Source organism: Pseudopipra pipra, chromosome Z (assembly GCF_036250125.1).
Source record: "Pseudopipra pipra isolate bDixPip1 chromosome Z, bDixPip1.hap1, whole genome shotgun sequence".
In the NCBI taxonomy this organism is placed as follows: domain Eukaryota; kingdom Metazoa; phylum Chordata; class Aves; order Passeriformes; family Pipridae; genus Pseudopipra; species Pseudopipra pipra.
In genome coordinates this window covers 54,264,881-54,336,969 of record NC_087581.1, presented here as the reverse complement: position 1 = coordinate 54,336,969, position 72,089 = coordinate 54,264,881, and the positions used below count along the sequence as shown (strand labels likewise).

The following is a 72,089-nucleotide window of genomic DNA, read 5'->3' as shown; positions in this document are numbered from 1 at the left end:
TAAAAAGCCAAACTCCCCCTCTCCTCTTGTAGAAGAAAAGAACATTTCTCAATAGTCTCTGTAGGTGTTGGATTTTTTCTTCACTTTCTAGCAGTCAGTGAAAGCATAAAAGCATCAAGAATGAATAAACGAACAAACAAAACCGACAAACAAGAGCCAGATTCTTTAAATCCCAGTGGCAATGCATGGATTTTACTCTGGGAACCATACTTGTCTCCACACAGAGATTCCAAGGGTCCAAATCACCCCTGCTCTGCAGTAGGCATCTCTGACTGTACGTTGTGGTGACTTATCCTAGTGTGTCCCCACAGGATCTCACTGTAACTGTCTCAAGAAAAAATAGTAGTGATTCCTGGATGGTAAACCTTCAGGTGTCCAGTGTATGTCATGGTGAGTGGCAGGGCTTGGCAGAGACTGGCCGTGTCTGAGATATCAGGCCAGTGAGGCTTCTCCTGAGGGAACTATCAATTAATGAATACAATGCATCAGACAGGGACGTGTTTCCTAACTCTTCCGAAAGAGCGAGGAACCAACAAGCAGAGATGCTGGTCCAACAGGCTGATAGGGGTCAAGGTGTGAAAGGGCATCCAAATTATGCATGAGTTGAGGGACACATTCATGGCAAAGAAGTTCCCTGAGGACTGCTTAATGCACAGGTTCAGGAGGTCTGTGAACTAAAAAAGGTGAAAGTTGTGAGGAGGGCACTAGAGAGAAGAGTTGGAGACGCCTGTCTTCTATAGCTTGTACTTATGGCCAGTGTTACAGGCAAGACAAACCTTTGCCCATTCCAGAAGAGCTGTTCTTGTTTGTAGTTGTGCAAAAGTTCACAACCCATTTTGAAATAACAAACCATTAAAAGAGTGGGGTGTTACTTTGAAAAATGTCCTAGAAAATGACAGGGGATCTTTTCTGATGCTTTTTAAAAATATGGCTCTTTTACTCACTCATCTAAAATTTTCTAAAATGTTCTTCTGTAGTTAGGGATACTGACATTACTGGGGGCAGGGGGTGTTCATCATGAATGGATGATTTCCCCCCTTGTCATGGTGAAACATTTTAACTCAGAATTTTTGTATAGGCTCTTAGTGTTAGTCATAAGCGTCTAGTCATACATTATTTTTTAAGAATTCTGTGAGGTAGAAGGAAATTACAAAATATAGGTGGAATGGTTTCCAGAGGGCAGTCTCTGCCTTGCAACAAGTGTTCCTACACGTTTTAGTACTTGTGACTCACCTTGGTGGATGATGTTTATTGTTGAGGCCAGTGCTTTCATGAGAGCCCACTGATTTAGTGTGGCTCTGTGTTTGGGTGCTCAGATGCGGATCTCATTGGGAACTGACTATTCGTTAGTTTCAGTGGGTGTTAAGAGTCCCACTACATAAACATCCTTTGTGAATCTCACTGGCTGTTCTGCTGCATTTTAGTGAATATCTTCCTTTGTGCTCTGTGTTCTGTCCTTGGGAAAAACAAAGGTGTCTAAAAGACTTTATTTCTCCTCACACGTGCCTCTGGTATAGAAGCTGCCCTTAGAACCCCACAAACTCAGCTCACCAAAAATTGATTTAAGCGAGGTCTTTGGTAGGGCATCATCCAGTGCAAGGTTTTCTTAGCTCACGAGGCAATGAGTAACTTAGCTAGACTTGGCATCACCTGTAAGATTGGCACAACTCTCACATGACAGAACAGTGTGGTTAAAAACAGGAAGGTCAGCTTCCATTTTTAAATCATGAGGTGCTGTATAAACATTAGCACATGTGAACTTCTTATATCTAGCACTAATCAGTGCAATCAAACAATCTAACTGCCATAATGCCACAAGTGGGTAATTAGTCTGAAACACTTTTTACCATGGTTGTTCTCTTTATAGTGACTCACAATAAACCAGCACATATAAAGAAAGCCATGATATAAAATACATGAGGTTTTTTTGTTGTGACAAAACAAAACTCAAATGCTGAATTGTTTGCTTTCTAAATTGTACAAAACTGGAGAAAAAGCATAAATCATAACTTCTGGTTACAGTTCTGTTCTGGGGTTGTCTGGCAGTTAGGAGTCATATATTTTTCTTGAGTATGCCCTCTACAAAAGCAACTGAGCACTAGCCACTGGCAATCTTGCACAGCCTACACTGGCTTGATTAACTAACTGACAGTAATGATTTAATTATTCTGACAGGCACAAAATCCAGTTGCATACCCTTGCAAATGGTGTGTGTATATGAATAAGTTCTTTTTTAGTGATCAGTATAAAACTAATAGAGAAACTATCACCGATAGTTATACACACTAATCACTCTCCTAATGATCTCTTTCTGGAGGACCATTTTTGTTCTCTATCCCACAGAAAGAACACAGGGAGAAAAACTGATCATGTTAGCTCATTAATATAGATACTGAAATTTCAATCATATATATATGCACAGTAGCTAAACAGTGTCAGCAGCAAAAATGGAATTTTGTATGTTTTTTTCTTTTCATTATATGATTATATAAAAAAAATTTTGACTTTAAAAATGAACATGAAAAAGTAGCATAATAGTACAAAAATACAATAATGAAATCTATTCTGATTTCATCTCATCAGAAGTCAATCTTTTTGGTTTAACATACATGATCCATGTAGTATTTTTAAAACTAAATTATGAGGGGAAGAAAAAGGAGTAAAGGAGAGATCAATCTCTTATAACAGACTAAACTGAAAATGAGTGAAGAGAGAAATTTCTCTTCAGTTCATCGTTAATTCTGAGTAAAATGTTAAGATGAAGAAAAAAATAATTGCCACAAAAGATTTGAGATTTGCTCACTGCTGAATCACATAATTTTTATAGGTTCAAAACTAGTTTTCAATGGATTTACATGTCCAAAACTAGAATAATGAAATGGTGAATTTCAACAGTGTCTTATCATCTGTGCAAAGACTTCGATAAACCTCCACAGTTTAATTTGGACACTCTTTGATGAAAGTGGTTGGGGTGACCTCAAGTCACTAACCTTGATATGGTCAATTCTTCGATGGGAGGTTTGCCGTTGGCTTTGCTGAGAATCAAACACATCATGTTTATGCCATATGATAAGTAGGAACATGCTTAGTCACTTAAATATGACTAATTGTTTTCATGGACGAGATTCCTGAAATACTTCACATGAGCATGTGCTTCGATGTTCACCTGAACTAGGATCTCCACTAGTCCTCTGGGCAACCTCTACTGCTGTCTGCTGGGTCTGGTCAACAATGGCTCTTTTTAGCCCTTGAGAAGGTTAATACACTTTCGTTTTATGCTCACAGAGTCTCAGAAAAAAAAATACATTAATGTATGCTTCAGTCAATTCTTAAAAACCCAGTATAAAATAATAATAAAACACACAGAAATAGAAATAAAAGAAGAAACAAAATGGTCACAATATTCTCTTACCCTGCACCAGCCTAGCCAAGCTGAAAATCTGCTGGAGGAGGAATGCTGACTATAGTTTGTACACTGAACCTAGCTTGTACAGATGCAGTGTCCTGTCACAACGTCTCATTGATTTGCATGTTAGAGTATGTTCTCTAGAGTACATAGAATTTATATCGGTGTAAATGAAAGCTCCCCAGATCTAATATCTTGAATCTCTGAATGTTTTCCACCCTGTTTCAGACACAGATTCATTTAACCAAGTTATCATAAAATCATATAATCATTTGGGTTGGAAGACCAAATGACCTTAAAGACCATCTGGTTCCAGCCCCCATGCTATGGGCAGGGACACCTTACACTAAATCAGGTTGCTCAAAGCCCCACCCCACCTGGCCTTGAACATTTCCAGGGATGGGGCATTCACAACTTTTCTGGACAACCAGTACCAGTGCTTCACCACCCTCACAGTAAAGAATTTCTTCCTAATATCTAATATAATCCAGCCCTCTTTCAGTTTAAAGCTGTTCGTCCTTGTCCTATCTCTATGTGCCCTTGTCCCTTTCTAGCTGTCTTGTAGCCCTCTTTTATGTAATGGAAAGTGCTCTAAGGTCTCCCTGGAGCCTTCTCCAGGCCTCAACTCTTTCAGCCTGTCTTCATAGAAGAGGTGCTCCAGTTCTTGGATCATCTTTCTCTTTGTCCTTGCAGGTGGGCTGTTCACTGTTCTTATCTTGTTGAGTTGTAGCTTCTGCTGATGCCGTAGTCTCCTTGTCATCTGGTTTGTCCTTCTCCCTAGATTTAGGATAACCATTACTTAAAAATAGCCAAAAGATCGGTGTGCTATCAATAGTCTTCTCACACTAAAGACAAAACCCAGCACTGCACTAGCTATTGGAAAATTTACTAAGAAAATTAGCTCTGTTCCAGATGGCAACATATCTTGGTGAATGTTCAGAGCTTGTTGTCTAAGGATTCAGCAAATTCAGCTACTCATGGCATTAAATTAAATTTAAACAAACAATACTAAATCATGCAGTATTATAAGTCATTCTACTTTGAACTCATTTAATAAATAAACAACTAATATCTTTTAACATTTCTTATCTTGAGGACTCCAGAGCTGGACCTAACACTCCTCTGGTCTCATGAGAGCAGAGTAGAGGGGCAGAATCACCTCCTTCAACCTGCTGACCATTCTGCTTTTGACACAGCTCAGGATGTGGTTGGCTTTTTGAGCTGCAAGCACACATTGTGGGCTCATGTTGAGTTTCTGATCTGCCAGCAGCCCAAAGTCCTTCTCCTCAGAGCTGCTCTCAATTCATTCTCCACTCACCCACACATATTTCTGTTTCAGAATGCCCTGAACCAGGTGTTGGACCTTGTACTTGGCCTTGTTGAACTTCATGAGGTTGGTCCAGGCCTGTACTGTCAAACCTGTCCATGTCCCTCTGGACAGCATCTCTTCCTTCCAGCATGTGGACTACACCACACGGTTTGGTGTCATCGGCAAACTTGTCAAGGGTGTGCTCAGTCCCACTGTCCATGTGACCAACAAAGATGTTGAACAGCACTGGTCCCAATACTGACCCCTCAGGAATGCTACTCATCACTGCTTTCTGCTTGGACACTAAGCCATAGATGGAAACTCTGTGAGTGTGACCACCTAACCAATTCCCTGAGTAGTCCATCTGTAAAATCCTTGTCTTTCCAAATTAGAAACAAGGATGTAATGTGGGACAGTGTCAAATGTTTTGCACAAACATCATCCGGGTAGATGATGTCTGTTGTTCTTTTCTTATCCATCAGTTGTCCATCATAGAAGGGCCCCAAATTTATCATGAATGATGTCATGGTTTAACCCCAGCCAGCAGTCAAGCCCTACACAACCACTCACTCACTCCCCTACCAGCAGGATCAGGGAGAGAATCAGAAAAGTAAAAGCTGGAAAACTCGTGGGTTAAGTTAAAGAGAGTTTAATAAGGCAAGGAAAATCTGCTCACACAAGCAAAGCAAAAGAGGGAATTAATTCACTGATTTCCATGGGCAGACAGGTGTTCAGCCTCTCCAGGAGAGCAGAGCCCCATCACACGTAATGGTTACTTGGGAAGACAGATGCCATCACTACAAATGTCCCACTCTTTCTCCTTTCCTCCCCAGGTTTATATACTGAGCATGATGTCATATGGTATGGAATATCCCTTTGGTCAGTTTGGGTCACTTCTCCTGGCTGAATCTCCTCCCAGCCTCCCATGCACCCCCAATTTCCTCGCCAGTGTGGAAGTATGAAAAGCAGAAAAGGCCTTGGCTCTGTGTAAACACCACTCAACAATAACAAAAACATCTCTATATTATCAACCCAGTGTTCAGCACAAATGCAGAACATAGCCCTGTACTGGCCACTGTGAAGACCAGTGGATTCTGTGTTTGATGTACTCCAGTGCTGCTCCAAGGGAGAAAAAACATGCTCAGCTGTAATTTTGAAGTCATTGCTGTCGGTAAAAGAACACGCCTTAAAGAAGCACTTAAAAAACTTAAATCCTTTCAGAAGACAAGAAGGGTCTTGCATACACAGCACAAATATCCTCTGCTCATCGTTTTCTAAAACAATTTCCTCTGTTAAGCTCTTGCCAACCCTGGTTTGCAGATAAACTTTGACTAACTCACATCTCTAACTTGTCCTGCTGAAGCAGGAAAGAAACTTTTTTGATTCAGAGTAGAGACCACAAGGTCCCTCAGCACCTCGGGGTCTGTGGACAATGCTGGGAGCGCTTGTACTGACTGCTAAGGAGATGCCTCATTCCTGCACCTGCATTTATAACATCACTAAGAGATTCAAATTTCCCCGTGTGTAAAAAGCAGCACACAGCAACCTGTAGCCAAGTAAAACAGCACTACCTCTCCTTGTCAGCCCCGGGAAGAGTGATACATATACTTGTGTGCCATCTACTGGCTCTTTACCTATGTAATAGGTACTTACAACTAGTCATGCTTCTCTTTCAAGAGCTTTTGTATTAGTTCCTTCATGGTAGCTTTCACTGCCATCTTTGTTGTGTGTGTGTTGCTTTATCCAGGACGGTAGGGTAAGTTGCATCCCTAGCAGGACCCTTGCATCTCCCACTGCATCCAGGACCCAGACCTCCAGAGAACTGCAACCAGGTCCCAGACCTTCAAGTCTTCATGCTGGTACTCAGACAAACTATACATATCTTAGCATCCTAGTTCTTTAATTTTAATGGTTCTTCCCATTCCTTATCCTTTCCGCTGCCTTTGATGGTATCTTGGGACAGAAGCTCATGTACCTCTGCTGAAACATTCAATCAATGTACACATAGATAATGGCAAAACAGCTAATCATAGAATCACAGAATCATAGAATATCTCAAATTGGTTGGGATCCCTAAGGATCATCAAGTCCATCTCCCTGCTCCTCACAGGACTATCTAAAACTCACATGACTGAGAGCATTGTCTGTAGGCTACTTAAAATCTGACAGACTTGATGACCGCTTCCCTGGGGATCCTGTACCAGTGACTGACATGCTTTCAGTGAAGAACCTTTTCCTAATGACTAATCTGAATTTCTCTTGATGCAGCTGCATTTGCTTTCTTCGTGTCCTATCACTTGTGTCCAGAGAGAGGAGACAAGCACCTCCCCCTCTGCTGCTGCCCTTCCACAGATTTATCCGTCAGCCTTCTCTTCTCCAAGCTGAAAACGTGACCTCAGTTGCTCGTCATAAGTCTTGCACTCAAGTCCTCTCACCAGCGTGGTCACCCTCCTCCAATCAAACTCTAGAGTTTGAGGTTCTTGTATTGAGGCACCTGAAAACTGCACACAGGACTCAAGGTACAGCCACCCCAGGGCAGTGTAGAGTGGGACGATCACCTCCCTCAGTGAACCTGTGATTTTGTTTTTGATGTAGTCCAGGACATGGTTGGCCCTTTTGGTTGCCAGGGCATACTGCTTACTCATATTCAATCTGCCACCAACTCAAACCCCCAGATCTCCTTCTGTGGGGCTGCTCCCCTGCCTCTCATCCCTCATTTTGCATAAATGCCTGGAATTTCTCCATGTTAGATGCAGAATCCAACTCTTACTCTTGTTAAATTTCATATGGCTGGTGATTGCCCAGATCTATCTACATATCTCTGTACGGCCTCTCTACCCTCAATGGATTCTACAGTTCCTCCTAGTTTAGCATGCTAGGCAAAATTACTGAATGAATTTACATTTGATTCCTGTGTCCAGAAAATTTATAAAAGTATTAAAAAGCACTGGCCCTAAAGGTAAGCACGTGTCCTAGTTAGGACAGCTGAGATCAGTTCATCATGGTATGGGTGTAACCCAAAACTGGGTATTCTATAGCCTTCCATGCCATTTCCCAGAAACTGTTGTCAATAGACTATTCGCACCCTCTGCCCATAGAGCCTGACTCCTCAGGCTATAAACTAGGTGTTAAGAGGCCTGTGAGATAGGAGGATGCTCTTGTCCTCACACTCTTTGTGGAACTCCTCGCCCTGAGGGAAGCACTGAGCATTCCTGCCTGAACTGGAGCATGTATAATCTTGGAGTCTTGGAACATTTTTTGAACCACTTGTGGGATCCAGAGGAGGACTGCAGCTCATCGCTCTCAACCAGACTTAGACCACCACTGGACTGCAATCACCACTTTTGGCCAGACTGCAGCAGCTCTCCCACCAGCAGGTTCTTCCCCTCTCCCTTTATTTTGGACTCAAGCGGGGCCCAAGGAACACCACTTTGTTCATACCCCAGGGTACTGGGTTATACATTTGGGTTTTGTGGGTTGAGACCAATTGTTTGTTTGTATGATTGTACTTACTGTATTATTGTAATAAATTGTTATTCTGATTTATAATCTCTCCTTTGAGTTGAGTTCATTTCCCCTGCTGGTTAACTCTTAAACACGGGAACCCCACTGTTAGCTGGATACCAGTCTGATGTAATCCCATTTACTATAACCCTTTGAGCCCAACCCATCAGCCAATTGATCTCCCAAAGTATTATGGATTTGTCTAGGTATGTGCTGGCCAATTTATCCATAAGGATACTGTAATAGACAATATCAAAAGTTTTGCTAAACTCAACAGGCCTCCCCCCCCCATTTTTTTCCCTTCTGGATGAAAGAAGAGATGCATTAAAGAACGCAGATCTTCTTGTTTTCTTCTCTAGTTTGCATTGTTGAGAAGATCAATTTGTGCATGCCAGCATCCATTTACTGCTAGAAACAATAGCCAAAAAGGATTTGTGTGTCATGCCATAGTAAATTTAAATTAATGATATTTTTTCATAGGATTTTTGAAGTTACAAATAATGCTTTCAAGGGTACTTTATAGCTTTGATTTTAATGAGAATGGGATTTTATGGTTTCAAGTATGTATTTTAAGCCTCAGCTTGTGTGTCCAGGGTTGGAGCATTCTAGTATTTTTCCAGTAGTGGAAGTAAATCTGGAGTCCCCTCACCAGATGCAGCCACAACTAAGTAGTAAATGCAATCATCTGAGCAGTGTGCCCATTCGTCAGCATAGAGCTGTGAGCAGTCAGATGTAGCCGGCAGAGTGTGATATTGGATCTTAATAAAGAAAGCAGTTCTATTAGTGACACTTCATTCAACCCTTCCTTTTCACTAGGATAAAGACAAGAATATGATTCTAAGTAGAATTATCTATTTCTAAGTTGCATTACTACTAGAGGAAATATATATAGTCATATCTTCACAGGAACTTCACAAATGCTCCCAGCTACAAATTTTCAGAAGGGGTCCGAAGAACAGAGCATATGGATCTGTAGAAATTCTGCTAAATATTTTCCTTTCTAACAAAAACAGATAATTTTACAGAATTTTAGTGAATGTTTAGGAATTTAAAGCTGGTTTTGGACTTCTAATAAGGCATTCTGATGAATAATATATAGCAGGATAGGTTCAGTGACCAAGACCAATTTGGATAAATTCCTTTAAATCATATATATTGCCCTAATTTCTTGTGATTCAGATTGATTGACCAGAAAATTTTTTTAAACTGGCTTCTCCATGTGATTTCTGATGTTTTTTCTCTGAACCCAGTGCTTGTGTCTACCAGGAGAATCTAAAGAACCTGAGTATAATGAAAATTACATCCTGCTGTACTTCTAGCTTAATTTCCAGTTTTTCAGAAAAACTTGAAATACACTATTTCAGAAACATCAGAAAAGTTACAAATGGCTTATAAGTAGTATTTTCAGAATGTCATGTATTTTTTTTACTTATTTGTTAGACTTCCTTTTCATGAGGGCCTCAGAAATCTCTACACAAATAAAATTTTGTCTATGAGTAGATTTAAGCTGTAACTATTTTCTCTGTGAAGACCAGTGCAGCATGAGAACAACATTACTTGTGTTTCTGTTACATGGCATTCCTTAATCAATGTTCAAAAGCTGAACTTGTTGACTTGGGAGTTAATATTTGAAAAGAATGCGAGCCAGATTTTGAAAGTTTCTGGCATGAAATCAATCTGATCTGTCGTCTGACTGTGCTTTTCCACCCTCGGCAGGGTCCCCCCAGTGCCAGTGTTACCACCCTGCTCTGCTAGCACTGCTGCAGGCTGGTGCCCCTAAGGGAGGTTTTGACCCCCATCCCACCTCAGGCCCTTCCTTGGGCAGCCTCCCGCTTCTCCCAGACTTGATCAGCAAAATCATCCACTTGACTGTGAAAAGATGTGGGATAATGAGGGTGGTAGGCACAGACTTACCAGTTCATGCTGTTCAGACTCTTCTGACTCATTTGAATGCAGCAGTTTAGTGGAAGATCAACATTACATATTACGTTAGAATGAAAAAGGCATTTTAGCTAGTATGGCTACAGTGCCATGACTTCAGCTTGTTTACGTATCTGCTTCCAGAACTGCCTAATTTTATCATGTCCTTCAACAGGGCAGAATATACATTTTGTGTTCCTCTAAACAAAATGGCATTTTAAAATCCCATTCTTAAAAAAGTCACCTTTAGCAATAAAGTCAGAAAACAATTTCTTACCCTAAGTCTTGCAGTAAGTTTAAAAACCAAGGAAAATTCACCATGGAAAAATCAACATTCAGTGCATTTTGTTATTGTGGAAAGTGTTTACAGCTGATGTGCAAAAGTATGAGGAAAGAAATTATAGTGGTTCGTTCTTTGTGCATAGGTTATGGCACTGTAAATTAAAAGCTGACTACAAGCAAAATTGATGCTAGTAGATTTACTGAGGCACTAATGTTTGTACCAAACATAGTTATGGCAACGGTCTTTGGTGTCATCATTATTTTTCCTTGGTAGACTTATTTGTTTGGCAGATGGCTATCAAATGGTTTATCACTTTAGAAGTATGTGGAAGAGTATATGGACCAATACTTCCATTTCTCCTTCATTATGGGTTTTCAGCTGTGGTAAAGAGATAACTGTGTATTTCCATCCTCAACTTTTGCATACCGTGAATGCTTCAGCTCTTAGGATATATAGTAAGTGTTTCTGATAAGAAGATAGAGATTTGAACAAAGGAAGAAAAATGAGATGTATTTTCCAACAATGGAAAATTTTGCGGTGTTCAACAGACCCAGTCAGGAAAGAGGCAAGTTCACTAAACTTGTCTGCGCTGAGGCCATTCTAATAATGTTTATATACTAATAGCATTCTGCATTATTCTGATTTTATTACTATTAAATAGAGCTAAATTAGGTTAAGAGGTTTTTTTTTTTTATTTGTTTGGTAGTTTGTTTTGGTTTTTTTTTGTCTTTTAAGCCTGATGTGCTGTAAAGAGAACCCTGTGTAAATGAAAATTGCACAGTTTGTTCTTAATCTCTGATTACTATTTGAACTCCAAGGGTAAATAGAAATATAGCACGTATCTCCTTGCTATGTTATATCCAGTGGCATATCTGTCTTCAAAGGTTTGCAGCCTCTTTCTATCTCCTGATCCTGGCTGCCCTTTCCCACATCATGTCACAATTTGATTGCCACTTCTATGTTAATACAATTGTTTGTGGACCGTGCTGTGGATGGGATCACTGGACTAAGCTGACTTAAGAAACTGATTATTTGCTTTGATTAGTGACCCAGTCTGCAGGGCAGACCCATAGACATTTTTAGTGGCACACTGTTGAGGGCAGTAAGTAATGGAACTCAAAGAAAACAGTTAACTCCTATAGCCACAAATCTAAACCACAAACCAGACTGGATCTGGCTTGTTTACACTAAGCAGTTGTACTGTGAGAAAAGTATTTAGTTAAATCTGATCACTGACTGAGTCAGGACACCCTGAGAAACAAATAAAATGGGATGTGCAATTCACATCTATCATAACAAATATTCACCCAGAGACCACATTCAGACTGCATATATGATCTTAATTCTTTTACTTAGGTGTCTTTTTAAATATTAGTTTTGCATCCTTGATTTTCATAATTTTTTTTGTCTTTTTTTTTCAGGAAAGATTAATTAATCAACCATCAATATATGTCCCTTTCCTTTTCATATATCCAGTAAAATATTTTCCAATGTGGCTAATAGATGTAAGTGAGGTATTATTAACTTTAAATTCTGATGAAGGCTCATACAGTTTCATCAGTTCTATGGTCCTGATTTGACTGCAACTGCAAAACACCTTGTTAGAATTCTTTAACTGCTTCTTTTTGCAAATGCTTGCAGAACCATTAACTTGAATTCCATGCTCACCATTCTTCCCAAGACATTCTTTTTTCTGTTATTAAAGTACAGAAGTCTACCAAATGAATTTTTAGAACCTATTATTTTTCTGAAACTTGAAACATAGTCCAACTATGGATATTCAGAGATGATTTCAATGTTTTCTTACATTTCTTTGTTTGAATTAGAAGTCTTTGCCCAGTATCTAAAAGCACAGGATCTAGATGTTTTGTAATGACTAATATGAGAATGCAAAAAAGGAAATAATTGTTCAGAAAACATTTGCTAGGGACTCTTATAATTGTATATGTGAGCTTAATTTCTTTGGGAGTATTTCAAACAGCATGTTAGTGTTCTAACAGAAATAGGAATGCATTTCAATTAAAACAAAACAAAACAAGAAAAACAAGCCCCAGCTGAAAAGCCCAAACTTGAAAATTAAAAGATAAGGTATCCAGCATCACTGGATTAACATCCAGATAAACTTCCTTCAGACATCTGAATGAAAGCTCCAAAGAAAAAAAAAATGCATTCATAGCCATGTGGGTAAGAGGATCCAGAAACCAGATGTTCAAACAGGAACATCTGAGAATGCAGAGTATTCTGTAGATGCTTACCCTTTTTTTCAACTGAGTAACACTGAAAGAATTTCAGATGAGTAATATGGGGAAATTATTATGGAATAACCTAGTTAAATGCAGATCAAGAATTATATTTTATACTGTTTTATCTGTAACATATTGTATTATTTGTAATATATTCTTTCATATCCTTTACTTCCAAGCCTCATCTGTCTTGCTAACTACATTTTTGCTTTCTTTCACCATTAACTTAGATAAAAAGTCAATCAGGGTAAAACTGATAAACTTAGGATGTAATATCTGGATAAAGGCAGAGTCTTAATAGAACTCCAAGGAAATGCAAACACAAACCACTCTATATATCAGCATCCTGCCAATTTTGCTAAGATCTTTTAAATCAGTGTCAGGCTGTTCTGTTAAAGCCATGCAATTTAAATAAGTCTAAGGTATAAGCTGACTTCCCTGAAAAAAAAAAAAAATCCCTGTATCCTCCTCCACATGTGGAAGTGGAGACCCATATACAGCATAAGAGCGTGTCCATGTGGACATTGTGCAACATCCTTGCTCAGTAAGGCACTTAAGCATTTAAATATTAGCGTTAGTCATAAGTAAGTACATTGCAGGAGAGTTTTTGTTATTTTCAGCAATAATAATAATGAAGGTGAACAACATATTTGATTCTTTTGATCCTAACCTGTCAACCCTAAATAGTAAGCTAAACATTCATGAAAGATTAATCACTTGGGAAATTAGTATCTTCTTATATTTCAGTGAATGAAACTTCACCAGCGCCATCTGTTCAGTGACAGACAGGATGATGTTGTGGTACACTTCATCCTGAACCACTCAACCTTCAGACTCTCTCCTGTATAGGTAGCACCTGCAGCAGCCGTCTGAAGTAGCCACGATGCCTAAGCAAGAAAAGTCAACAGAAGGAAATGGTAATTACAAATATAATTATGCAACTGAAGCACATATTCATTTTCTGCATGTAGTTCAACAGTGTGCAAGTTGTGTTTTCTTCTCATTCTTTTTAGTATAAAATCTTGCTAGTCCTAATTCATTCTTTTGCTCAGAAATATGTTTTATTGTGGAAATTGGCTGGTTATAGCATGGGAGGGTGGCTTTCCACTGGTTAGTAAATCAAAAGAGTGTAACTGCAGCCCTGTTACTTGTCTTACACTTATATGTAATTTATAGGAAAGACTAAAAAAACAGATGTATTTTGTGGCTTCTGTAAGCTGCACAAAAGCAATGCTTACTTTTCTTATTGCTTTCAGTATTTGCTATGAAATGTCAAACATCCTTCACAGTAAGATTAATAATATTTCTATACTGATACTACCCTGTTCTGGATCTAAAAAATATTTTTGTAGGATAATAATGCCCAACACTTTATTCTGGCAATGTACAAGGCAACTCTTTAATATGAGAAGTGCTTTCTGTTCCCATGGGCAATACTACTCTTTCTAAAATACAGATTTTTTTCATATGGAACAAATGTAACCTTTATTGTCTTCAGCCTGGAAGAAAATTGACAGGGACCTTATTCTAGACTGGTTTCTGAATGAATTCATTAGATCTTGATAAGTACCAGGGCTGCTTCTACTAAACAGGCTTTCTATATTTTTAATCCATAGTTGTAACACACAGTAGTAATAAAATATTTTCTACTTCCATAGAAAACATCAGAAGGGACTGCTTAGCATTTTTGGCAGCATATAACAGGTAGTTCCCTTTAAAAGTCCATCCTATTTTTTTCCCTTATGTCTGAGCTCCTCTGTTATTTTTCTTCCCCTCAGTTTTTTTACTACAAGACCATTTACTGATGAATTTAATTTTCAAGCAGTTCATGCTAATGGAATTCTTTTCAGCATGAGACAAGCACAAAATTTAATGCAGCATAAGAAATTACTTAATGGCTTCAACAGAATTTCTGAGAAATTCTCAGAAATTTCTCAGAAACCATATGAGCTTGATGACAGAGCATGTACATTTTTATAAGCATTTAAAATAAGAAAATTCTAAGAATATCAAGGTTCTAAGTTTACCATAAACATCTGCCTTCTACTTGCAAATATCTGACTGAATTGACTTATCTTCTGATTCAGTGACTTTATTGTTCTTTCAAATTCCAGAGGATAGCATTCCTATGGTGAGCCAATACTGCACATTTTGTAACTGGAGAAGGTGGACATCTTTGTGTTGCAGAATCATGATCACTCTTTGACACTTTTTCCTTTTTTTGGATGAAAATTTATGCTACATATATAATTTATAATAAAGTCTAATTATCTTAATTACAGCTATGGGTAATATTTGGAGATAAGATCATGTAAGTTAACTCAAGACTGTGTTCTGATTTTAGAACACCTGCAAAGCTGGAGCTCCCTTACAAGTAAATATAAGACACTTTCAGAATGTAGTTCTCAATCCACTTCTGACTTAAAAAGTTCCAAGGGCTGGAGTTATCTAGCACAGGGCCGAGGAGCTAATCTAGTTGTGATTTCTTTGCAACAGGTTTTGCTTCATCATTGCTGACAGTCCTGAGGAATATTCTTGCAACATATGCAAAAAATGCATTCTAGAGCCATACATTTTTGGTTTTTTTTGATATCTTTAGTGAAGCCATTCTTGGTTTGGCCCTTCTTTTTGTTTCATAGTATGTCTTCTGAAAAATCTATGATAGTGGGAAATGTATGGTTCATTATGCGGAATTCATGACTGCGAATTCATCGTTCCTGGCATCTCATGCAGGAAAAGACAAACAAAAGTAAAAATATTCAGAGTGTATATTTAAAAGGGAACAGTTGGAAAGTGCCTATTACTCTCTAAATATTATAAAGAGAACATGTGATGAGCTGGTCAGCTCTACTTATGCACCTTAAGAGCTTTCTTCTCATGAGATTGTCAAAAATACAACTGACTTCAAATCCATTAAGAACATTACGTATGTAACTTGAACATAAACTCTTTCCTTCATATTATCATGTATTGTTCTCATTTTAACAGTACTATGAATGAATGACAATAAACTAAGTAAATCCCATTTTAGAACCTGAAAAAGTCCGATTGGTATGATTTACTGCAGTCTCAGACTTCTCAGAGTGCATTGAACACTTAATATTCTGATCTTAATTCTTGCAGTAAATACTGCAATTAAAATGAAAAATTGCCCACCATCACACAATGCAATGTGAAGACACAATGTATGTGTGATGTCTCCTTGTTGTTTTATTAGAGTAGCCAATGGCTCCTGCAAGCTCATTAGTTCTCTAGTCTTGATTAAGGCAAAGGACTACATGGTTAGATCTTTGTGGGCAGAGGTAGGGAAAATGTAGATGTGCATACAGAGATGGTGTAAGATATAGAGGTCTGGAAATTTTTATGCATGTTTTCCTGAAGGTGGTGAAATATGAGGGGCTTCTCACTGAATTATCTTCCTCCTCTACCTTCTGTAGGTTTTATAACAATAAAATCAGATTTGGCTCAAAATTCTTGCTCTGAAATTGTGCAATAAACCTATCCATCCCTGAAGAGAAAGTTTGTCTAGGAGAAGTCCTGACCCACAAACTGAGAGGCAGTTTTCAAACCTTGGCATGTTTAAGTACAGCCCAGAAGGAAACTGGAAAGAGGACAGTGTAATCAGATGATGTATCCAATGCCAGCCATGGTGTCAACATGACCTATGTGAGCTCAGTCTCTGTCATTTTAGTAGAACATCAGTAATCAGTAATTTTTCCTTACTAATGGAGAGCAAATGAGCTATTTATGGATGTGAATGGATTCCATTTTGTCCCTTGTAGTCCTCATCTGTAATTTTCAAATTTTGACTGGGCTACAATTAGCTGGACGAACTCTCTTCACTGGCAGTCTGCAGAGAGGAAAAGCTTATTGCCCCTGAGCCAACTTCTGGAAATTCTTTATGTGTATAAGTCTGCAAGACACAGCATATATATTAAGACTAGAAAGTCTTCCAAGACCCTGGTGTCTCTATGACATTGTAGTATAAATAGTCTGCCTACTTTACTATTTATGATCTTGCCAATTCAGATGGGAAGGATAAGCACGATATTAGCTTCTATATGTGTAACTGAATAGGAATTGTTATTTTACTTTATAAATTCACAGCTATTGCTGGACAGAACAAATTTTTTGTGTTTTGTGATTTTTATTTTTTGTCCATTGGCAGAAAAAATTGCAACACTAAGTGGGAAAAAGAGAGCAAAAATCAAGCATGGTCTCAAATACAGAGTGTAATGATTGTTCTATACAGGTAACTTTTATTTGAAATTTCAGTGTTTCAAATTCCCTTCTTTTGGGCCTGAGGTGGGCTAAGATGTTTTTCCCAATGTCTGGAAACAGACTAAGAGGATGAGATCTCTAGTGTTAGGGTTTCAAATCTTGGATGTTGAAGTCTACACTAATTCACTCTTGCAACAGAATTTCTGTGAGATCTTGGTATATTGTTTCTGATGTGTTTCACAGCTGTTGCTTGTAGGGATATTTACTGGACCTGAAGCATTCTGAGATACTCTCATATTTACATGATCAGAAAGAAAAACACAGAAATGTACGTAAATACATAGAATTGAATATTGTGCAGCTCTTCCCTCTTTTTGACTAGTACTTCACAAGCATTTATTCTCTAATATAACCTTGTGTTGCTGACATTTCTACATGTTGGGCAGTCAGTTTGTTATCTATCTAGGCTGATGTCTTTCCAGCACTGGAAAATGCCCAGCACGGTCCAGTTCAGAGGAATACACAGTAATTGCTTGCACAGATCTATTGGTATACCACCTATTTCTTTGGCTTGACAATTAATAAAATAGAAATTTATCTTATAACATATACAGTCTGACAGCATTTTTTGATATACAGATTACTTTGCGTAGTGCTGAATTTTTTGTAGCACCAAAATGCAGAATTGATTAACAGCAGTCAGTTTCACATGGCAGTAATGGGAGCAGGGTATTACAACGAGTCACATTGCATGAGATAGTTCCAAGAATCATTATGCCTCTCACAGTGAAAATCAAGAAAATTATGTCAGTATGGAATAAATTTTTAAAAGATCCAAACCATGAAATCTGAGTAGTAGCCTCGATAGAAGGTGTACAAAAAACTTGGGAAACAAGATAAGGACAAAACAGCCCCCATAATCTGCTAAATAGGCACCTCACAGAGCAAAGACTGTGGTGTTACTAATTTTTTTCTGTCCTTAGTTCTGTCAACAGCCAACATGCTAATGTTTAGAGCTCTCTCCTGAGCTGTCTGCTGTTCTGTCTTGTATCTGTGACATGCAGGTTAGACTGAGCCCGTATTCAGGATGCCCTCTTTTAGCCTTGTTGGCTCATTTGTGGCTATAGTCTAAATAAGACTTCAGGTAAAATGATAGTTTACTCAGATTACACTGTCACTGCCCTTAATCTAGAAAGATGAGAACGTTTCCCTTAAACTACTGTGGAAAAAAAATAAGAAAGTGATTGTATTTCCTAGAGCAAAAGGAGTTATGGACTATATCTTCAAATATACTTAATGATATATACACATATACTGTCATTAGGACAAGATGATGTATCCTGGAAGATATAGCAGTTGAGCTTTTGCTCTGGGTCACATAAACTCAAATTAGGTGAGTCAAAGGCTAATAAGCTGATATTACCCCTATGAATATTAATACTGTGAAGATAAGAGGTCTTATCAATCCTTTTCTAGAAAAATGAGTAATTCTAGACAGTGCTTTTGTGAGACTTAGTTGATTTTATTGGAGGATTCACCAAACTTTTGATAAGCAGGATCACATGAAGATCTGTTTAAAGAATCCCAAGACCAGTATATGAACTTCCCCTATAGTGAGGATTTTGTTCCTGCATCAAGTACTACATTTTAACTTTAACAGGCCACAGCATCAAAAATGCTCCTTGGCTTCCTATAGTATTCTATTACAGTGTCTGAGGAATGCACTCTACTGTTTCTCTATGTTGCAGTTTATAGCAGAGCATTTAAATTAAGTGCTACACTGCACTTATATATAGTGTCACCATGAAGTGTAATTTGTGTATTGTTGAAATACTTCTCCAGTAATTCAGTAAGACAGGGTTTTCCACAAGCACCTAAATTGCTGAGTTATGGGCTGCCTGGCCTGTCCCTTTCCTCTTTGAAAAGTATTACCGAGTTTATCACCTGTAGTAGCTTTCAAATAATAATAATAATAAGCACAGTAATGTTTTTATCTCTTATTGCTCAAATACACAACCAAATAACAACACAGGTCTTTTATGGGGCGTGCAAAACAGAGAAAGACAGTTATTAATACCTCTTGTCTGAAATAAAAGTCTCCAGGGGTAGCTGCAGTGTGTCTGCTGCGTGGGGTGGTAATGTAGCTTTCATGCAGTCATGCCTATACACTGTTAAGGACAGATCTTGGGGTGGCAAAGCTCTTCTATACCCTCTACTCAGAGATTTTTTTCCCTCCTGAACAGCTATAAGAACTGTCACAAGTGAATAACTTTTAGTTCTATCGTGAGCTTCAGCTTTTATGTTGGTGACACAGCTCATGGAATAAAGTAGGGAGCTAGAATACTGGAGGATTGGAGAGTCCTCCAGTATTCTAGGAATAAAAAGGAACTGGCTTCCAGTTCCTTTTAAAAATAAGTTCTAGTAAAATGCTTTCTGCATCTGCATCATACCCAAAGACCTGGAAGAGATCTCTTATTCTGTAGATACACCAGAGGAAGAAGGGCACACCTCTATGTGTTCATATCAACATATTTTATCTTTCTATGAAGTTCAGTTTGGAGATACAATTTTAAATTTTTGCAGAAAAAACATTTTAAGCTGCATCTGTACTTGCTGGGTGTGCTTATAGCACCCACTTTTCTTCTAGCTGCATGATTCCATGTAATTACTGGCCGTGTTTTCTAGGTTTGTTTTGTGGCTATATCTATTTCTGTTTGATTTCATGTGTTTTCTTTATTTCTTTAAAAATTTGTCTTTATCTCTCATGTACCTGATCATTTAGATGCAAAAAAACCAAAACCACACTTAAGTTAATATTCAAATACGCTCCTCTGTAGTAGTGTTCTCAATACTTTCTTCAAGCAGTCTGAAATCTGTAAATTAGCTTAGGACTTCATTTTATCTCAAATTCAGTGTAGCAAATGTATTTTCCTTATGCTATTAGACTTAGACAGACTCCAGCAGCAATCTTCTACCCTGTTTAAGTCTCTATGTTGCATTGTCCCTTCTCACTTTCACTGTTACCTGAATATGATGTTAACATGATGTCAACTCAAGCTTAATACACTTCACTGCTAATGCACATTTCAGTATATATGATAAACCTCCTCGTGTTTGCTAGTTGTATAAGCTCATCAGACTCTGCATTGAGGCCAATATTTTACCATTAAAGTGCTTTTCTGGGAAATTCTGCTCGGCTGTAGGAGATCAGCAAAAACATTAGTTTCAATAAAAAATAGTGTCTTACTGTTGCATGTGAAGTATCTGTTTAGAGATGTCTGTCTTCATCTTTGCAAGCTTTCAATAGCAACACAATGATCTTTATCAAAAGATGATCCTGTTACTGTCAGCAGCAGAAGGCATGTGTCCAGGAAGAACAAAGGAGCACTTATTGACGCATTACACTGATAATGCTGAATAATAATATTTTTGCACAATGTTAAAAATTATGGTGCAGATGCTGGGGAAGTGATAGAAAGTGTTAATCACAATTGAATGTTTTGTGGAGGAAATACATACACTCCAGCTGTAAAATGCCAGTCAAATTCTGGATAATAACTCTTTGCCTGTTACTGCACAAAGAAGACCCTAGATTCCTTCTTGTTTGCAGCCTTACGTATTTTACTGCTTTTCTTTGATATTAAGTAAAGCTAAGATGTTGTGCTTCATGGTTATCTATAGTAGTCCCTAAATAAATTGAACTGCGTATAAATTTTCAATGAATCACTAGTGGCTTAGTAAAATGTATGAAAGGAACTGGGGAACTAGGGAATGACTGAAAAAAGAATATAAAGAACAATTATAGATGAATGAAAAAGGAAGATATCTGTAGTTTCTTCTTGCCTGAAAACTGTGATTGTAGGGATCATTACACGTCACCTGTTCTCTCTGTACAGAGGGGAAATTAGACAACAGACACATTGAACATGCATAGTGTGTAGGAGTGGAATGACTGCTACCTATTTCTACTATTTCATGGTAATATCTCTTAATCTTCTCATTAATTTCCTACTATCATCTATTTCTATAAATTCCACTGATGTGTCTAAGCTGCTGTCCCACATGTAGAAACTCAAAAGAATCCATTAGCACCTGACTTCTCATGTGTTGCTTCTGAAGAAACATTGCTAAGGAATATTAGTAGCAGTTTCAGAAGTGACCTGTTGAGTAACATGTTCATACCAATGTTTTCAGAGAGCATATCAATTAGATATTATGACGGATATGATACATATGAGAGGAGTATTTTAATTTATTCTCTATATAAGCATGATCTCAGTTTGGGTAATTTTCTGCTTATTGATGGGCAACAGAGACATCATCTCTTATTAAATTTATTGAGACTGAGAAAATTAAACAAGAGACCCACTCCAAACCACAGATGTTTCTAAGGAGAAACACTATTCTTCTGAAATAGACTATCTGTCTAAAGCCTTCAACATTTTTATTGTCTCATGAGTGGTAGAGTGGGACTGTGGTACAGCATACAAGTGAGCTAGGTCAAGTTTTGTCACTGTGCTTAGAGATTTGGTTGCTGGAACTTAGTGTAAATCTCCTTCTTCTGGAACTTCCCTCTTCAGCTATGTTGCAGCTATGAATCTTCAAGCCCTCCAATCAGAAAATTATTCTTTTACTCTTCTTTAATCTCAACCAGTCCTTTTTCTTTCATGTTTAAGAAAATCTTTGAGAATTCTCTGAGAAGTATTTTCATCCTCCTTGTTCTTCTTCAAACCGTAGAATATTTTTAGAATTCTCCTGTCCTACTTATTTTTTCCATGAGAGAGAGTTCATGGCATCACTTTGAGGCTTATGTATTTGAGCGCTGAAGGAAAGTGGAACTATTTTTTCTGTTTTCATCTTATTTCTTGAAAACTATTTGCCGTGTTCCAAAACCCTGTGTTCATGAAACGGTATAAAGGAGTACAAAGCAGTAATTGCCAAGAATTTCTTGAAAACTCTGCATTCCTAATGACCAATCCACACTTCCTGTGCACTGGCCTTTGTTTTCACTCCACAGATGGCAGTGGTGACAATGAAGAAGGCAGTGCAGCTGAGAATGAAGAAAATGTCAAAGGAACAGGTCAGTAATGTGGATTATTTTGAGGCAGATTCAGACATTTTCTGACTATCAGTATGAATGAAAGAGTAGGAAAGGTCTCCTTCTAACATACTGCCTTCTCTCATGTGTTTTTATTTTTTTAAATTGATCACAGATAAAGGGAGGAAGAGAGCAACTCCAAGAACTGCAAGAGGCCATGGCAGGGGGAGAGCCAGGCATGGTGATGAAGAGAATGAGGATGATGAAGATGGGACAAGGAGAGCTGGGCATCACAGGCACAGAAACCGTAGAAGAGGACGAGCAGCTGGAAATGAGGGCAGTGATTCTGATACAGAAGCTGCAAAAGCCAGGAAGAACCAGGCAAACCAGAAATCCAAGGAAGATGATGAAGAAGAGGAAGATGGGAAAGGGGGTAAGAGTGGGAAAGGCAAAAATGAGAAGAAAGTGGACAAAAAGCCTGATAAGAAAGGGAAAAAAGAGAAGGCGAATAAGAAGAAAAAAGACAAAAAGAAATCAGGATCTGGGTAATTCAGTAATTTTTTTTTCTTACAATAAAGCCTGCATAAAACTTGCTTTCATTTACAGCTGTGAAATACCAAGAGTCAGCTGGACTCATATGTTACAGCTGAATTAAAGCCAGACAGATATATTTTTTCTTGCAGTAAGGAAGCGCTGGGTGAGTGAAATGGGAACTTTCCACAAAGTCATATCTAATTCAGTGGAGTGAAGTCAGAGTTTTGTCACAGGTCCAGGGTGGGACCTCAGGAAATGACCAGCCAGACCCTTTTGGGACTGCTGATACCCCACGGATTAGGTCAAATCTGGTCAGGTAGAATGGGAACTCCAGCCGGGGTCACCCTTATTGTGGTTAAAGATCCAAGGTTTATGAGCTGTTCTCTAGCAAAAGGGAGAGAAAATGATAGAGGAGAGAAGAAAATGACAGAGAGAGGTGATAACAGGTGAGATCTCTCCTGCTTTTTCCTTTCTAGAAAAATAAGATCCCCCAAACTCCAAGCTGATAACCTGACAAACAGCCAGGGCCTAGCTTTATTTCCAGTATAGAACTAAAATCTTGATGCTTCTCACATTCTTTTTTCCCAGCCAGGTTCGAACCAGATTTTTTATAAAAGATTGGTATCAAAATTTCAAAAACCCAGAACCAGGGACTGAGATGGGATTTTCCAGTCTGTCTCTCACTCACTTCCTCTTAAATATCACTGTTCAACTTTCCAAAGCATCTAATGCAACCAGGGGTCTTTGGAAGAACCCACTGACATACAGCACTTCAAAAAATCATTTCTATTTTTCTGCCATCCTAGGATTCCTTTGCTCCTTGTCCCTCCTTGTGCTTTTGAAAGGAAGCAACCCATGGGAATGGTGTATAATGCAGCAAATAGAGCTAGGCATGGTTTTCTCAATAGAGAGGGAGAGAAAATCCCATCCTGCATTCAGTACTTACTACAGCTTTTTCTGTTCCCAGAGACATTACTGGAGAGAACAGTGGGAGTGAAAGGAAAGAAAAAAGTACAATGAGATATGTTGTTGTATTAATTTGTCTGGTATCTCATTTCTATATACTTCTACTTCATTTCCTTTCCCTATGAGAGTACCTAAAATCTTACAGCTGCAGCTAGAGCATCATCACCTCACCACTGTGAGTTCGGTTGGACTCTTAGGAAGCTGGTTACACTTGCAGGAACAATTAGTGGGTGCCAGATGCTTCCCCAAGAGCTCTGCCCGCTCTATCTGGAATGCTGAAGGTGTAGTGCTGGTTCACCTGCAGCTCTGCACTTCATGTGCAAGCTTTGCTTTTCATACTTAAATAAGTTACAAGTCTGCGTGAAGTGTGTCCTCCCTTCTGTGCAAGTGTGAAGTCTCAAAGTTAACTAAAATTAACACGAAGTATATTTTTCTGTGAAAACTTCCATCCTATCTGAGTTTGGATGATGTTTTTTGTTCCTGTTTTTGTTCGAAGCTCTGATTCTGACTCTGAGGAGGAGCCAATTACAGAGGAGGAATTGGCCAAGCTGAAAGAAGAGGTAGAAGAAAAAAAGAAACTAATTGCCACGCTACGAAACAAACCATGGAAAATGAAAAAGAAGTTGTCTGTCCTGAAGTACGGTTTGTTTTTCATAATGAATATCTGCTATTCTGCTTTGCACTTTGCACTGTTTTTCTGAATTATTGCTGTAATTTTCGACCTACTCACAAAATTAATTTCAAAACATTTCTAATCTCTCTTTCCCAGTATGTGTTTTCACAGTAAGTAGAGGTAAATGGTATTGCAGATCAGTGCTTTCTTGTCCCTGTAGAGCTGAAATCAAATATGAAAAGCTAATATATTTTTCTTTTTGGAATTTCCATTATAACCCCATGCAAAATCTTTCCTTTTTTTCAGTTAGGTTGATGTTGGTAAATTCTACCATTGGTAAGATTAATATCTCATTAACATCTCTCAAAAAAAATGAGAAATTTCATGATTAGCTCAAGATTACTGGGGGGAGAAAAGAAGATTTATCTCTCTAGTCTAAATTTTTTGAAAGAAAAATGGATTTTTTTCAACTTAGGAAAAAGCAAACTGATTGGAAACTGAACTTGCATTTTGGTTCATTTTAACAGATACCACATAGAAAACTGCCCTAGCAAACCTATTGCTATATTTTCACGAAAGCTAAAAATTTTCATTTAGAGTTAAATTTCCACCAAGCACAGAAACTGGGTAAATGGAGAGAAATTAATTCTTTTGTCAAAAACTGATATGCTCCTCTGTTTTGAATAGCTCATTCCCTGCAGCACTGATCAAATGCCAACAAAATCCATGTACATAAAGACTAGTATTATTGGCATTATTCTTGCACATGTGAAAAATGGACACATGCTGGCTTTAATCACCTTAAACTTGTAAATCAATAACGTGACTTTTGAATACTCTTATATTAACATTCCTTACTCTTGAGGCTCTTGGTAAACAGTTGTTATTAGTGAGTATTTCCCTATGTCATCTGCTTCTTCCCCTGTGGAGGATTTAGAGTATTTTGAGATGTGTGGAGAAAAAGAACAACCTATCTTCTTAGAGATAGAAGAACAAATTGCCCAATTCTTTGTATTCCAGCTTTCACAGTAGAGGGATACTTCTCTGGAGATTTCTTCTCAGCATTATGAGAAATGTTATTTAATGTAAGCCAAAACAAACCTCACTTCCACATTTTTTTCGGTATCAGCACCATTTTTTCCCCCCAAGAATGAAAAAAAGTACTCTCCAGGAATATTCCGTATATTCACGACAAAATAAGACCCAAAAATATACTCTTTTCTTATTATTTTGAACAGTGAATGTTGGCATCGATTAGGACTTTTCACTGTAAATGTTATTTTTTTAAAAGAAGTGTTGTCAGAACAAACAATTTTTTTGGGAAATATTTAATTTCCTCTAAAATTTGTGTTCTAAAAAAAATAATAAATTTAAAATTGTTCAAATAGTTTGCTTCAACATTCTCAAAGTAACTTTTTTTCATGGCTTAGAAAGTATATGGCGGGAAAGATGATTTATACTTAGCTTCAGTGACTGCTTTGCAAAATGGTAAATCTTTTCCTTCATTATTCTGTTCTGAAAATGTATGATCAAACAATAACTTTAGAACACAGATGCAGAACTAGTTGCTCTGCAGAAATGCCTTCTGTTGAAACATGGCTGAGAGCTCATTGTGAAAATAAGATTCTTAATAGAGCTGCACTGGCAATTTACATCAGCTCTAATTTCTAATTTAGATCCCTGCATCTAAAAAGATGTATTTCAAACAGCCCATAATTATTCTCTGAAGAACTGTGACTAGATGAGGCTACTGCTTTGTTGCAGAGTGTCCTTCTGTGGTTTGAAGTTGAGCTGTACCGATATGGTCAGACTCTAACCTCATCTTGAGATAGTATGGTCAGATCTTTAGAGGTCTGGAGATACAAAAAAAGTGAAGCAGAAGACACAGAGAGGGATGGAAACATATTATGCAGAAATAGCATCACCACTTTCCTAGGCCTGAAGCAATAGATATGTTAGGCTGGGGACATAGTGGTCTGAGAGTTTAAGCGTGCCTGGAATCCAGACTTTTTATCAGTTCCAAGACAAATATTCTCTATCAGGAGTTTTCTTGATCTATTAATTTTCCTTCCACTGATTTATATGGTTTGTGAGGGCTGTTGTTTTATATTTCCTATGGGAGATGATAACTTGTGCACATTTCTTCTTGTCACTGCATACTCAGGTCAGCACAAAATTACCTGAAGAGCCATCAGATGATAATGACCATCAATCATTACTTACACACCTGAGATTTAGAGAGGGGGATAAACTATTGAAAAGATTTCATTGACAGAGTCCCTTAGGAGTCAGTCCTGAGGGGAAAAGGAGTCCAGGAAGGCTGGATATGCTTTAAAAAGGAATTTTTAAATATTCAGGAGCAGGCTTGTTAAATATTCAGAAGCTGGCTTCCTCCCCATGTGTAGGAAGACAAGTTGTCGGGTGAAAGACTAGACTGGTTAAATAGAGAACTTAGGCTTGAATTTAGGCAAAAAAAGAGAACCTATCATTTCTGCAAGGAGGGTCAGATAACTTGAGAGGACTGCAAGGATGTTGTGAGATTAGAATGGCCAAAGCCCGACTAGAATTTGATTTGGCTGCTACAGTTAAAGACAACAAAATAGCTTCTACAAATACCTTGGCAGCAAAAGGAGAGTCAAGGGGTGTCTCCATCATTTGTTGAATGCATAGGCACCATCCCAACAGTGTTTAACAGGTATCTGGATCTGGCAGTGGGTAATATGGCTTAGTGGTTTAGGGGTTACAGTGGTAGTGCTGAGTTGAAGGTTGGACTGAATGATCTTAAAAGTCTCTGCCAACCTTGACTGATCTATGATTCTATGATTTTTGGGTTAGAAGGTACAAAAAAAATAAAACTCATGGACCACAACTTCAGCTGTTGCAAATTGGTGAACATCCAGGGAAAGCTATCTCAGCCTACCTCTGAGGGTCTACTTTTGGGAACTGCATCCCTGTGTGTGCATTTTTTCTGTTTGAGTTTTGCAACAATATGAAGGAAAGGGTTGAGTTTACATGCTGTGCTACTGTATTTGCTTCTGGTATACTCATCTCACTGCGCTTATTAATGCTCATACGCTTGAGATAACCAAAAGTTTGTGCTATAAAATCACAAAGTCTGTTAGTAAGTATGTAGTTTATATCCAACAGCAAAGCTTGTCATGGTACTAATATAACCAGAGAATTGAGCACGAGAATCCAGAAATGTGCCGACAGTGGTCTCACTTTAAAGTTGTACCACAAGCCAGTTAGTAAACTGTGAAAACATGTGAAATATAAATAAATAATAAAATGTATATTTATATAAAAAGACAGTACAGTGCCAAGCTTAGGCTTTTTTAAGGACTTCCAGGTAAACACAGACCATAAAGAAAGACATGAGAACTTTTTGGTTCTTTTTTTTTCCCTAAGAAAATCAAAGCAGTATAAAGTCTGCATAGGATCACAGGATGGTTTGTGTTGGAAGGGACATTAAAGGTCACCTAGTTTCAACTCCCTGCCATGGGCAGGGATGCCTTCCTCTAGACCAGGTTGCTCAGAGCTCCATACAACATTTCCAGGGTTGGAGCACTCATAGCTTTTCGGGGCAACCTCTTCCAGTGCCTCACCACCCTCACAGTAAAGACTCTTTTTCATAATATCTAACCTAAACCTACTCTCTTTCAGCTTGAAGCTATTCCCCTGTGTCCTGTCAATACATCCTCTTGCAAAATGTCCTTCTCCCTCTTTCTTATTCTGGAAAACTGCAGTTAGGTCACCCCAAAGCCTTCTATTTTCCAGGCTGAACAAACCATGTTCTCTCAGCCTGTCCTTATAGGAGAATTGCTCCATCCCTCTAATCTACTTTTTGGCCCTCCTTTGGACTTAGTCCAACAGTTTGATGGCTTTCTATGCTGGGTACTCCAGTGCTGAATGCATCACTCCAGTGTATCAGAGTGACAGAATCACCTCCCTCACCCTGCTGGCCTTGCTGCTGCCGCTGCAGTCCAGCACATGGTTGGCTTTCTGGGCTGTGAGTGCACATTGCTGAGCCATGTGCAGCCTCTCATCTGCTAGCACCCCCAAGCCCTTCTCAGGAGGGCTGCTCTTGACCTGTTCATCCCCTAGGCTGTTTGATTGCTCCAAACCAAATGCAGCACCTTGCACTTGGCCTTGTTGAACTTCATGAGATTCTCATGGGATCACTTCTCAAGCCTGTTCAGGTCCCTCTGGATGGCATCCTGTCCTTCAAGTGTGTCAACAGCACCACTAACTTCATGTCATCTACAAATTTACTGAGGGTGCACTTGATCCCTTCATCTATATCATTAACGAAGATACTAAATGACACCAATCCCAACACAGGCCTCTGAGGGACACCATTTGTCACTGATGTCTGTTGGGACTCTGAGCCGTTGACCACTACCATCTGGACTTAACCATCTGACCAATTCCTTACTCATTTAACAGTCCACTTATTGAGTCCATATCTCTACAATTTAGAGAGAAGAATGTTGTAGGAGACCGTGTAAAGGCTTTACAGGAGTCCAGGTGACCCTTCCCTTGTTCACAGGTGTAGTCACTCCATCACAGAAGGCCACATGCTAGGGAGAGAATATATTATGGTGATTTTTCACTAATTTTTAGCATAATTTATTTTATTAGAGGACTTAGATTACCCATCAAGACAGGTAAATTGGAAATAGGATTATTTTGATAAACATGCAAACCCCAAAAATACATTAAGATGCATGTATAAGATAGTGAAAAATTCTCATCTTTTGATGCAGTCTTTGTACTCCCATAAATCAGTATTTAACCTCTCTTACTGTGGACATACTGGCAGTCCTGGAGGCCAGACTGGTTGTCCTGCAGGCCAGCTGGATATTAAATAACACTGTAATTTGCCCATTATTACTGCTGAACAGCTTTTCAAGTGGCCTGTGCCTGACAACAGTTCTTTTGAAATATGTTTTTAGCCAATCTTTTTAAGACTTGGAGAAGTCCTGGATGATCAGTATTAATGTGACATTTCTTTTTAATGAGTTTCTAGATCTTAGAGTCTGAAACCTTCCTGACCTGTTACTGAAAGATGTGATCAATCCACTTAAATCCAATTCATTAGCAACAACCTCTGAGAGCTGTAATTCATCCTCTCTCTGCAACACAGAAGTGCCCGAGGTACCATACACCTAGCACTTTGGAAGCTGTAACTCCACACCTAATATTAATTATTAACTCAGGCTTCTCCAGGACAATAATGCCTGGCCCCATGAAACATTTACTAGTTCTTGCATCTGTAATTCACTTAATAAGCTTTCTCTGAAGTTTCTTTAAACTCACAGTTAGCTAAAGGGGCACACTTTGGCCTATCTTGTGATATAGATAATTTACCTATAACACGATACCAGTAATTACAAAGCTCTGTTTTGTTGCTCTGTGTTGATTTTGACACATCCTCATGTTAGTGAAGTCTCATTACTTCCAAGTGGGCATGAATATGTATGTATGTTATGTGCTTTTGGTTTTTGTTGTGGTTTCTAAAGTAATTATAAGACTACTTTTTATTACTTGATCATTCTTCCTGTTCTCACATTTTATTCATAGCAAAAAAGAAATGGAGGAAAGGACAAAGTGTGACAAAAGGCTGCAGTGATGTACAAAATAGAGGTCTTTCAGTGAGATAGTTTAGACATTAAGGTATAAATCTCAATTGAGTAATCTATTGAATTATATTTAACAAAAAAAGAGTGTGTGTCACAGATATGGAAAGGACATGGCAAGCCTGGTCCCTGACTGAAGTCCCTAACTGATGCCAAGTTTTTGCTGAACTTTAGGGCCAGGAGGCTTAAATAACCCATGAACCACAAAGGTTGGGAGTAACCTAGTGGGACTAGTTTGCTGCAGAGCTGGTGGGGAAAGAAAAGATGAGGAGCAAAACTAAAACATATTCTGTTTGATGACTCCAGCATCATCTGGTAGTTATGCTTTCTGTATTAATTCTTTGCATGTAACTGTACAGATGTTTCAGCCTCATTACTCATAGGGCCTTTATTAAACTTTTTTTCTGCACTGAATTTGCTTTTCAGATATACCATCAAAGCTCTGGTGGGAATTTTTCATAGTATCAAGTTGTTATTGAGTGTTGCATTTAATTACCAATTAAATAAGATCTATAAGTGATGCAAGTATTCATGGATGCAACTAACAGACAGGCTTCTGTGGGGCCCTTAGTAACTCCTCTATATATTTGGATGTGGTGAGGTTCTCTTGTAAGACTTAGCATCTCTAAAAGAGCAATATCAACTTGTTATTAAGAAAGTTATTGGTGAAATCCACCACACACTGAAACGTAAGACATGCTTGCAGAACATTAAAAGCAACTTGATTTCATTTATTCCAACAGTAGAAGAAGACGTCAACTTTTCTTTCGCAAAATAATTGATTTTTTTAATATATTCTTTCAAATGCATAATAATAATAGCATAAAAAAATCATTTAGATTGGAAAAGGTCATTACGATCATTGAGTCCAACCGTTAACCCAGCACTGCCAAATCCCTCATCAAACCAAGTCCCTCAGCACCACATCTATATTTCTTTTAAAAACCTCCAGGGATGGTGTTTCAACCACTTCCCTGGGCAGCCTGTTTCAATGCTTGACAACCCTTTTGGTTAAGCAAATTTTCCTAATATCCAATCTAAACCATCCCTGGCACAAACTGAGGCTGTTTCTTCTTGTCCTGTTTCTTTCTACCTGGAAGAAAAGACTGACTCCCATCTCACTACAATCTCCTTTCAGGAGTCAAACTGAGAGTGTTGTTGATCCCCTCTTCCAGATCATCAGTAAAGATATTAAACAGTATTAGCCACAGTATTGAGGTCTGGGAAACACCACCTGTGACTGAACACCAGATGGATTTAACTCCATTCACCACCACTCTTTGGACCATATAACCTGTGCTACTTTTTTTTTAATTATGTGATGATTATTAACTATGTGATGACTTTGGCTATTACTTCTCGAGAATGGGAAATATTATTTACACAGTTTTTGATGCATATTTGAAACATCCACTTCTCATGGTCACTGTGGTTAAAAAAATCAAAGTGCATTGTTACTGACTAGAACAAAATTCAGTGTAAATGGAAAATGAAAGTAATACTGCAAGTCCACCTTTGGGCTTAGCTGATTTCTTTCCAGATTTATACAAAAATTTATAAGTACAGGAAAACAATGTATTAAAAAATGAGAGGAGTTGCTTCATACTTCTTTCATGAAACATGAAAGTAGCTTCACAAATATTGTGCATGAATCCCACTGGTTTTGTGCTCCAGCCTTACCTTGGAAACTGAGTTGGCTGCATGCATAACCACCAAGTAAGAAGTAACTGGTTTGTTTGTGATGCAGTGATGAACTTAGTCCAATGCACAGAAACAAAGTGAAAATCAGAGAAAAATAAGTTATGAAGCAGAAACATTTGAGGAAGAAGGGATGCAAGGAGAGATGAAACCTCAGCCACTGGCAAAGCAAAATGTAGGGAAGCATCCAGTAGAGTCAGCAGCATAAAACCTCTAGGTCCAGTTAACCACCTTCAAAAAATAATGTTTTGGTTTGTCTGAAGAAAAAACTAAAATACTAATAACACTCCAACTTGAAATATTGCTTGATGAAGGGTCAAGGAGGCAGAGGAGGATAAGAAAAACTAGTTTTTGTAGAATGCCTGTAAAAATATTTTAAAATAAATCAAAAAGGGCTTGAATTAGGCATTTAAAATAAATATTTTCATGAATTTCATTGTGAAAAATCCTATCCTGTTTTTGCTTAGCTTCATTTTATAGCAGAACAAGTTTGTGGAGAGCTTTAGTGTTCGTCTACAGGTGCAAGATGTGCTCATATCTGCTACAGAGGATTTTTTTACTTATTAATGGTTGTTTTCTTATTATCTCATTAAATTTCTTATTGCTTCACTTTAAAAAAAACCCAGCCTACAATTTGAAGTCTTCATATGCCTCAGCATAACATAATTAGTGACTGAAAACACAAGTTTTCTACAGGTCTGTAGGTTTTGATTTAAGAAATTTTTCATGAACAAGTCTAAATTCCTTAGAGATCAAAATGATAGCAGGAGGGTTTCCTTTCTAGTTCAGAATACGATATGCTGACCTGGGAGACTGGCACGTGTTCAGTTTGTCGATTCTGGCTGCTTTTATGGCAGTGTTCCAGCACTGGCTGCTGAATTTAGGAGGAAGCTGCCATCTGCTGTTAGGACTGCCTTAAATCTGTTGACTGCAGCAAGATTTCAAATGCTGACTCTTGGATTTAAAGGGGTCTCCTGGACACTGGTTTCCTGAAGCTGAACCAATCTATTTTCTATGACTAATTTGGGAGGGCTGAAATTTAAGTGTGGATTTTTTTTTAAGTATCAAAATGAAAGAATGATCTGTGACCACTGAACCATAAAATCTTGGAAGGACTCAGAGTGGCTTGGAGAATAAGAAACACACAGTCAGTGCCAATGTTAGCTAAATACAGAAAGATCAGACTCCAAAATCCAGAATACAAATGTGATCTAGAAGCACAGAATTGGGAACAAGGAATCTAGACCCTTAAAATGACACTGACTTGATCCTCAAGGAATAGCTCTGAAGTGGTGAATACGTGGGCTGCATTATTTAACTTACATATATTTATAAGCAAAACTTTAGTCTTATGGGGGCTAGTGAAGTTACACTTCTAAGAATGACTCTGGGAATGATACAGCTAGAGAAGATATATGCAGAAATTCTCAAGAGTTGAATTAAACTTAGTATTGAGTAGCATAGCCACAACAGAACCAAGGCTTTAGTGTATACCTATCTCCAAAACAAATAATGAAAATAAATTTTCCTTAGGTAGCTGGACAACAATTTATTTTAAGTGGGACCAGGAGGAGTAGCAGTTTGTAAATCATGCAAATGAGCTGTAGCTGAACTTCTGAATTCACTGAATTCACTAAAAATATTTGATAACATTGACTGGATGTAGGTGGATCTCAGAGCTACAAATACTTTTGGATTGGAGAAGATTTCTGAAATTGCTTGTACTTTTTGCACTACATATGATTAGTATTCTGTGAAATACAAAATTTCAGAGATTTTCTTTCCTAACGTTACTAAGGGAACAAGATTTTATAAAACTCTATGAGGAGCTGAAACACAAAAAATTAAATTAATATGGTAGAGACAATATAAAATTTACTGTATCATTGTCTATATCTCTCTTTTGCCATCATTTTTCAGGGAAGCCCAACTTTTTGTTGAAAAGTTCGAAGGTGCTCTTGGAAAAGGAAAAGGAAAAAAATTCTATGCATACAAAGTGATGATGACCAAGGTAAATTGTTTGTTTCACTAACTTCCTGTAAAGCTAATGGTGAAACTTTTGTAAATTATTGCCATAGGTACTCATCTTCCAAAGTAGAGTTCCTTGTCTTTCTTTGCATTTTAAACCTTTTATTTCCACTGCCCTTGCATGAAAGTATTTCTAATGAGTGCTGACAGTTGGATTGAAACTTCTTGTCAAAACAAAAATCAACTGTTTTACAGGAGTTTTCAAGAATTTAATATCTTGTGAAAGTTAATTTCTCTTGGTGTAGATTGAGTATTTGTGTGGACTGAATCTTGAGTTCAGTCTTTCTCTTGAGATTCGCGTTCTTCCAAACACATATTTTGACTTAGTTTTATGTTCTGACACTCCTTTACAGTACAAATCTAACTGTGTTGAATTGGAATGGTTTGGGAGATTCACTTCAAAAGCACACTGTTGCCCCAAACTAAAATGCTGATGCAGAAAAGTGCTAAGAATATTTGTCAGGACTACTTGTTATGACCAGGTTTACCCTTAGTTAGACTGGATTTTGTGCAAGCAACTATGTGATCCCATCTCCTAAGCATTGATGGTCACAAAAAGTAATCAGGCTTTCAAACTCAGTTGGACATAGGAAGCTCAATTACAGAAGTTAAACTCATTAATAGATAAACTCCTGGGTAAAGTATTTGTAGTTAAATGACATAGCTTAAGCTCCAGATTTAAATTTTGAATAGCAAAGGAAATAAGAAATTAAGTCTCAGAAACAATTCTAAAAAAAAAGAAAAAGAAAAGAAAAAGGAAAAGAGAAAGAAAGACAAAAGGGAAAAGAAAGAGTAAAAGGAGAAGAAAGAATAAGAAAAAAGAAAAACAAAAACAAAAAGGAAAAGAGAAGGAAAAAGAGAAAGAGCATGACACAAAAGGAAGTGATTAGTTAATAATTGTGGAAGAAATAGAAACTTCACACAAAGCCAATAGGAGACATATTCAGAACAAACAAAAGGAGATGGTTCTTCACAGGCTGTTACTCTGTAGACTCTGACAAAGGATGCTGTGCTTGGTTAAGGGCTTACATTAGCTCAATGGAGAACTGAGCATCTGGACAATGAGATGATGGTGTGTTTTTTTTTTTTTTCTTTTTCTGTGACTCTTCAGAAATGGATGAAATTTCAAAGAGACTTTGAGAATTTTAAGACAGCCTGCATACCCTGGGAAATGAAAATTAAGGAGATTGAAAGTAAGTAAATAAAAATAGTATCTATTGTCATACTTCTGATGTCTGCCAAAATGATAAATTACTTCAGAATATGTGTCAGTATTCAATGCATAGTTTAAAATCAATTAGTATGTATTTTTTCATTAATATTGGTTAAGCTTGATATTATAGTTAGTTGAAAATTTCCCTGAGAGAGTATTAGTCACTTCATGGAAAAAATCCTCCATACACAGGTACCAGTTCAAGAGCCAGTGTTGAAGTTAGTCTTGGAAAGGTGGAATTGGGATTTAGCTATTTCCTATCTTCACTTTATTTTGTCTGTATTTATAATATACAGATTATACTACACAGACTATACTGCAATTATTTCTGCCGTTTTTCATTATCTTGATCTTCTTGTTATATGTATTTCTCTCATTCTCAGACACATATTATAGCACTGAGAAAATGATAGCAATCTTGGATGTCCACATATACTGGACATAAATATAAACAAGGCAACGTAGTTGGTACTATAGGTATGTTTGATAGTAGATGTTTGTCACAAGTCAGTTTTGCCTTGTAGTTCCAGTGATGAATTTAAATTGCAGCCCTTTGTTTGGAGCACATTTGACTTAACTGCATAGATACCTGAGTGAGGTTCTGCCACTGATGAAATGCAGATGAAAGTGCAATGAAACTTGTTTTAGAAAAGTTGCATTTGGAAGGATTTGTGTGTTGCATCAAAAGGCAATAACCAGAACAGTAGAAAAACAGGAAAATGATGAATGGTGAATTTTGTGGGGCTTTGGATTGAAAAAAAAACCTTTGAGGAGAACTTATATAATGTCCTTAAACATACAGTCTACAGACTGTTTAACAGATTATCTATTCTCTTGAGGTGGAGTTTAGAACACATAATCTATTATGGATACATAATAGCTATCTTGAGGATTTGTAAGAGTAATGGTTCTGCAAGATTCTTTAAAGGAGTAGTCCTTGCACAAGCTCTTCTGCTAGTAATAACTTCCAACAGGCATATTTCTTTCCTTTTAAAATAAGAATGCAAAAATGGAACAGGATAATTTTTCCAGACCTGTTTCTGTATCTATTTATCTTTTCATTTGAAACAAGTAAAGTTTTTGCTGAAGGGTACCAAAATCCCAACGGGATAGTTTCATAATCTCAAGGAGTAAGATTGCAAAGTTTACTCCTTTTCTTTAAGTTTTTCTTCTGTTCAATATATTGCTAGGGAAAGCTGCAATTGCTTTTACTTGCAGAAAGGATCATCTGCCAGAATGCCAGTAATTTAAGGAAGCCTTCACCTGGTAATAGGACTGCCTTCACACTGCATACTGGTAGAACACATAAACAGCAAAGTAAAAGAAAGAAAGGGTACAAACACTTGCAGATAATATTGTTCTTCCCATATGAAAAAATCTGGTGAGCACTCCAATAAGAGCACTGACAATCCCCATTGGCTAATTCTGTGCTACTTCCTATTAACATTGGGCAGGTGCTGGCTTAGCATGTCAAGATTGCTTAAAATCCACATCAAACAGAAAAAAGAATAAAAGGAATCAAAATGTACTTACAGAGGTTACTTAATAGTAGCAAGTGTCATAGCTTTTATATGATCCTAGGTAGTACATATAACTAATACCTTTATATTTTTTATTTCTGTTTTCTCAGCTGGGTCAGTGAATACTAGTATGCAATATGCAAAAAAAGCTAGTAGAATTATGGTAATAAAGACGATTAAAAGCCTCCACTGATTTTCTTTATTTTAAATAAACTTTGATCATCTTTATCCCTAGGTAAAATAACTTCAAACAGCTAATTTATCTGCCTTTTTGTCACATCTGATGTTTTCACAGGTCACTTTGGCTCATCAGTAGCATCTTATTTCATATTCTTGCGCTGGATGTATGGAATAAACATGATTCTCTTTGGACTGACCTTTGGACTTGTAATGGTGCCTGAGGTGGGAATCTTTTAAGTTTTCATTGAAAATTGCCATAGGAAACTGCCTTCTAACAGGAAAGGAAGGCTCGATATGCAGATGAAACCCAACTCATAGGGAAGTCTGCTGTCTCCCAGGGGCTTAGGTAAGAGACATTACTGAAAAACTCTCCAGTCTAATAAGGCCACCTGAATACTATCCATTACTGGTTGTTCAAGCTGGCAGCAGTGGAATAACAAAGAATTCCGAGGACATCAAAAGAAGCTTAAAGGCCATGGGAAGATTTGTAGAGGGATCAGGAGCACAGATAGTGATTTCCTCAATCCTCCTGGCAACAAGAAATAATACTGATAGGCATAGATAGATCCATCAAGTCAATGAGCAGTCCAAGGTTGGTGTAATCGGAAAAATTTGGGGTTTTTTGACCATGGGTTGATCTACTCAACACCTGGTCTAATGCACCTATCTCAGGGAGTAATAAGAGTTCAAGCCACAGGAGCTCATGGGCCTTGTTGACAGAGCTTTCAACTACCTTGGAAAGGTGAAAGAGACAAAACTAGGCTTACCAACAATGAACAATGAGATGGCGTGCCAAACCAAAAAAACAAGCAGTAATGGGATCCCTCAATTTGCTTCACGAGGTGTAGACTAAAATGTAGCATACCTGGAATGTTCCTACACCAATATAAAAACCATGAGGAACAAACAAGACGAACTCAAAACTTTGGCCCAATCCCAGAGATTTGATATCATTGCCATCAGTGAAACCTGATGGGATGAATCCAGTGACTGGAGTGCCCTGTTGGATAGTTACATGTTCTTCAGGAGGGATAGCTAGAACAAGAGGGGTGGAGACGTGTCACTGTATGTAACAGAGGGGATAGAATGTATGGAGCCCACAGTTGGCAATGGCACAGTTGAGAGCCTCTGGGTAAGAATCAAGGGGCAAACAAATAATGCAGATGTCATTGTGGGAGTCTGCCATAGAGCTCCCAGCCAGGATGATGATGCCAACAAATCACTCCTTGAGGAACTAAGGGACACTTCCAAGTCAACCGCCCTTGTCCTTATGGGGGACTTCAACTTGCCAGAAATGAACCAGGAGCATCACACAGCTGGTTCAACCCTGGCCAGAAGATTCCTAAAGAACCTGAATGACAATTTTATGGAACAGGTCCTAAGGGAGCCAACTCAGAAAGATGCTGTCCTTGGTCTGCTGCCTATCAACAGAGGGGATGTCGTGAGAGAAGAGGAGACTGATGGCCATCATGGCCACAGCTACCATGAACTGATTGAGTTTAAAATTTCTGTTGACAGGAGGAAAAGTGCCAGCAAAACCTCAGCTCTGGACATGAGGAGAGCAGAATTCAGGCTGTTCAGGGAATTAGTAAGGAAGGTCCCCTGGGAGAAATGTTTTTGCAGCTGCTGAGGTCCATCGGTGCTGGTCACTTCAGACCACCTCCTAAGGACACAGGAGCAGGCAATTCCCAAATGTTGGAAGTGAAGCAGGCAAGTCAGAAGGCCAGCTTGGCTGGGCAGGGATCTTCCTTGGAAAGACAGAAAAAAAGGAAGGTATATGCCCTGTGGAAGCAAGGTCAAGTGAGACTGGATGAATTCAGAGATGCTGCTTGCCATCGTAGGGAGAAAAATCATGTGGCCAAAGCTTGACTGGAGTTGCAGCTGGCCAGAAATGTGGAGGACAATAAAAAGAGTTTTTTCAAATCTATCAATGGCATTAGGCAGTATAGAAATATTATTGGCCCATTACAGGATGAGGATGGTCACCTCACAAAAAGGGACAGAGGTGTTTAACACTTTCTTTGCCTCTGTCTTCAACATCAGTAATGGATCAAGGGGGTCTCAGTGCCCTGAGCTGAAGGAGTGTGACTGCGAGATTGATCAACTCCCAGTTGACCCGGAAATTGTGCGGGATCTGCTGCTCCAGCTGGATCCCTACCAATCTATGGGGCCTGATGGGATTCATCCCAGAATCCTCAAAGAACTTGGCGACGTCATCGCAAAATCTCTTTTGATGATTTTTGAGCGGTCTTGAGAATCTGGAGAGATCCCAGCTGACTGGAAGCTGGTGAACATTGTTCCTATTTTCAAGTAGACCAAGAAGGAGGATCTTGGAAACTACAGGCCTGCCAATCTCACTTCAACGCCTGGTAAAGTTGTGGAGAAGATTATTCTGGGAGGTATTGAAAAACATACGAAAGACAATGCAGTCCCTGGTCACAGCCAGCATGGCTTCATGAGAGGAAAGTCCTGCTTGTCAAACCTGATTTAGTCTTATGAAAGGTAACCCATCTAGTTGCTCAAGTGAAGCCAGTTGATGTAATCCTTTTGGATTTTAGTAAAGCTTTTGATAGTGTCTCTCACAGCATCCTTCTAGACAAAATGTCCAGCACACAGCTGGATAAACACATCATGTGGTAGGTGAGCAATTGGCTCACAGGTCAAGCACAGAGAGTAATAGTGACTGAAGTAACATCAATGATCTGTGACTAGTGGGGTTCTGTAGTGCTCCATCCTAGGGCCTGTGCTCTTCAACATCTTCATAAATGACTGGGACACAGGATTGGAAAGGATTCTAAGCACATTGGCAGACAGTGCAAAACTGGGAGGAGCTGTTGACTCTCTCAAAGGCTGGGAGGTCCTGCAGAGAGACCTTGACAAATCAGAAAGATGGGCAATCTCTAATCATATGAAGTTCAACCAGAGGAAGTGATGGATTCTGCACCTGGGATGGAGCATCCCTGGCTGTTGGTATAGACTGAAGAATAAGATGCTGGAAAGCAGTGTCATGGAAAGGGACCTGGGGGTCCTGGTCGACAGCAAGTTGAATATGAGTCAGCAGTGCCCTGGCAGCCAGGAGAGCCAACCGTGTTCTGGGAAGAATCAGACCAAGCATCCCCAGCTGGGTGAGGGAGGGGATTGTCTTGCTCTGCTCTGCACTGGTGGGGCCTCACCTTGAATGTTGTGGCAGTTTTGGGTACCACAATATAAGAAAGATATTAAGCTATTAGAGAGTGTCAAAAGGAGGGCTGCGAAGATGGTGAGGGGCCTTGAAGGGAAGCCTTATGAGGAGTGGCTGAGATTACTTGATGTATTCAGCCTGGAGAAGAGGAGACTGAGGGGATACCTTATTGCAGTCTACAACTTCCTTGTGAGGGGAAGAAAAGGGCAGGCGCTGATCTCTTCTCTGTGTTAACCAGTGACAGGACCTGAGGGAATGACCTGAAGTTGTGTCAGGGGAGGTTTAGGTTGGATATTAGAAAAAGGTTCTTCAGCCAGAGGGGTGTTGGGTGCTGGAAGAGGCTCCGCAGGGAAGTGGTCACAATACCAAGCCTGACAGAGTTCAAGAAGTGTTTGAATGATACTCTTGGACATGTGGTGTAACCCCTGGGGATTATCCTGTGCAGGGTTAAGGGTTGGACTCAATGGTCCTTCTGTGTCCTTTCCAACTCAGTGCATCATGTGATTCTGTGAGATTTCATAAGATTGGACCCCTAAATAAGTTTTTAATCTCTTTGTGATCCATTTGAAACTATTAAGGTGTACTAAGCCTGTAAAGATGTACTTTCTTTGTGGACAATTGTCTCTACAGAGAGATGCCTTGAAATAGACATGACAGAAAAAGGTAAAATGTATATAGGGTTGTCCACTGAAAGTGTGTTTTCCTGTGTCTGGGATGACATAGGTATGATTTTGTTTGATTGTTTTGGGGTTTCTTGTTTGTTTTTTTTTTGTTTTGTTTTGGTGATTTTATGGAGAACTGAGTAAAGGAACTGAGAGTAAGAAGAAGCCAAGTGGAGTATCTTGACTAATATGTGCATTGCAGTAGGAAGATTCTTTATGGGGCTCAGAGGATATTTTCAAATGTAATACTCACATGGTGATAAGGCCCAATTGGGCTGTAAATTCATGAGTGAGACCTGTCATGCTTTGTATTGTTTGCAGCATTACAATTAGTAATGGTACTTAGAGCAGATGTAATTCAAACAGATATTACTTCTATGAAATGTAATATTATTTGGGTTCCTTTGAGCCATCATATTGTCCTCCTGAAAGCAGGACTTTTATGGAATTAAAATTATGTGCCATCTCCCTGATTTGAATATTCCATATCCTCTTATCTTTCTTATTTTCTAGTAAGCAGATGGGAAACAATCAGGTAGGAATTTCCAACAAATTCCTAGTACAGCATTTCAATAGCGTGATCAGTTTTCCTTAGAAGCCAAAACAGACAAAACACCCAACAGTTTTCAGGTTAACCCTGGAAGAGGACATATACTGTGCCTGAGCAAGCATCTTCCCAGTAGCAATGGGATTGTCAGAATCCAAAAACTGATTCCCTGCCATCTTCCCACACATTTCAATTAAAAAAACCACCCAATAAAATCCATAATGCAAGAAAAATTAATCTTCTGTTCTTCTCTGTAAGAAAAACACCATTGATCAGAGAAACTTGGACTTCTGTGTTGCCTTTAAATGTAAGAGACATAGTTTGACAATCCACTGAGCCTAGTGGAACTTTATATTTAGAAAACACCATTGAATGTATATGTTAGGCACAGTTTGAATCACTAATGTGAGGATCCATGAAAGGAGTTGTACAAGGACGTCATTCTCGCTAAGGAATTTAGGAGCATAAAACAAGTCTTCCTAAGAAATGACAAATCACTCTCCCTTCCTTCCCTTCCTTAATATTTTGCTTTAATATGTAAATCACTCTCATTTTTTGGTTTCAGGCTTTGATGGGTAAGCCATATGGCTCTTTACCTAGAAAAACCGTCCCAAGAGCTGAAGAAGCAACTGCTATGAACTTTGCTACTCTCTGGGATTTTAGTGTAAGTGCATAATCTTGCAATACTTCATATTCATATGACTCTTTTATTCATAAATACTTCATTGTTTAATATTCAGTGATTTAATATGAATTATTTCTAGAGATAATTAGCAATAGAATTAATTTACATATTTTTTTCACAAGCTCTCTGTATAGATGTTTCCTTGAGACAAAACACATAACGAAGCTGTATGCTCACAAGTTCAAGTATATGTAGCAATCCAAAGACACATGGGGAAATATCTCAAAGATGGTTTGCCATCTCTGGGTACTGACTTTCCATTTCTTATGCAGGAATTTGGTCTTCTGCTTTTGTATGATTAAGATCCTGAATTTTAAAATGCAGTGTGACTTAGAAAAAAAAGGGAAATTAAATTAAAAAGAAACACGTCTGTATTCTTTTTCTAAAACAAAGCACACTGCTTTTAGTTTTTTCCCAGTCTTACAGAACATGCAGGTATTTTAGCTGAATTGAGAAGCATATTATAGTGCTTTACCGTTGATGTGATGCCCAGTGTAACCTGTACTGATAAGCTAATGATATACTTCTAAATATGTCATACTGCTTTTTCTTCCTGAAAACAACAATTTTATCTTATTGTGGCAGATCTCTACAGTTAATGTCTTTATATATAAAGATGATACAACTTTGTGTAAAGTCAGCTGGTGTAATTTGTTATTACAATATGTTGCTTAGAAGACTGTTACATTTCTCTATGGTGTGCAGTCAATGTCATCCTAGGGTACTCCATCTGTGAAAACACGCAACCTGAAGTTTTCCTTCAGGTTCATGGAAGCAGCATCCATTGAACTAAATGTGATTTCTTCCTCAGTCCCCTGCACCCTTTCCGTTCTGAAAAGAAGTTCCAAGACTTTTAAAGAGTAATGCCTTTACATATCTTTTAGCACTTCAGTTGTTTTAGCAACAGCAAGAATGAATATAATGTTGAAAGCAGACCCATTTCTTGAAAAAATAAACTCAGGTACAGGTTGCTCCAGTTTACAGCTCAGCTCCTCCAGCTGTCTGCAAAACTCGTATCTAAAAGTGGCATCTCTATGTCAGTCTGGCCCCTCTGAGGTCACATTCAGCCCATGCTGGGTGAAAGACCTGTGCAGGCTTTACAGCCCTACACAGGCAATCCCAGGAGGTGCACAGGCAGATTCCATACCAGTTCACTTTTCAATAGGAGGCCAAGTCTGATGTCTCCTGAAAAAACATAACAAGGGCATACCCTTGTTATGTCTATGCTTCTCATTGGTAATGCCTTTTTTTAATAGGGTTGAGCTGTTGAGAGATCTTGTTACAAACAAATCTTAAACAAGATTCCTTGGTCTGTGGCTCAGTATTTTGATGCAGAGACTCAGATGATGCCAGATTTTGGTCAGTTATTTAACTTTTTTGGCTCTATTTTCAAACTTCAGCTACCAATGGAGGAAATAACAGTTTGTCAGAGAACAGAAGATGAGAAAAATCTAGACTGGATAAACAACTTTCCCATTTGCAATCAAATCTTTCAGGCTTCCTAACTGTAGATAACTGAATTGAAAGAAAGTAATATAATGATAGATAGAAATTACAATATTCATCTGTCTTTTGACTATAAAGTCATGTAAAATAAATAGATTCCTTTTGCTTCATTTTGCCACATAAATTCATAGAATTATAGAATAGAGTATGCTGAGTTGGAAGGAACCCATCAGGATCATCGAGTCCAACCCTGGCCCTATGAAGGACACCTCAAGAATCACACCATGGACCTGAGAACCTTGTCCAAATGCTTCTTGAATTCAGACAGGCTTGGTGCCGTAATCATTACCCTGGGGAGCTTGTTCCAGTGCTCAGTCACCCTCTGGGTGAAGAACCTTTTGCTGATATCCAACCTAAACCTCCCCCAACACAGCTTAATGCCATTCCTTCGAGTTCTGCCACTGGTCACCAGAGAGGAGAGATTGGTACCTATCTGTCCTCTTCCCCTCATGAGGATAGTGAAGACTACAATGAGGTCTCCAGTCAGTCTCCTCTTCTCCAGGCTGAACACATCAAGTGACCTCAGTGGCTCCTCATAAGGCTTCCCCTCCAGACATTCCATCAATCCTTGTGGCCCTCCTTTGGATGGTCTCTAATAGCTTGATGCTTTTTTTGTATTGTGGTGCACAATACTTCACACAGCAGTCAAGCTGAGGCTGCCCCAGTGCAGAGCAGGGTGGGACAATCACCTCCCCTGACAGGCTGGCATGTTTTGCCTGATGCCCCCCAGGACAAAGCTGACCCTTCTGGCTGCCAGGGCACTGCTGACTCATATTCAACTTGCTGTTGACCAGGACCCCTAGGTCCCTTTCCATGACACTGCTTTCCAGCATCTCATTTCTCAGTCTGTACCAACAGCCAGAGTTGCCCTGTACCATGTGTAGAATCAGGCACATTCCCTTGCTAAACTTAATACAGTTGGTGATTGCCCATCTCTTCAACTTGTCAAGGTCTATCTGAAGGGCCTCTCCACTTCAGAGAGAATTGAGAGGTTCTCTCAATTTAGTGTCATCGGCGAACTTACTTAGTGTTCCTTCCAGTCCTGAGTCCAGGTTGTTCGTGAAGATGTTGAAGAGAACTGGGCTGAAAATGGAGCCCTGTGGAAGCCCACTAGTGCCTGGTCACCAGCCTAATGTCACACCATTCACTACAACTCTTTGTGTCTGACCTGTGAGGAAGTTGCTTACCATAATGTAACATAGTTATCCAGCTGTATGCTGGACATTTTGTCTAGAAGGCTCCTGTATGAGACAGTATCAAAATCTTTGCTGAAATCCAAAAGATTACATCTACTGGCTTTCCTAGATCAACTCTGTCATAGAAGAAAATCAGACTGGACAAGCAGAACTTTCATGAAGCCATGCTGGCTGTGACCAATGACTGTGTTGTCATCCAGGTGTCTTTCAATATCTCCCAGAATCTTCTCCATAACTTTACTGGCATTGAAGTGAGATTGACAGGCCTGTAGTTTCCAGGGTCCTCCTTGTAGTGGGGGGAAAACAGTTTTTCCCCTGCAGTTATAAAATGGTAAAACCGCAGGGGGTGGTGACCCTGGAAGTTTTGAAGTTTTAACCAATGAGCGCTTCTGTGAAACATAAACATACCACAAGCAAATGGAAGAGAAGCTTAGTTGTAGTTTTGTTCCATAAAATTGTCATTCAGGTTCTTTAGGAATCTTCTGGCCAGGGTTGAACCAGCTGTGTGATGCTCCTGGTTCATTTCTGGCAAGTTGAAGTCCCCCATAAGGACAAGGGCGGTTGACTTGGAAGTGTCCCTTAGTTCCTCAAGGAGTGATTTGTTGGCATCATCATCCTGGCTGGGAGCTCTATGGCAGACTCCCACAATGACATCCGCATTATTTGTTTGCCCCTTGATTCTTACCCAGAGGCTCTCAACTGTGCCATTGCCAACTGTGGGCTCCATACATTCTAACCTTTCTATGACATACAGTGGCAGTGTTAGACTCTTCTAGGATCAAAAAAAGGATAGAAATATCTTTCTAAAAAGCTGCATATATAACATTTTACAATGACTGCTTCATGAACTGATATTACATCTAACACATCAGAAGCTGTATTTTTGAGGGACAGTAAGATTATATCTAGACATGGAGCTAGGAAGTTAAATAACAACAATTAAATTATAAAATGAGAAATTAAAATGTCAGAGAGATATATGAGGAAAAAGGAGTTACAGTAACTTGAAGATTATTTAAAGAGAATAGAGACTAGAAGTGCTTTTTACAGAAAATTGGAGCAATGTTTTTAAAAGAAATGTATTTGAGAAAACATGAATGCAGATATTGAGGAAAGACAGGAGAAGTTTATAATAATTGTCAGAAATGGAATATGAGAGCTCTGAAAAAGAAAGTGTAATAAACAACAAAGTAGCAGTTTACACAAGGAGCAAATGCATGTGCAATAAACATAGAATTAGGCAATGAAAGAGATGGATCCCCTGAAATATGGAGTGGAAAAAAAGAATTTTCTTGAGGCATGTCAGATTGACAAATATTCCCTTAAGACAATGAGATCTTTGTTTAAACAGCACGGGACATAATACCTTTCATCTGCTACCAGTACTTGTATGTTACCAAGTATGTTACAAATATATGAACACACCCCCCCAATCATTATTTCATCCCTGTAAAAAACCCAACAAAAACGCAAAAACCCCCAACCCCACCAGTCCATAAGACAGTAAATAAAAGATGAGCACAGCCTATTTTTTGCCTTTTTTTTTTTTTCTTGAAATTGTATTTGTATTGTTGACATGGTAAAGAGAAACACTTTTGGCTTTTAATAGATATTAATTGGAATTCAGTTTTAGCATATATTTTTCAGGTAATAGTCCAAACATAAAAAAAATCAGACTCTCAAAGCTTATTACAATAAAATATTTGATCAACACTCTTTCATGCTTGGCTCACAAGGGAGTGAAAGATATCTTCCATGCATGCCTACCTTTACAGAACTAAAGTTGTTTCAAATTTTACAGTGAAATGCAGTTGACAAAGCCCAGGAATCAATATGCTGGATGACACACAGTGAAGGAATTATCTTTAACTTTGCAAAATATAGCAACTTAAAAATTTCATAATATATAATATATAAGAGAAAGATGTTATTAATTTTAAGAAAAATGGGCAACTGAAAAACAGACGGGAAACATATGGCTTTTTTAACTCACAACCCCCCCAGCTTGTTGTATTGCCATCAAAATAATGCATTGTCCATCCTCCAATTACATGTTCAAATACTATGTATTTGACTTGAAATCCTCATATCCGTCTGGAGCTTTGCCATTGCTGTGCATGAGCTAAGCTGAGCTTGTAAAGACTCTGGCTTTGGTCTTCTTCTAGGAGGTGAGTTCTTGCTCTGAGAATTATCAGGAAGTTTTAGATATTTTATTCATGTCGATACCAGCAATTTCTTACAGTTAATAAGATACTAGTAAATTATTCTGAAAAATCAGTGATCTGAGCTGTAAAAGAGAGGGCAGTTCCTGTTAAGATATTTAGAAAAGAAGATACACTTTTAATTGCTGAGAAAGCCAATGCACTCATATTGCAATTTTTATAGCCTTGGAGTTTACTCTAAATGTGTAAAAACCCTACCTACTGAATAATCACCCATAAAATGCAGCTACCTGTTGGTTAATATATATTGAATGATCACCCATCATACAATGAACACATAGAATTCCATATCAAATAGGCTATGTAAGTAAATTTTAGAAATATGAATATTAAGTTAAAAATCTGGCATTTAATCTGCACACAATCTGAAAAATAAATTTTGTAAAATAATATACTTTTGTCTTTACAAGAAGTTTGTGGATGAAGAAGTTTTGACTCATTAAATTGTAGACAGAGTGTTCACGAAGAGTTTTAAAGATAAAAGATTTTGAAGTTGCTATGAAATATTTTATGTCTTTTTTTAAAAACGGAGACCTTTTCCATCCTGTGAGATTTATTATAGTTTTGCTTACAACTGATTTGATTTCATTCAAGTGAATGTTTTAGTACATTGCTATTGTTACAGTTGGTGACTATGAGCATAATTAAGAAATGTAACATTATAATTTTTGCTGACTTTTCAGGGCTTTGCACAGTATTCTGTACTCTTTTACGGTTATTACAATAACCAGAGGACGATTGGATGGCTGAAGTTCAGGATGCCTCTTTCATATTTCCTTGTTGGGGTTGGGACTATTGGCTACAGCTTTATGATTGTCATACGAACGTAAGTGTTCCTTGGCTCTAGAACAAAGTAATTCAAAGAAGCAAATAATTTCACTATGGACCCCCGAGACTCTCTTTTTAAAAATATGGTAATTGTAAGGACAAGGCAATGCAAGATCAAGTGCAAGGCCGAAGTTGTGTAAGATTCCTTCAACCTATGTTATTTTTCTGTTGTTCTGCAGCACAGGCTTGTGCTACAGTGTTGTGAAAGTGGGAATAGATCTTTACTGAAATAAAAAACCCACTTCTGTCCTGATCTTCAGAAAAAAAAATGAATGCATAAAGTATGGAAGAGAGCTGTTAGCCTATCTTTCCATAATACTTGGCATCTTTTCATGATACTTGTCAGCTAACATTCAGGAAATTCAATTGTTCTACATTTAATGATACCTTATGTGAAATAAACTATTTTACAAAGCAGGAAAGAAGCATATGGCAAATAATTCCATGTGTAGCTCACAGTCAACAATAAATGCTGCCATTTTTTATAATCTTTAGTACTCTTGATTCAAGCAAAATGACCACCTAACACAGTAATACAGTTAGCCCTAGCAGTGGCTTCACAAAATGCCCATGGTGAAAAAAATCAGAGCGTTGCAGGTCAAGATTCAAAGACATTTGTAAATATAGAGAAAAATGCAGTTAATCTATTTCCACTGTTTCATGCTGAAGGCAGTATTTTTCATTTGCATGAGCACTGGATTAATTCACATTCTGTCTTTCAAACTGGTTCCTACCTGGGGCAAGAAGCATTTCAGAAAAAAAAAAAGAAAAAACCAAAAAGTCTTCAGTCACATATATGTATTTTTGGAGAGGAAACAAACTACCACAATAAAAAAAACAATTCATTTAGTTCAAAAATATATTTTAAAATATTTTTTTATAATGATTAGAAAAGTTTTAGTCTCAGATAATTTTATTTCAATGACTGTCACTCAGACAAAAATAAATAAATGCCTTCTAGAAGAAAAACCCTATAGCCCAAACAAGGGAATATCCTTGAGAAGAAAATACATTGTATGTGCTAACTTTCCATCTGGCCATATGACACTAATGCTGACCAACATCCAGATAATCATATGAGAGTGCTTGCAAACTTTTCTGCTCTTTTCTGTTTCTCCAGAAAGAAGCACAGTGGACAGTGAAACTAAGAGCAGTGTAACAGCAGGTGCTACTATTTTTCTGCTGCTGAGAACTGGGAAAGGAAATATCTATGTGAAAGAGATAGTGAGGATTATAAACACTGTTATTCTCTTTAAGGGAAATATTTACATAAAGGGTTGCTCTCTTCAGCTCTTAAAGTGCACAACATAAAATTGAAACATTTCTGGTCCCAAAGAAATTATATTCTAACCACAAGATTATTCCTTATTTCATTAAAAACTCTTGAGAAGGAATTGTCTTAGTCTATAAACTAGAAAAGGGCAGATTCTACCAAGAATCTTCCATGGTCTCTGATCCTTCTGTATATAAACAACCCTGGTATTGATTTATGGCAGCTCAAAGGATTTGCTGTATTATTTGCTTACTATTCTTCTCCTAGATTTGAGAGGATATGGTCTCTTAAAGATGTGGTATGTAGAATGCATTAATATTAATAACATAACTCTGTTGCACTAGTGAGCTTTAAAATAGGTGTTGCCTTTTTGTCACTGATAAATAAATACATTATTGAAGGCTTAATGATTTTTCCCCTACCAATACACTTCATCCTTGTGCTTAATGATTTGAATTAGGTGACCAACTATGCAGAAGCAAGACCATGGTTATTACATGAATGACAACTGTTTGAAGCAGAAAATTTTGTAGTTCAGATTAAGCCAAATCTGAAAAAGTATTTCTCTGAAGAAATTATCTGATGTTTCTGCATACTATTATAAATCTCTTGTGCATGTGTATAGGAGATAGAAAGCTCTATTAGTGACATTTTGTATTCTATAACCAGATTTTGTTCTGGCTTGTTATTTTAGAATATTTATTATAATCTTTGATATATTTATTTATTTTTGGGATTTTTGTATTTATTTGTTTGTTTTGGTTTTAGAATACTTTTTTTTAGAATATTTTATTTATAATTTTTCTCTTTTTTCTCTTTGCGAAGTGTCTAATAAAATCTATTGCAGTTGAGGATCTCTGCAGCTTTCTATTTAAGAGATTGTTTGATATTGTTTTTCCACTGCATTTCTTATCGAGCAGAGTTTTGTCAAGGTGTTAATAAGGTACATTCATTCTTCCTCATCAAATTGTGTGTTGTGAGCTCATAAATTGTCTAAATATGAAAACCACCATCCTTTTCTCTTGTTTCTTTTTGCTTTGAGAAAAAATTTAGTATAACAACTGACAGCAAGAATGATACAGGATTTGGTTTGTTTGGGTTTTTTTTCAGAAAAGTGTTAAAACTAAGGAACAATTTAAAAATCGTGCTCTCAAAGTAGAACTAGTTCTAACAAGGTCTTCCTGTGTCTTTCTGCCTTTTGTAGAATGGCAAGAAATGCAAATGATGATGGTGGTGGAGATGATACTAGTTTTAATTTCAGCTGGAAAATGTTTACAAGCTGGGACTACCTGATTGGCAATCCTGAGACAGCAGATAATAAGTTTGCCTCCATCACAACAAGCTTTAAGGTAAAACAGAGCTCACTAAGGAGAGGTAACAGTATTTGTCTTTCACATTAATGTGAATCAGATGGAACTAAGGCCAAGTGTAAATTGTGCCTGGGGCCTAGAAACTTAAACTCAAACTGGCATCATACCCTTCTGAATCTTTGTGCCTTGTCATCTTATTTTTTCATTTTAATTTTGGAAGAAAAAGGTTTATCATGTTTTGTGTCCTCCATGCTGACAGTACAAGCTTTAGAAAAATTATTCTACTGTAAAAATAGTATTTTCCTTTTTCTCATCTCTGATGGCTTCCAATTTCTATGGTGCTTGTCTGAAAAAATTTTTTTTGGATGTTCGTCATATATTGCTAACCTCACATTACCACCTTCTCTTGTTACAGAGAAGAGATATCATAAAATAAAATAATAGAATCATCTATAAAGGGCTATTTATCATGTCATAAGAATTGGCCTCAGAATTTTGAGTGTATACCTGCTTTTCAGTAAGAAAAGAAGATTACTTTCCTTGCACAATGTAATGTTTTTATTTTCAAATTAATTACGAAATATAGCCCAATTTGCAAAACAATGTAAGATGTTCTTAGGCCTCTTTTCACTGTACAGATATGTTGATTTCAAGAGTCACTGTGTGAGGAATCTGGGGCAAGGAGCAAGATGCACCACAGTGAAAACAGTGAAGGGAATATATTCTATATGTTGAATGTGAAAGAATGAGTTTCCACACTGGGGTCTCTGGGACACGTCTGTGTATCATGTAAAGGAAAATTTATTTTTCCATGTAATAATATGCAGGGAATACACTGGCAAAGTGTTGCCAGACAATGAAGAAGATGCTAGGCTTACAGTGGCACTGAAAACATGCATGAGGGGAGCTGGAGGACTAAGCGCCAGCTGCACACACCACCTTTCCTGTCCACAGTAGGGATATTGCCAATTTACCAACACCTCCTGCCCATCTTCTCAACTGCAGGCATAACAGATAAATGCACTCAAAGTCAGCGTAAGTCATCAAGAAAAGATCCTAGGAAAACAAATACTGAAGAAATACAGACTTAAAGCACTGAAACTCTGTCAGCTTTCCCTGTCTGCCTATTAGAGTCAGATACTGAAAGATATTTGGGGAAGATAACAAATCAATTGAGACAAAGGCTTAATTTTGAAAAATAAACTCATGAAGATTTACAGTGATGCTTGCAAATGAGCAAAGAACCTCAGAGATAAAGGGTGAATTCTTGACTTGGGTGAGGTCATTGGAGTTCTGTTCAAAAGCTGCTGCAATCTCCTTTCATTTATGTGACAAATGCAAGCTGTAAAAAGAGCAGAGCCATGCAGGGCAATTATTACAATGCAGGAGTTCAGCTTCCCCTCTGGGCAACTTATCTCTGTAACCAAACTCCCCTTCATGAGGACACTCCATAGCAAAAGCTCCTTCTGCAGCAAAAAGCTGGAGACTAGAGTTACACCAGTCTTAATATTTATCAGTCATGGCCAAGGGTAAATGTGGGGCAAATATTCTATTCTGAAGTCTGAAGGTCTCCACTGTCTGCCTCTTCTGGGATTCCGACATCTGGACTGTATTTTTATTCCCTCCAAATTGCTGACTTTCAGAATGAAACTTTTTCCTCTTTTCTCACAAATGCACATTTCTAAAGTGTGACAGATAATGACACATCTATCCTGCTGTGTCACTCAGCCTCATATCACCTTGCAAGCTGACAAAATGTACTAGTTTCTTGTTGGCACATGAGTACAAGCGTAACAAGACTCAGTGGGGACACACTCAACAAAGGCAAAGCAAACCCTGGGAGCCAAATCCCCAGAATTTACCAAGGCCTAAACAAGACTTTATGAGATAGTATAAGATCATCTCAAAACATGAAATGCAGATGTGCATTTGCATCTTTATAATTTATTTAACTGACTTCTAACAATTTAGGAAGTAATATGGGGCCTTGATCATTAAAGTATTCGTAATATTTTTTTCTTTCTAACAAGTGCAGGAAGCAATCGTGGAGGAGCAGGAGAGCCGAAAAGAAGAAAATATTCACTTGACTCGATTTCTGAGGGTTCTTGCTAACTTCTTAGCCCTATGCACTCTTGCTGGAAGTGGCTACCTCATCTTTTTTGTTGTCAGAAGATCCCAGAAATTTGCCTTGGAAGGTCTGGAGAACTACGGGTGGTGGGAAAGAAATGAAGTTCGTGCTAGCATATTTCTATGATAGATGTGGTTTGAAACTGTGTTCCTCTGCTTTGCATGTTGCATTTTTTTCCTGATATTTAAATATTCTGAGTATGGGTGGTAAATATCTAACAAAAGAATTGCTTTTGACTCCTGCTTCATAAAATTTCTTGGTTGCTTCTTTCAAATGTCAATACAATGCTTTGTATTTAGTTTCCATTTGAGGCCATTATGATTCCTCCTCTGTGCTCTTAAGATTGTTTTCCAGACACTCTATGAATTCACAAGCTCTACTCAAGGAACCCAGCTTCCTGATGCTTTCCTCTGAGACTGTCCCAAGCAAAGTGACTGGTGTGTGGGCACAAAGTTATCTGGGGCCTCATGGATACAACTCTGCAGCATAGCAGGAGGTCGAAACTCAAGCCTTCCCATTCCATCTGCCCTGTCCAAGGGTCCTATACCATTTCTTTTTGTCTAATCTGTGCCTAATGCTACTATATCTTTGAAAATATATGAGAAAAGTTTATACTTTTGAAATTTAGAACTCCATCATGGTTTTTATATTTTGAAAAATCAATATGTTGCATTCTGTCTCATTAAAGCTTTGAATTTTCATTTGTAATAATTTCTCACTTTTCAACTTTCAAATTGCTGTGCCTCATTTCGCTTCTTACCTTAATAGCATCTGTTCTCCAAAATTAGAAGTGCTTTGGAGATGGGGAGCATGAGCAGTCAAGGCATGGAAAAATGGAGACAGAAAGCAAATGAGAAAAAACAGACATAATTCAGATATGTGGTAAAAAATAGAGAAAATAATAAAATATAGAAAGTGAATGTTTGAGAGAAAAAAAAGCAGTGCCTTCTGTCCTGCCTCTCACATGTAACAACAAGAAAACTTTCAATAAAATTAACAGATACTATATGTAGTACTGCCCAAAGAACACACCCACCTTTTCTCCTAAAATATGTTTACTATGTATTCCAGTATGAGAACTAAGGGACATAAAATAAATTAAGTAGAAGCCAGGTTCAGAAAAAGCAAAAGGGAAGGAATGGTAGATATGGATGCCAGTGCTATGGGTACAAAAAATTTACTTTTGTGTGAAGGAAGATTTATATAAGGCATAAAAGAGAAATACTCTGTGTGTTACTTGATGCATAATGAACAGACCTGAATGAACAAGTTCCCAAACTTAATGTAGTTGTAGTCTATGACTTATTCATATATGTTTGTCCTGTTATTGCTCATCCCTGGGTACCTGTTTGCCTCCACCACCCTTTGGTGTGAACCAGAACATCTCCTCTTATGCCTCTGGGACTTGTTCCCTTGGGAGAATATGAGACACCGGAATCAGCACCACAACAAGACCCAACATTCCTATTGATAAACAGGATACACATCCAGTTACAATTAGTCTGAATTTTAGGAATCTGTGGTTAGTCACACTATCTGTAGTTGACTTGTTGCCATTTTGGGCCATATTGAGCATAATTTCTTAGGTCTGATGGTGACTAAGACAATGTGGTATAAACTATGTTAGATACGTTGAAGACCTTAAGATCAAGTTTGTGCAGTTCAGTACAAAGAGAAATTAATGAATACTTTTACGACCAAACTCTCATCACCTACTATAAGCACAAAAAATAGGACAATTCTCATAAGTGAAAATTTATTCAAAGCACTAATGTATAAAACTCAACAGAACTGTTAATATAATAAGGTAAAAGGTAGCAGTCATTCAAGTTTTTAGTTGGTTGTTTCTCTTTTGAATGTTATGAGGTAACAGTGACTTATTATTTTAACAAGATAATCCTAATTACAAATAATGCCATCTAAATAAATAAATAAATAAACATCAGTGAATTCCTGTAATCATTAATACAATACCTACATATTTGTCAGGGGGTGCCACAAGCCATGCACAGAATACACTAATTGCCTACAAGTGCAAAAAACCCCCAAAACTAATTTGTTAGCTCTAGAAGTCATTAAAAACCAAGAGTATAAAAACAAAAAGAAAACTATTTACTTCTATTCATCAAGAACACCAGTCAAATGTACGTAAATTTTTAGTAGTAGGAACATACACATTTGCAAGTGAGTGAATTTATTTGTTGGTTTAGTGCCTTTCTGCTGCCTTATTATTTCCAAGAAGCAAGAACAGTTTTAACTCTCTTGGCAGCAGAAAATCAGAAATTTTAAAAAGTTTACACTTGTTCTAGCAAAATGGATTCAAGCATGGCTCAGAAAAGCTTGTTGCAGAGCAATTAGAAGACTACAGTCCTGTGAACAATTAATTTTTTGGTGACTAAATCAAGTTATTCTTCTTAGTTGTTCTGGTATGATGAATCTCAAATAAACATCTTTGTGCTTTCTAACAACCTTTATAACTTAGATTGAGAAAATATCTCCTGTTTATTGTTTATCATTTTTAGTCCCTTACAGACACATGTTTTGTAATACAGTGTTATTTCACATTGAAGGTAGTTAACTGCACTCTTAAACTTTTTCATTCCTTTTCATTTATGGCTGGCAAAATGAATTAGAACAACAAGGTTCAAGTAGACTTGAAATAACTTTCAGCAATCACTTAGGAATGTCACATTACTGGAATGTCTCACTCATCTGTAGCATTTATAAGTTATGTTGTATTTTTAGTTTTCCATAAAAACTAGTTATGTCTTGTGTTTTTTGTTTGTTTTGTTTTGTTCCAGTAAAATTGTTCCATTTCCATACTGCTAAGATGATGAGTTAATTTTATTAGAGGTTTCTAAGAAAATCAGGCAGAAAGAAGAGGGACTGATTTGAATTTTCTTACGAATTGAGGAGATGAGATACGAGATGGAGAGCTGGGCCGTATGAAATCACCAACCACACGAAATTTAACAAGAATAAGTGTTGGATTCTGCACATGGGATAGGGTAATCCTGGGTATACGTACCAGTGGAAGGATGAGAGGCAGGGGAGCAGCTCCAGAGAAAAGGATCCAGGGGTTTGGGTAGATGAAAGTTGAATATGAGTCAGCAGTGCACTGTCAGCCAAAAGGGACAATGATGTCCAGGGATGCATCAGGCACAGGATCGCCAGCAGGTTGAGGGAGGTGATTGTCTCACTCTGCTCTGCACTGGTGTGTCCCCACCTTGAGTCCCGTGTGCAGTTTGGGTGCTTCAATAGAATCAAAATATTAGAGCATGTCCAGAGTGACCAAGATGGTGAAAGGCTTTGATGGCCAGACTAAAGAGGAGCAGCTGAGGTCACTTGGCCTGTTGAGCTTGGAGAAGAACAGGCTGAGTGGTGATCCCATCAAAGGGGAGCAGCAGAGGGGCACACACTGAGCTCTCTCTGGGGACCAGCAACAGAGCACAAGGAAAGGGAATGAAGCTGCATCAGAGGAAATTCATATTGGACATTAGGTAAGGGTTCTTCACAGACAGTGTGGTGAGTCACTGGAACAGGCTCCCTTGTGAAGTAGTCAGGGCACTAAGCTTGTCAGAGTTCAAAGAGTGTCTGGATGACACTCTTATTTATTTGGCTTTCTTTGGGTAGTCCTGTGGAGAGCAGGGAGTTGGACTTGATGATCCTTATGAGTCCCTTCCAACTTGAGATACTCTGTGATTCTATGATTCTGTGACATCTAGAATTAATTTTAGGTGAGATCTCAGATAAATTAAATTTAGTGCAGTATTTTTGTAGGAAAGCTTTTTATAGAGTATCTGTCTGTCTTTGGGGAAGATGTGGTAGAGATGATAGCATAAACCAGTACTAGAGATAGGTTTTGTTAAGTCCTATTAGAGTAGAATTTTAGTTAAATTGTAGATTATGGTCAGAATAATTAACATTTGAATATTTTTGAAATGTATGTGAAATGGAAAATGAAAAAAAAATCTTATATCCATCTAAAGTAGATTGCAACTGACTTTTCAAATCTTTCTTCCTTTGTGAAAACAACTTGTGATACTTAAGACTGGATTTTGTTTTTTATTAAATCAAAACCCTAATGTGAAGTAGTAATGGCTTTTTCATCCAAATAAATAATAATAGAAGAATTAATTTCTAACATTTCACTGTAAACTTTTTTCTCCCCTTCCTCCACAGGTGAACATGGTTATGTCACTTTTAGGAATGTTCTGTCCAACTTTGTTTGATGTAATCAGTTCCCTGGAGAATTACCACCCTCGAATAGCTCTAAGATGGCAGCTGGGACGAATCTTTGCCCTTTTTCTTGGCAATCTCTACACTTTCATTATCGCCCTAATGGATGAAATCAACCTCAAGGCAAGATATTTACTACCCTTCACTATTTTTAACATGTCACTGGGCAAGAATGAGGAAATGAGGACTTCCAGTCAATCACAGGCATGTCAGTGAAAGATATACTTTTCTTTCTATACTTAAATTGCATCCATGCCTGAACTATCATGGGAATCTTGGAACAGAACACACTGAGAGTTTGTAACAAGTTCATGCTGTTTTGTTGTTGTTGTTGTTGTTGTTGTTTTTCTCCCAATTTATTTTTTTACTTAGTTGGAAGAAGAAAAGATAGTCAAATATAACATGACAATATGGGAAGCCAGTCTGTACAATGGTACTATTCCAGAAAATTCGACTGCTCCTCCAATACAGGTAGACCCTGCTGATGTCCCCAGAGGGCCATGCTGGGAAACAATGGTGGGACAGGTAATATATCTGCTTTGAGCTCATATTTAAAATAGGTCAGTTACACAATATGATGTCTAAACTCTCTTTATTTCTGCTAGTGTGTCATTAAGGTGGGAAAAGGTGAGCAGAAGCAGATGTGGGACCTTTTCTTGAACTAAAATTTTTTTTAAAAATTATTTTATTTTATTTTGAACCCTGTCTAGAAGGAAATTCTTTCTCCTATTAGTTGACAGCATTGAAAACATTTATTTTTTACCCTTCTTTTCACTATCCCCTTGACTTTTCTTCCTCTTCCTGATTCCATCTTTGCCTTGCAAAACTCGTTTAGCAATTTTGAAAAACAAGGACATGTGTGTAAGACAGCTCTTACAGCAGTATGCTTTTGAGAAGTTGTCTCTGTCTTTAGCATAAGTAAAATAATGTAAAACAACAATAGTGATTAAATGGTAAATCTGCTCAATTATTCTCTTTTATTCAGTTGAGTATTTATTCATATTAACCCATCAATATAAAATGTGGTTTCCAAACAATTTTCTAACATATTCTTTTCCTCTGTTTGATCATACTTTGCTGTTATTCTTCTGTCCACAAAACCAAATTCAGTTCTGAATCACTTTCGCTGTTTCTCCATCGCTCTGACAAATTGTCGTCCTGAATGAATAAATCACCAGCAGGGAGCATATAGGGAGAAAAATCAGACCCTCTATTCATTTCACTGATGCTGAATAATAAGCTAACACCAAGAGCTCATCACTGAAATAACTTTCCCCTTAATTTCAGATCAGGGAGAGTAATAGCTTTTTGGACTATTCAGGTAAGCTTTAGACTATTGGGCCTGTTACAATAGGCTTTAGTGGAACATACCAAAATAAAAGTAGAGGAATGAGGATTTGCAGCAGTTTAAGATATTAGCTCAGGTTTCTGTTATAGCAGCAATCTTGGCTGGAAATCTTTCCCAGTCTAATCATTCCCAGGAAGTCTCATCTGAAAATATAAGCACAAATTAGAGTAAAGGATACCTCTAGCAAATGAAGGGCAGTATTTCCCTAGGCCTATTACAGAATAAATGATTGTAGAGGAGGATCAGAGTCTTTTCCATGCTGAAGCAGGATAATCACAATTACAGATCTAGTCCAGTATTTCATTATTATTGTGACTATTAATTACGTAAATATATTCTTAAAAGAGAATATTGCTCTAAACAGGAATTTGTGCGCCTGACAGTGTCTGACACGATGACAACATACATCACGATTCTAATTGGCGATTTCTTGAGAGCTGTCTTTGTTAGGTTTTTCAATTACTGCTGGTGCTGGGACTTGGAGTATGGATTTGTAAGTATCTGATTTTAAATGTCTTTGTTACCTATTACTTCACATTTATGTAAAAAATTGCATTTTCCTTTCAATCCTACAGTTAATTTTTGGCTAGACACATTATCTTCAAAATCCCTGTGTTAGTTTTTCTTGGCATGTGTATATGCTCTAATATTTGTCTTATTATTTAGATTTTTGTAACTTAAGGAGTTTTAAAATTTATTTGATTGTATAAGAACACTGAGTACATATTTTTCACATGTTTATAGTTTGAAGACTTGTTCTCTCTTCCACAGAATACAATTGCATTGATTTCTATGGGAGTTGGGATAGGGTTTTCTGGCACACAGTGCTTGTGGAGAAATATAGGAAAGATCCTGTTCTAGAAATCTTATATATTTTTTTTTATTAGAATTAATTTAGCTTAGATAAAGTTAGTAAGGTTGGTAACTTAGTAAGGTTAGTAACTTAGTAAACCTAGTAACATAAGAAGTATAGAACTTTTCACTTGGGAGTTGAGACTTTCACACTTTTACTCTGACCTGATCTAGGCTAAATTTGCCTGCTAAATGTATACTGTAAGATTTGATGCTGCTTTTCATCCTTAAATAGTAGTCATGGTATTGTAAAAGCTTGTGAAGTTTCTGAGGACTTTAGTGCAGAATAGAGCAAAGTAATTTAAGACTATCATGGGTACCTCTGCATAACCAGTCATCATAGCTGTTCTGCCATAATTATGTCCTTCTTCCCTCAAAATTTTGCCTTCCTAAATGTAGAAATTTCTCGCTTTATTAAAAACTGGAAATGTTAATTTTCCAGAGGAAGAGAAAGTTTTGGTATTTTCTGCTAAAAAACTCAGGTATCTGATACAGCAATCACATTGTTACTCACTGGCTCCTACAAAATTTCAGCATTATATAAAGGTTTTGCATTGTGCCTCAAATAGTACTGGTATAAGGCTGGAGAGAGACTACCAGACAGCCAGGTTGTGCACAAACAAATTATAACCCTTGGAATATCAAAATCAAATGGAGGAGTTTGAATACAGCATGGGCAGAAAAATTGCCAACAAGACATCTGCTCATAGGGGATCCTGGAACCAACTTATAATTGTCATTTTTAATTGGCAGTATATAGGACTGTCTATGATGGTCTGGTCCATTACAATCTGCAGGTCCAGTAAGCTGCTTGAAACAACAGATGGAAGTAGAAGTTGAAACTGGAAATCACTGAATCTCTGTAAATATCTGATCTTAAAAGGCTCCTTAGGAACTAGCTATACTTATGTCTCTGTGGCTAGTGGCCATGGATCCATTACTTTTTAGACTTTTTCTATATCCTAAATATTTTTGACAATCAAGATATCCTTTGGTGAAGAATTTCAGAAATTAACTTACACGTTGTGTGGAAAAACTGCTTCCTTTTATGTGTTTAAAAATTAGATTTCCAATTATTTATTTGTTAATGCTAACCCCTATGTTATGAAGAGCAGTCATACATTATTTGATTCTGTGTGATCCTATTAATTCTCTCCATGTTGCTTTTGATATTATATCTTATACAGATCTTGTTAGTCTACAGCCTTTCAAGTTGAATATTAGTAATCTGTTAAATTGTTACTTGTATGGAAGCAGATTCATAAATACATGCAATGTAAGTATAGCAGATCACTATAAACATAGGCACATATGTATACATACACAAAACTACACAGAAAACCTGTAGGGACCTCAAATATTCCAACAATATAACGTAGTATAAGTCAAAATTATGGCTTTAATTGATGATTTCAATAGAATAACTTTGTTGTACAGCCATAAGGGAATAGTTATTTTTGCATCTCATGCCCTTTACTCCTTCTATCAGTCATCAGCATAATTGATACTTAGAAATCACACATTATTTGTGGTCTTTTTGTCCTCCAGTATGGTGATTCATGCAAATCACCAGCTGTGATGTAGCAATACTCTTTTATGAGAAAAGTGAGTGAACAAGATCTTGTGAGGATGCAAACCATATAAATAATATGTTTGAAACAGATATTTAAGTGCAAACAAAAAGTTTACAGCCACAATTTCTTACCGGAAAGTTTTCTTCTGGTGCATATGCACACATACTAACGTGTATGGATACATTTCAATTGTTGCTTAAATTCAGTGTATTAAATGTTTGCAAATGGAAATGTTCATGAATAAGAAATTAATAATTAAGGCAAAAGAACAGATGTAGAAATGATGAAAGATTTGGAGAAACAGAATGAAGGGGTCAAATGAAGAGTTCAGAATTATAAGACTAAATAGTTTTTGTGGCATGTGTCTACACTGGAAATAAAAGTATATGATAGAGGGCTTTCTTCAACAGACAAATCAATAATGACACTCCATGGCTGAATCTTAAAATAAAAATTAAAATCAAACACACTCGATTTATAGATAAGATATTCATATTAAGCAAGGAAAACGATGATTGGCAACATCTATCAATGCTTAAAAGAAATTCCTCAACAGTATAACTGTTGAAATATGAAAAATAATGCTGTAGTTCAATCAGGTATTCAATCACACTAAATCACATTAATCACACTGAATATCATGTCTGGTACTGTATTAGAAGACACATTACATGACCCCACTAGCCACTCCAACGAAAAATTTCGGAATTTTTGCTTTAAAATTTACTCAGTAACCAGAATAATTTTTAATTCTCCCTTGGCACGTTCCTCTGAAAAAATATCAAAAAGATTTTCAATAAAATACTGCAAACTATATAAAAGACTGCCTCCTGCCCCTGAGTTATACTATTTATTTTGTGATTCGCTGATAAGATGCAGCAAGAGGCCTTGTAAAATGATGCCAGTGTACTGCTGCTGTAGGAAGTGAGAGTTTTAATCTACTGTAAGTCATCTTAAATACCCTTCTGCAAACCTAATGAAAACATCTGTATCATTTCTTTCAGCCATCATATTCTGAGTTTGATATAAGTGGAAATGTGCTGGGACTGATCTTTAACCAAGGCATGATCTGGTAGGTGTGACAAAGCATGTTGCATCTGCAGGATGGAAGGATTTAGCTGTATCTGTGAAGGATTCTACTGAAATCCTGATCGTGTCCCATTTCTTTAGTTTGATGAAAGTATAATGAAATATAATCCAAACTCTGGTACACTGCAATCAGTGAGAAGACTTCAAAACTAGTTCTGGGCTAAGATTTTGGGACCATCAGGGGTTTGCAATGAATTGGTAAGACCAACCAGTAAAAAGCTGTGTAGATTAATCTTATACTTTTGTTGTCTGACTGCTTGCTGTACTGTATAGCTTTAAATTTCAGCCTTTCAACATACCTTACCCCTCTTTTCCCATGTTTTCTGTGGAAAAAGGCCTTAAAACAAATGTATTTACGCTTAACTGTGCAGGCATGTGAATGTGCAAACAATGCTACTGTTACAGAATCTTAGAATACCACAGAAATACAGACAAGGGGCTGCAAATATCTTGCAGTCCCTGCAACCAAACCCCGCTGCGGGGTTGCACTGGGAGCCTGACAGTGGCGCTGTGGGTTCGTTCACATGGAGGATTTGAGGATTTATCACTGTGGATGACCAGGGCCTTGCCACCCCTGGCCTTGCAGTGATGGCATGCTGTAAGTAGCTGTTGCTGGCATCTGAGGCATTCACATTGTGTCCTGTATCTCACAAAAGCAGCTCAGCTTTGCAACTGGCATCTTGTTATCTGCCTTAGGACTGCCATTCCAGTTTCTGGTAGGAAACATTTCTCAGGCTGCTGATCATCAAAATGATGAGGCTCCAGCATAAACTCTATTTGCCATTTGATACTTGCCAATTGATGTCACTAATACTTTTGACTGCTGTAATAAACACTTTGGAAGATAGGCTGAAAATCATTCTCTACCAGACAGATGTTGGGGACTGGGTGAGGGACTTGATTCCTGATTATTCCCTAACAAAACTTCTATAAATGTCTATCATTTTTATACTTCATTACATGTACAGACTCTGTGTGCATTAAGCTGCCATGCTCCAATATATACTGCCTGACACAGAAACTGGGACTTGTGCTTTTGTGATGCTATTTAGATACAGAATCCTTCATTTTACTGCTTATTGCAGAGCTGGGACCCCATTTTCATGCTAATTCATATTTGCAGGGCTAAGGCAATAGAGCTGTGGTGTTTTTCAAAATAATATCTGATGATTTAAACTGAAACAGATACATCAGATGAGTTAAAAAAGATTGACTGAATTATAATAAGCACACATTGCCTGAAACATGTTTATCATTAATACATGTGTAAGATAAACTAGTTTCTCTTTTATTTGAGCTTTGTAAATTCTCTTTCGCATGCTTCTTCTCATCTGAAACAGAATAGAAGGAAGGGCCAAGCAAATGAGTGTAACTGCTCTTCAGTCAGCATGACTCAAGAAACAAGGTGTGATAAAAGTAAGGTGGTGCCAACTGTGTCAGTGTGACAACCATGCAACCATGTATAATAGGGGAAACACAGTGTTTAGCAGAATCTATAAACAGATTGTTGGCCTAAACCACTAAATGACCATGAAAACAGAAGTTAAAATAAATGTCAACTAAGTAAAAATATCCTTCCTAAAATAGTGTTAGTATATTAAAAAAATAATAAAGTATAAACTAAATTATTTTGTTTACTCCTAGCTGTTGGGGTTGGTAATACTTAGTTTTTACACAAAACAAGCAAGATGCTACCAGACAAATTAAGAGTGAATAACATTTCATCAAGTGCTCATTTAATTTGCAGAGAAAGAGGACTTTTAAACAAAAGGTTCATATAGAGAATTCTTTCCAGTTCTTCTTAAAAAAAAGAAAAAAGACCAGTAAGAAAGATGGTTTTATGAATTTCTGAGTACACAGTGCATATGGCTACAAAGCACATTGACATAGTGAATGGCTGGTATATCTAGGAAGACAGAAGTCCTATAACAAAGTGGTTATTTTTTTATTTGCTTCTTTTCTAGGATGGGATCTTTTTATGCTCCATGTCTCCCAGCAATCAATGTGTTTCGCCTCCACACATCAATGTACCTGCAGTGCTGGGCAGTGATGTGCTGCAATGTCCCCCAAGAGAGGGTCTTCAAGGCTTCCAGATCCAATAACTTCTACATGGCCATGCTGCTTTTCATCCTCTTTCTCTCCACACTGCCTGCTGTGTACACCATTGTCTCCATCCCACCATCTTTTGACTGTGGTCCTTTCAGGTTCTTTGCATTTTATATACCATTTTTTGTGATTGATGTAGTGAACTGCTTCATCACATCACAGTGAATGATGCAGCACAGAAAAACTGCTTCTATAAAAAGCATTAGCACCTGATAGGCTGAGTGTTTAACTGAGTTTAATTGTGCATAATTCTAAAGCTGGAATCCTGGAAAACTGAGCAATTCCTTAGGAAGTTTTATCTGAGGTACAGAACAGAAAATCTTTTAGTTAATTTTAATGTAAATATTATCATTATTGCTGCACTAAAGACAAACTACTCTTCAGGAGTAGAGCAGTGACCTGTTGTGAATATCAGTCTGTTGGCTTAAAAGTGATGGCTTTTAGGAAATGTCTGTGTCATGTCTGATACATATCAGAATGTATGATGGTGTGCTAAAGGTATTGTGGTTCAGTCTTTGACTGTCATGACTCTCTCCAATTCAGAATTTCATGTGTCTGTACTACCAGTGTCAAGCTGAATTTGTTTCTGAAGTCTTCAAGACCTCGATATACCTTAGTTCCTTCTAAACCCTTTGGCTTGGCCTGCCTATGCAAACATACGCTTTGCATTCAAGCTAGTTTAGATTTTGCCACAGTTTCTCCTTCTATGCTCACTACATGAGACCATTTTCATCATCTTTACCTGCCAGGCAGCATGAGATACAACTAAAATGATTACACAACAACACTCAAGACATGAAATTAAAAATTCTAGAAGTCTTTAGTCTTTGTTTTTAAACAAAATATTAACAAAGCAACAGTAACAGGAGAACAGTAAGAGGCATTCTGTTTGCAATGAAAGGTTTAGATAACACATTACTGTTGTAAGTAAAATGACATCTGCATGATCCCCAGTGCACTTTCTAAAGGAGTAGAAGCCTCGCCATATTAACTTTGGCTAAAGGCAAAATTGGAGAGATTGTTTCTAGACACCTGCAACAGCCACAGGTACTTAAAAGGGAGAATTGCATGACATGACAAAAATTGTGATGGAACAGAAAATCGTTTGAATTTACAGAAGAAATTCTCATGGCTAGGCTTCATGAATGAAGATTTGGGAAGGGCTCTACCCACATTTGTTACAAGTGCACTGGTGGCTAAAGAGGCCAATGCAAGATAGACAAATCTGGTTGCAAAAGGGACAGCAGAAAGACTCCTTGGATGGTATCAACAAGACACGATTCTTTCCGTGTTGTCTTTTCTACTCGAGAGTGATTCTGCGTGTGTTCTCAAAAGAAGCAGCAGCGTTATAGATGGTGTGTCTCCAGACCTCCTGATTGGAGGCCAGAGCAGACCAGTGATGAAGGTCAATGTGGCCAAGGCTGAGATGTTGCTTCAGGGAGTCCTTGTATCTCCTCTTCAGAGCTCCTGTCTTGCGGCAGCCGGTGGCAAGTTCACCACAAAGCAAGATCTTAGGGAGGCGGTGGTCCTTCATCCTGGAGACGTGCCCTGCCCAATGCAGCTGTGTTCTCATCAACATGGCCTCAATACTTGTGACTGCTGCTTGTTCTAGAACAGATGTATTGGTCACATAATCTGACCAGTGGATGTTTAGGATTGTGCGGAGACAGCGTTGATTGAAGTGTTCTAGGAGTCGCAGGTAGTGGTGGTAAATGACCCATGATTCGGACCCATATAAAAGAGTAGACAGCACTATGGCTCTGTAAACGCTGACCTTTGTGCTTTTCTTCAGGTGTTTATTTCGCCAAACTCTTTTATGGAGTTTTCCAAAAGCACTATATGCCTTTGCTAACCTGTTGTCTATCTCTCTGTCAATCTTACCATCCAAGGAGATGATGCTACCTAGGTAATTAAACTGCTGGACTGATTTGAGCTCTGATTGGCCAATGGTGATATGGGGATGATGGAAGACTTCCTGAGGTGCTGGTTGATGGAGAACTTCTGTCTTCTTTAAGCTGACTTCCAGCCCAAAGAGCTCAGCAGCGTCTGCAAAGCAGGATGTTAAACGCTGCAGAGCTGCTTCTGTGTGGGCGACAGGGGCGTCGTCGTCAGCGTAAAGCAGCTCCTGGACAAGATGGTTTAAGGTCTTGGTGTGGGCCTTCAGTCACCTTAGGTTGAATAGGCTTCCATCGGTACGATATTGAATGTAGATACCGTCCTGATCATCGAGGTCTGCCTTGGCCCTTTGGAGCATCATGCTCAAAAAGACTGTGAATAGGGTTGGTGCAAGAACGCAGCCTTGTTATTAGAAAGGGCTCAGAAAGTGTGTTGCCATATCTGACCTGGCCATGCTGATTCTTGTGGAGTGAGCTGATCATTTTGAGGAACTTGGGGGGACATCCTAAATGTTCCAAAATCTGCCACAGACCTTTCCTGCTCACAGTATCGAAAGCCTTGGACAGAAGAAATTTTAACAAAGCAAAAGATACAAATTAAGATATTTTATGAGAGTCATAGCAAAAAAATACAAAGGGAGACATCTGAGGTCAGATCTGAGTAGAAACAGTTGTTCAACTGGATATTAATGAAATGGTAATATTATTTTTCAAAATGAGAAAGATGCCTGCCACTTTTTCTTGGTCATATGCAGAGATAAGTTGTTCTTCATCAAATACATGAAACCTCCAATGTAACTGTTAATGAGGAGCACATAAAACTAATGAAGTTTCATTCCAACTGGGTATAGGTAATGCCAAAGTTGAGCAGCCAGTGGATAAATACTGGTAATACATGGCTCCATATTTAAAAAGAAAAAGATTTTCCTGTTGGTAGCTCAGTGGCTCATCTATTTTGAAAATTGTGACTCCTTGGGGCTTTTTTTTTTTTCCTTTTTTTTTTTCAAATTTTAGTCCATTCATTAAAAGCAACATATATAACTCAACAGAGGCCTGCCAGTAGTAGGGAAGACATGACAGAATTAGCAAAGTTGCGACAGAAAAAGCTTTGTGCATGCTGGGGAAAGATAAGAAGAGCACAGAATGGAATTTCTCATCTACCACGAGTGATTAGAGTGTGTAGAGACAAAGAACTGACCTGAGGAATTCTACCTGCAACATTTTTATACTACCTGGAAGAGTGTAAGTGTTGAGAATGAGTTAAAAACAAAGACCCATTTGTCAGAAATGCCTTACAAGAACTGAAAAGCAGCGACGGGAGGCTGCAATGACAACTATCAGGTGGCAATTTGGAGACTATTCCTTTAACCAAGTAAAATTACCAATTAGTCTTGATACACAGAGAGGCATTTTGCCAGTCTTGCTTAGTTGAAAATATCAAGCTCTATGTTATGAGGCACAGACAAAGGCAAAATAAAATGTGAGGAACTTCTGGAACATCTACTTAAATATTTCTGAAGAAGAATAGTCTAGGAAGAAAATACTTTGTAGATAAGCCAGCCATGGAACAATTACATATGAAGGTAATTAGATTGCTTCAACAATAACAAATATCTCCTGAAGCACAGCCACTGACTTCTGTAGCATTGGTGCACAGCAAAGAGAGAGGAGAATTGGGCTGAACACTGCTGATTGAAAACTAATTGCAAGCAGATTATTTTTTGCTTATCGACCATAAAAACTGGATTTGAATTTTCCTCCATGTCTTCATAGAGCACAAATTTCACTTTACTCATTGGTTAATGGTGAGGAGTTCACAACTCAGTACACTGATTCATTGAGGAGTAATCTTGGTGGCAACTGCAGGCGAAAACTATTAGCATAGAATAAGAATTTTGGTGTTTATTTTCCCCTCTAGAATACATAAATATTACTTAAGATATTATTCCTTCTGGAGTGCAAAGTTTTAAATAAACATACAGTTTATTGTCCTTTTCCCAGGTTTGATGTGGTGTGATTAGCATATATATTCATAGTTGCCATAATATTAGTATGTGACATATTGTCATCTTTTCTGTTTAATAGTGGGAAGACTAGAATGTTTGAAGTCATATCAGAAACTCTGGAGCATGATTTCCCTTCCTGGTTCGGGAAGGTATTTGGCTATGCCTCTAACCCCGGACTCATCCTACCCTTTATACTGCTGATGGTGTATGTATAGAATATTAACTATAAGGCCTGTTAAGTTTCTTTCACTCTGAATCTTCACTGCCTGAATATCTAATTAAATACAGTACTGATTGTCCAGTGGTCAGGACTTGAAGAATTTGTGAGTGTTTTATTTGATCATACTTAATGTCCATTCGCAGAAAGGTTGATATCTCTCTTTTGTTCAATGGCTTTCTTTTTGGTTTTGTTACTCTTTTCAAAAGAAATGTTGCTACCACAATAATGACAAAGCTTTTAAAATGCAAAAAGCCTGTAGGGGCTCTGAAGTGTTGTAACATTGATCTGCTAGTCCCATACGCAGACTAGCACATCGTATATCCTCAGCAAGTTCAATAGACATGAACACCATGGAGCAGAGTTATTCTCAGTAACTTTCAGTGAGTCTGATCTTTGATGCCTTTAATTTTTAAAGACTACTCTATGCTATTGGGACAGGTGTGCAGCAGGGTTTTAGAGACTTTATAAAATAGGGCTGGTAGAGATTTTTGTAAGTCAGTCAATACCTGGTAAAGAAAATGACCCCAGAATATTTGTTCTGCTTTATAAAAGCATTTCAACCTGTTGTGTGCATATATATATGTATTGGGTTATGTAGCATACTGCTGAACTAAAAGTTAATTCTGCATAGACGTGAGCTTGGATTTAACTTTGCATTGTAGAACTGCGAATAAATATAAAGATGATTACAAAATACAACAGAATTTGCAGAAGGATTTTGCAAGAGGAAGACGAAATTATGAGATTAAATTTTGCCAATGTTCACTTAATATCATATTCTATTTTAACCCTTAGCTATAAAGGGCAAAGACACCAAAAATAAACAGAGGGAAAAAAATACAAAGCAAAGTCAGGCAAAGCGGAGGAAACAGCATAAGCATCATTATTATTAGTAGTATGATTATTTAACTATATAAATAGAAAATATAACTATAATATAAAAATACTATCTGTTATATAAAAACATGTATGTTATATATCTATGTGTCCCATATATTTATATTATTTATATAATATTATATTTAATTATTTTTATATATAATTCATTATTTACTGATTACATCAATAAAAGACTGCATATCAGATTTTTTCTAATTAAATCAGGATGGTGAAAACTACTGATTCCATAGTTATCACAACAGTAATTTCATACACTAACAAATGAAAATTGCATTATGTTATGCAGTTATGTTTTTGTTCACTAGAAGAAGGAGGTTATAATTAAAAACAAAAATGAAAAACTATGCTTTTGGTTGGGTTTTTTCCCACAGTATTTCAGATTGCCTACTGTATTAGTTCAATAGCTTTTACAAATATGATTTAGTCATTTTTAAGGTATATCATACAAATTAATTAAGTTTTATAAGTTATTCTTTAGAAGATACTTTACAGTGAAGCACTGCTTTATGGAACATCCTTAGCTGCTGTAAGATTGAAAGTAGAGTATTAAGAGAGAGAGAATAATTTCTTTTGTTTTTTACCCCTCAAAAAACAGTGCCTTCATACTGTAAGGAAACACGTTGTTCATTGTTCATTGTCAAAATACTAGTACTGATTAGGCACAGTACATAAGGAAAAGATATAGACTATATATTATCACAACTGTAATTGTTGCTATAGGAATGTTCTGAGTCCTTATATGTAAGTCATCGTCTAACAAGAAATTATTATTCTTTACATTTAGCCTGAGTATTTATTATCTCAACGCGACATCCAAATCCTACAAGGAAGCTAACTTGGAACTTAAAAAGAAGTTACAAAGTGTAAGGAATAAAGAATTATTGATTTTTTGGTTTTACTAAATGTCAGAGAAGCTGTTTGGGTTGCTGAAAGATGCCTTCTCTCTCCCCATATTAGCAAGCAGAAGAAAATAAAAGAAGAAATAAACAAAAGGCACAAAAATCAAATGAACAAGAAGAAAATCCATTTGAGACAGAACCGCCAAAGCCTAAAGGAGGCAAGCAAGATGAATCCACTCCAAACCAAGGTAAGGACTGGTTTGAACATCTCAGTATGAGGAATTCATGTTTGTGTGATCCTAGTCTTCCTTACTGCCTTGACTGCTTCCTAACCTGAAACATATTCACAATACTGAATTGCAAGTGTTAGCCTAATCTCCAGTTCACTTTTCTTTCTTTGGCTTGTTTAAGAAATACTGTAACATTATTCCACACCAGGCAGCACGAAAGTAGAAAGCTGAACTATAATGAATTGAAGGATCCAGTCTCATTGAAAAAATAAACCACTTAAAGACTTGTCTGAATGTCAGTGATGCCTCTTATCTACCATAAATCAAAGTCTAAATCTTGTGCCCCTTCTGTCATATTTTGTTGACCCAGAAATACTCAGGACAGTTTGGTCCTCTGTGCCAGGTTCACCTAGAGAAAGTATAGTCAGAACACAGTATGGTAGCACTCCTTAACAGAAAACCTAGATTGGGCAGGCAGGTTTCAGTCTGTCCTGAGGGATTTTGCTGGCTGTTTCCTTTTCCTCATCGTGCATGCGTGCCACATAGCAACTCAACTGGCTCAAGCCTTGGAGGGAAACTCAGGTTAGAGATGACTGTCTTTGGAAGAGCCATGTCTAATTACTGCCTTCATCACTGTTGACAGATGATATCTAAGTGCATCTTGGGAAAAGTCTCTACTTTCCCCAATGGGGGCCTGTATGATTTGATTATTAAAGTTATTAGAGAGATGCCTCTGCCTGAATTAAGGTGCAAACAAGACCTATACTGAAATAGTATGGATTTTATTTAACAGTAAATGTGCGTTAAAGAGAGATAGAAATAAATAGGAAAGGGGGAAACAGGAGAGTGACAGAGAGAGACAGATCAGGTGGAAAATATCACCACAATGTGGGTACTGATGGTGTCCCATTGGTCCTCTTCCTCTGGACTTCTCGGTGTTGAGGGTCCCACACAGAGTTCAATGGATTAATATACATTCAACCTAGGTGAGAATGCCCAAGCACCTCCCCTGGGGAGGGAGGTGGAAGTTTTACACTATCTTTTGCAACAGACAGATCTGTTGCAAGACTTCCATATCACATGCAGTCCTTTGATGTAAGGCCTCACTAATGGGTCTGGGGGGTGCTTTGGGGGTCTTTGATGGTTTATGACACCTTCTAAGACAGGACAGCAGCCTCTCAAGTAGTGCGGTTGAGCCAGTTATGCCCCATCAGGCCTTCAATGGGCAGAGGGGGAAGTTTTCCAATTGTGTAATGGAGGGCAAATTACCGATGAAAAGCACCAGCAATGTGCAGGGTCTGCTTCTTGTCTGGCTTGTAGCCTCCCCCTGGCATGTGCACACCTGGCCTCAGCAAAGCAACCTGGTGCCTTCACAAATGGGCGAGTCATTAACCATTTGAATTATTTGAGTCATTAACCACTGACAGTCCAGTCTCTCACAGGAAGGGAAGAGTGTGCTGACCTGGCCTCAGCAAATGAGTCTGTGGCCTATAGTCTCCCTCCACCAAACCCAGCCAGAGCTGATTTTCAACACAGCTGCGGAGTTTGGCTTTCCTTGTGGATACATTCTTCTCCTCCCAGCCTTGTTTACTTCTCCTTAGACCTGAGAGAATTGGATGACAGTATCATCTTTATCTTGCCTCAAGCTCCCCATAGTCCTCCAGGTAGGAGGCATATTGGGTAGGTGGGCTTTGTCGGTCACAGACAAAGCAGTTGGTTCTTTTCATGGTTTGCTACAGTGGACAAAAGTACTTCAGTGATTTTAACAATGTTTAAGCCATTAACCATTTCAGTCTCTCACAGCATTGCAGAAATAACTGGATGGAAAATACAGCACAAAGATCATGAAGATGCCTTACCCCAGGTTTTGGCTGGGGAGGCCCACACTTTCTACTGCACTCTGGAGTGGTCAGGTAGCTGAAGGATTTCCCTGTCAGGGAACTTCTGGCTTGCATGCTCTTTTGTTAATTCTGTCCTCCAAACACATTTCAGACAACAAGAAAGGACAGGATGGCAACGAATCAAAGAAGACAGGACAACCACAAGAAGCCAGCTCCTCTCAGGTGCTCCAGCATCCTAGCCTTGCCCCAAGCAGCCATTATCCCCCACAGAGCCAAGCAGGAAACCTTCCTCCCCCATCCATAGCTGTGACAAGGCCCCCGGGGCCAAGAAGGTATGGAATGCCAGGCTATCCACCTGGAAATCCGTGCTTCCCAGGACCACAACCAGGAATGCCCAGGGGGCCTCACAACTGCAGATAAGGAGCCTTGAGCACACGGTGATATGATGAAGGAGGATGAAGGACAGAAGAGTGGTCCTAAATCCGAACACGCTCCTGCAAGTGCAGAACCGACTATGTTTGTTGTAAATCTTCATGTGCATGGAAGTAACCCACGTGCTTCAGTTTTTGCGTAATGGGAGCTTCAGAAGAAAACATTGCATATGTCTTGCATTTGAAGACACTGTGAAAATGCGTTATCTGTGTTAACAGGTTACTCGAATTATGGATATAAAATTGGGGATATTTTTTAGAAGAATGGAAAGCAATTTGTATTCAGTTGACTGTTTTCTTAAAAGCTTGAAACTATGTCTCTAATCTTTTCCTTTTTCTTAGAAGAACGGTTCACTGAAAACACAGCTGTATATAAAGTTTGTGAGAGTCAGTTATGTTTAAACCTTGCATATATCTTGTCTTCTGCTGGTCATATATTCTCAGCCAAAGATATCAGATTGTACATGGGAAAACTAGGACTAAACACAGGGAAATCTGCATGATTCCATATAAAGTCTTTGTGGAAGTATTAAAAAGGAAAAAGAAAAGAGTTATTTTGCCTGTTACTATGAAGAAAATTTACCTCCTATTAAAATACCACTTTTTAGCTAATAGTGGTTTATTTGCATTCTTAAAGACTAGAAATAAATTTAAAAAATCAGAGTG

General features: G+C 37.9%; 1 protein-coding gene across 1 annotated transcript; it reads left to right on the top strand.

The window, feature by feature from the left end:
* The first annotated feature begins 13,454 nt into the window (after window positions 1–13,454).
* On the top strand, window positions 13,455–71,567 carry TMC1 (transmembrane channel like 1). Its single transcript, XM_064643205.1, has 20 exons — window positions 13,455–13,582; window positions 21,904–21,966; window positions 22,100–22,469; window positions 23,921–24,061; window positions 33,295–33,385; window positions 34,514–34,595; window positions 36,431–36,537; window positions 41,271–41,369; window positions 46,998–47,140; window positions 49,620–49,764; window positions 51,761–51,955; window positions 56,036–56,215; window positions 56,465–56,617; window positions 57,805–57,933; window positions 60,871–60,938; window positions 62,920–63,159; window positions 67,042–67,167; window positions 68,867–68,945; window positions 69,040–69,169; window positions 71,144–71,567. Exons 1-20 carry the CDS (start codon window positions 13,549–13,551, stop codon window positions 71,410–71,412), a joined length of 2,844 nt encoding a protein of 947 aa, XP_064499275.1. The 5' UTR covers window positions 13,455–13,548; the 3' UTR covers window positions 71,413–71,567.
* Window positions 71,568–72,089: the final 522 nt, after the last annotated feature.

What these genes read in the sequence shown, in the direction of transcription:
- TMC1 (XM_064643205.1), top strand. Translation starts at nt 13,549, where the DNA reads ATGCCTAAGCAAGAAAAGTCAACAGAAGGAAATG. An exon ending in GGTGGTGGGAAAGAAATGAA is followed by an intron (nt 51,956 to 56,035) that starts GTTCGTGCTAGC and finishes CTTCCTCCACAG; the next exon opens with GTGAACATGGTTATGTCACT. An exon ending in TTTGACTGTGGTCCTTTCAG is followed by an intron (nt 63,160 to 67,041) that starts GTTCTTTGCATT and finishes TCTGTTTAATAG; the next exon opens with TGGGAAGACTAGAATGTTTG.